At 36.6% G+C, this 72089-nt stretch overlaps 1 protein-coding gene and 1 non-coding gene across 7 annotated transcripts; one reads left to right on the top strand and one right to left on the bottom strand.

The window, feature by feature from the left end:
* Positions 1-28809: 28809 nt before the first annotated feature.
* On the top strand, positions 28810-43681 carry LOC127097731 (protein virilizer homolog). Of its 6 annotated transcripts, none has more exons than XM_051036228.1 (28): positions 28810-29018; positions 29249-29337; positions 30172-30295; positions 31192-31866; positions 32008-32376; positions 32466-32570; positions 32727-32909; positions 33239-33380; positions 33480-33661; positions 33817-33902; positions 33999-34047; positions 34460-34526; positions 34622-35100; positions 35176-35275; positions 36417-36550; positions 36982-37049; positions 37134-37350; positions 37533-37748; positions 37879-38031; positions 38105-38158; positions 38237-38445; positions 38534-38603; positions 38803-39122; positions 40004-40187; positions 40272-41627; positions 41773-42558; positions 42661-42732; positions 43243-43681. In XM_051036228.1, exons 1-28 carry the CDS (start codon positions 28944-28946, stop codon positions 43261-43263), a joined length of 6585 nt encoding a protein of 2194 aa, XP_050892185.1. In that variant the 5' UTR covers positions 28810-28943; the 3' UTR covers positions 43264-43681. The 6 variants fall into 6 exon arrangements, with proteins under 6 accessions (XP_050892185.1, XP_050892184.1, XP_050892183.1 ...); XM_051036227.1 differs by having other exon boundaries at positions 38531-38603; XM_051036226.1 differs by having other exon boundaries at positions 35167-35275.
* A 23834-nt stretch (positions 43682-67515) lies between these two features.
* Positions 67516-67622, bottom strand: LOC127099221 (small nucleolar RNA R71). Its single transcript, XR_007793751.1, has one exon. It is a non-coding gene; the product is annotated as a small nucleolar RNA R71 (small nucleolar RNA).
* Between the last annotated feature and the right edge of the window lie 4467 nt (positions 67623-72089).

The raw sequence follows: 72089 nt of genomic DNA, 5'->3' as shown, positions 1-72089 counted from the left end.
AAAGGATGGTGGGTTGTCCCGTCACTGGTTTTGCGGACATAGTAGTGGCTGGTGAGAGAATCGAAAGCTGGTTAAAAATGGGAAAGATACAGGGAAATGCTTCGTCGTCTGGATCGAAGAAGCCATTTGGGAACGGTCAGCGTAAGAAGGAGGGTGACACGAGTGTTGTGTATACCCATAGAGGACATGGTAGGGATCGTTACTACCAGCATACTGATGCAGTAACAATTTCTGCTGATAATCAACCCCCACAACAGCAACAGCAACAACAACGGCGACCATTTCAATAGAGAACATAACGGGCCAGGTATCAAGTGAGAGGAAGGATGACTGATCGTCAGTTTGATAGGCCACCCGTGACGTATGCATTTATGTTAAAGAAGTTGAAAGATCTTGGGTTGGTTCAGCTGAGGACGTTGGCTCCGTTGAGACCAGATCAGAGACCTGCCAACTATGATGAGAATGCCAAGTGTGAATTCCATTCTGGTGCTCCCGGGCATAACATTGAGGGTTGTAAAGCCTTTAAACATGTTATTCAGGACTTGGTAGACTCCAAAGCCATCAATTTTGCACCATCGCCGAATGTTAACGCTAATCCCATGCCGACGCATGGTCAGATGGGGGTGAATGCAATTTCGGAGGATAAGAGGAAAATTGGGGTGATGGACGTGAACCAGTTAAGAACTCCAATGTCTGTGGTCAAGAGACAGTTGTTAAAGAGTGGAGTTTTTCCGGGTTGTGATGATTGTTGTGCTGCTTGCACTGTCATTACAGAGGGGTGTGTAATATTGAGGGAGACGGTTCAGAGCATGATGGATGAGGGAAGTCTCCGATTTGAGAAAGTTGATTTGGAGAAGGAGGATGTTTCAACAATAACCATTTATTTTGACCTTGTCCACTTGTCAGCGCCGGCAGATGCGGCTCCAGTTACCATCACGGTACCGGGACCCATTCCATATGCAAATGATGATGCTATGTCGTGGGATTATGGTGGGTAGGTGTATTGTAATGGAAAGAAGCAGGAAGATCAGGCTGCAGGTGATACCACCATTTCAAAGGTGGATAATGCCGGACTTAGTGGTTCCACTCGCAGCGGGAGGTTGTTCGCGCCTGACACGTTAAGGAGTGGGGATGCAGAAAAAGAAAAGAGAGATAAGTTCGAGGCTTTAGCCAGGGCAAAAGGTAAACAGGTGGTGAATGAGGGTACTCCTAGAGCGGCACCGGCGCCTGTTGGATCGGAGAATGAGCTTGATGATGAAGCCGAGGAGTTTTTAAGGATTATCAAGAAGTCTGAGTACAAACTTGTTGATCATTTGCAGCAGACTCCGTCCAAGATTTCCATCTTATCTTTGCTGTTAAGCTCAGAAGGGCATAGAGATGCTTTGTTAAAAATCTTGAAGAGGGCCTATGTCCCGCAGGAGATTACGGTCAATCAGCTGGAGACAGTGGTGTCAAATGTCAATGCCAGCCATGGGTTGGGTTTCACTGATCTCGATCTTACTGTGGATGGACATAATCACAATAAGGCATTACACATTTTGATGGAGTGTAAAGGAGCAGTGCTTTCGCACGTTCTGGTTGATACCGGCTCGTCACTCAATGTGTTGCCTAATAAGGCCCTGGCTAAGTTGGATTGCGAAGGAGTAGTGTTAAGGCCTACTGATTTGGTGGTTAGAGCATTTGATGGCTCTAAGAGGGTTGTGTTTGGGGAAGTTGAGCTCCCTATAAAGATTGGGCCCGAGGTGTTCAAGTCTGTGTTCTATGTCATGGACATTTCAGCCGGCATACAGTTGCTTGTTGGGTCGGCCATGGATACACGCTGCTGGGGCAATAACTTCGACTTTGCACCAGAAGTTAAAGTATATCTGGGACGGGCAGGTCGTAACAGTTTGTGGGGAGGAGGATATTTTTGTCAGCCACTTGTCATCGTTCAAATATGTGGAAATGGACGGTGAAATATTTGAAACACCTTGCCAGGCGTTTGAAACCGTTAAGGTGGAGAATGCCATTTTTGTTGAGAAAGAGAAAAAGCCGTCCATTGCTTCTTACAAACAGGCCGCGGAGGTGGTGAAAAGTGGAGAGGCCCCAGGTTGGGGAAGAATGATAGACATTGCGGTGAAAGAGGACAGGTTTGAGATTGGCTATCAGTCGGGCCAAGGCTCGTCTGGACAGAATAGAGGACGTCGTCAACCGTTCATGTTCACCAGTGCTGGAATACTAGATCCAAATCGCGTCTGTACGGTGGGTGAAGAGATTGACAGTGACTGCGAGCTCGACTCGTGGATAAAACCGTGCGTACCAGGGATGGAGATCCAGAACTGGAAGGCCGAAAAGATCATCACTGTCACTCTGCGTGAAGAGTAATATTTCTGTTTTTCAATTCTGTTTGCATGAAAGCCATACGTTTTGCCCGAAACGTAATGGTTCATTGTAAGGGCCACCTCATGTGTTTCACTTTGCAATATTTGCATCAGTAATAAACGGAAGTTTTCACATCAAAAACGGTGTTCCCTGTTTTTCATTTATTTTTGCAGTTTAATAAAAATAAAATTAAAATGGCAATGTTTATTTTCATTTTTCTTCCTTTTAATTTGCTTCGTTCCGACTCTAAAGCGATGCATGAATCAACATTCATGGAGAGGCGATCATTCTCTGGATTTCATTGATAACAATCATGTTACACCTTTATATGACTTCGACAATCCGATCTATCATGCCGAAGAAGAAGGCGAAGAAGATTGTGAACTGCCGGAAGAATTAGCCAGGTTGTTGAAACAAGAGGAGAAGGTGATTCAACCGCACGAGGAGCAAGTCGAGATTGTTAATCTGGGTACCGAGGAGGTCAGGAAGGAAGTAAAGGTTGGGGCCGCTTTGGAGGTGAATGTCAAGAGCAGAATGGTAGCATTGTTGAAAGAGTATGTTGATATCTTCGCATGGTCTTATCAAGATATGCCAGGGTTGGATACCGATATCGTTGTACACAAGTTGCCATTGGGAGAAGATTGTCCTCCAGTAAAGCAGAAGTTGCACAGAACTCGACCCGAGATGGCCATGAAAATCAAAGAGGAAGTGCAAAAGCAGTTGGATGCTGGTTTCCTAGCTGTCACTAATTATCCGCCTTGGGTCGCGAACATTGTGCCGGTGGCGAAGAAGGATGGAAAGGTGAGGATGTGTGTGGACTACCGGGATCTGAACAGAGCTAGCCCGAAAGATGATTTCCCATTACCTCACATCGATGTGTTGGTAGATAATACAGCTCAATTCTCGGTGTTTTCCTTCATGGATGGCTTTTATGGCTATAATCAAATTAAAATGTCGCCAGATGATATGTAGAAAACAACGTTCATCACACCATGGGGCACTTTTTGCTATAAGGTAATGCCATTCGGTCTCAAGAATGCCGGTGCCACGTATCAAAGAGCTATGGTGACTTTGTTTCATGATATGATTCATCATGAGATTGAATGCTATGTTGATGACATGATAGCGAAGTCCCAAACAAAAAAGGGGCATTTGGTAGACTTGGCCAAGTTGTTTGACCGGTTGAGACAATTCAGATTGAGGTTGAATCCGAACAAGTGCACTTTCGGAGTGCGGTCCGGTAAGTTGCTGGGGTTTATTGTAAGTGAAAAGGGAATCGAGGTTGATCCTGCTAAAGTAAAAGCGATACAAGAAATGCCTGAACCGAGAACAGAAAAGAAGGTTCGTGGTTTCTTAGGTAGATTGAACTACATTTCACGGTTCATATCTCATCTAACAACCACGTGTGAACCCCTATTCAAGTTGTTGAGAAAAGATCAAACGGTCAGGTGGAATGAAGATTACCAAGCGGCATTTGAAAAGATAAAAGAATATTTGCAGGAACCTTCGATTCTGATGCCTCCTGTGGAGGGACGACCGTTAATCCTGTACTTAACAGTCCTTGAGGGGTCTATGGGGTGTGTACTGGGGCAGCATGACGAGTCTGGTTGAAAAGAGCATGCAATTTACTACCTTAGCAAAAAGTTTACCGACTGTGAAACAAGATATTCACTGCTCGAGAAAACTTGTTGCGCTTCGGCATTGGCTGCTCACCGACTGAGACAGTATATGCTGGTTCATAGCACTTTATTGATTTCCAAGATGGATCCGATCAAGTATATATTTGAGAAGCCAGCATTGACCGGACGGGTTGCGAAATGGCAAATGATTTTGACTGAATACGATATCCAGTACACTTCTCAAAAAGCAACAAAGGGGAGTGTATTATTTGATTACCTCGCCCAACAACCCATTGAGGATTATCAACCGATGAAATTTGAGTTCCCTGATGAGGACATCATGTTTCTCAAATCGAAAGATTGTGAGGAACTGATCCCGGAGGAGGGGCCTGACCCTGAATCCGAATGGATTCTGATGTTTGATGGGGCCGTTAATGTGAATGGTAGTGGAGTTGGTGCTGTTTTGGTTACGCCGAATGGATCCCACATTCCTTTTGCTGCCCGGCTAACGTTTGAATGCACCAACAACGTGGCTGAATACGAAGCTTATATCTTGGGTGTCGAAGAGGCGATTGATTTGCGGATCAAGAACCTTCTTATCTATGGAGATTCAGCTTTGGTTATGAACCAGGTTAACGGGAAATGGTATACGCATCAATCTCATTTAATTCCATACCGGGATTATACGAGGAGATTGTTGACGTTCTTCACCAAGGTGGAATTGCACCATGTGTCGAGAGAAGAAAATCCTTTGGCAGATGCTTTGGCTACTCTGGTCGCCTTGATTAAAGTCCAGTGGTGGAATCAATTCCCTAGTGTTGAGGTGGGACGATTGGATAGACCGACTTATGTGTTTGCTGTCGAAACAGTGCCTGATGATGAAAAGCCGTGGTATTATGACATCAAGCGTTATCTGGAAAACCAAGAGTATCCCGAGGGAGCGTCTAAAAAGGACCGAAAGACTCTGAGGAGGTTGGCCATGGCGTTCTATCTGAATAAAGATGGGGTTTTGTACAAGAGGAATTTTGATTGGGTTTTGCTTAGATGTGTTGATGACAAAGAAGCAAGCCAATTGATGAAAGAAGTGCACGAGGGGTCGTTTGGTACCCACGCCAGTGGAAATGCGATGGTGAAAAAGTTGCTAAGGGCTGGGTATTATTGGATGACAATGGAGGCTCAGTGTTTCAATTTCGTGCGGAAATGTCATAAATGCCAGATTTATGCTGACAAGGTGCATGTGCCTCCAAACCCGTTGAGTTTGATGTCGTCTCCGTGGCCGTTTGTTATGTGGGGCATTGATATGATCGGAAAGATCGAACTTACGGCTTCGAATGGGCACCAGTTCATATTAGTGGCTATTGATTACTTCACCAAGTGGGTGGAAGCGGCGTCTTATGCAAACGTGACGAAACAGGTCGTGGCCAGGTTCCTGAAAAGAGACATCATTTGCAGATATGGGGTTCCTGAGAGAATCATTACTGATAATGGTTCTAATCTCAACAACAAGATGATGGTGGAGCTGTGCCGGGAGTTCAAGATCGAGCATCACAATTCTTCTCCTTATCGTTCAAAGATGAATGGGGCGGTCGAGGCGGCTAATAAGAATATTAAGAAGATTGTGCAGAAAATGTCCGTGACCTATAAGGATTGGCACGAGATGCTGCCGTTTGCATTGCACGGGTATCGAACCTCGGTGTGTACGTCTACTGGGGCAACGCCTTTCTCACTTGTGTATGGGATGGAAGTTGTGCTACCGGTTGAGGTCCAGATTCCGTCATTAAGAGTCCTGATGGATGTGAAATTGGAAGAGACTGAGTGGATGAGGACTCGGTATGCAGAGTTAAGCCTGATTGAGGAAAAGAGGCTGGCAGCCATTTGTCATGGGCAGTTGTACCAGCAGTGAATGAAGTGTGCTTTTGACCGAAAGGTGCGACCTCGTGTGTACCATGTGGGAGATATGGTGTTGAAAAGGATCCTTCCTCCTCAGAACGATCATCGGGGCAAGTGGACACCCAATTATGAGGGTCCATTCGTGGTCAAGAAGGTTTTCTCTGGTGGAGCCTTGTTGTTGACGACCATGGATGGCGAGGACTTTCCATCCCCTGTGAATGCGGACGCAGTTAAAAAATACTTCAAGGCAAAAATGGGCATCCCGACGAACCAAAAAATGAAAAAGGTTCGGGCAAAAATTAGGGAAAAAAAGGAAAAATTGTACACCCGGCAAGTCGAAAACCCCACAAGGGCGGCTTGAGCAAAAAAGGGTATCCCGGTGGACTGAAAACCAGAAAGGACGGTCCAGGCAAAAGAGGGAGTGAAACGAAAAATTGCGTCTAGCATGATCGTTTGTACTTTGGTTAAGACAAGAGGATAATCCCCGGCGGAGATCGGTTGGAAGCGCCTTGTTTTGGAAGGCAGAAAGCTCAGAGAGTCTTGAGGATATATGGGTTGTAACCGGGTTGGAACTTGATGAGATCACGGTTTCACATTGCCATTAGGATAGATTTTCCTTTTGTGCGCAATTACCTCTTTTCAGGGATTGCTTCCTGTGTATTGCTCAGTTACGAGCCACCTTTTTCAATCAATAAAATGCATATTCAGTCAAATAATTTTTGTTTTTGTTTTCATTACCACTTGATTGCATTTTGAGACATAGGGGTCCCTTCCAATGCATGTTTATAGGATTGAAAACCTGAAATCTTATTCGGAAGGTTGAGTGACCTGGGTGTTGAAATTTTGGCACGCCTGGGGCACGTTTTATCTAACGATCTCTTTTGCAGGTGCTGTTGGTTTATTTTCACTCACTTGCAGGTTGTGATATGAAGCTTTTTGACAAAAGATTCCTTTGAAGTCCAATCAGGGACGAGGAATTGAAGAATGGTGTAAAGACGGTGAAAGAATTGCGACGGTCCTAGAGGGTTAATCAAGAAGACTCTTCAAAGTCTCAAAAGTGGAAAGTTGATACTATAGTTAGAGGGTGAATTCCAGGGTTCGACGAGTCGACAGGTGTTCCATGTCAAACATTATGTATCTTGTAACACCCCGATAATAATATGATAATTATTTAAATTAAATTAATAATATATTTATTAATTTAATTAGATAATTGGATTATTGTTATTATTATTATTATTTTGGAACTATTGAATTATTATTATTATTGGAATAATAATATAATTTGGAAAATATATAAGTTGGAATAAGGAAAAAGAGTTTCATTTTGGAAAATAAGGTTTTCACGTGAAACTCAGAGAAGCGGCTGAAAGAGGAAAAGGGCAAGAGGCAGAGCAAGAGGAAGAGGGTTGAAGAAGAGAAGAGCTTGGAGCTTAAAGATTCGCCGGATTAACTCAGGTAAAGGGGGTTTATCGTCGTTTAATGGGTATTACGGGTTAGTATGTAATGGGTAGTGATAAACCGTGATTTGACCCTAATTGGGATTTTGAAATGCTGAGAAATTTTGATGAATAAGTTGTGTTAGACTGTAATTGAATCTGTGTTTGGGTTAGTTGTAAATTTCCGAAAATGTAGCTTTTTACGGAATTGGAATCGGAGGTCCGGAAGTCCTCCAATGGCGGAAAATGCGGAGAATTCTGCATTCTGCCTTGAGTTAGCGCAGGAACAGCTTCTGTCTTGCGTTAACCGGTTAACCCAGGGTGTTAACCGGTTAACACTGTTTTGAATTGTGAAAATTTGCTGTTTTGTCTGCGTTAACCGGTTAACCCAGGGTGTTAACCGGTTAACACTGTTGTGATTGCTGAAATATTGCTGTTTGTGCTGCGTTAACCGGTTAACCTAGGGCGTTAACCGGTTAACACTGTTAAGTTTTGGGCAGTAAGCGTGTTTTGCCTGCGTTAACCGGTTAACGCTGTTACAGAGTGGAAAAAGTGTTAATTAAAATGTTGTGTGCCTAATTGGTAGTTGCCTATATCGGTGTGTGATATAATAGGGATTATTTCCCGCTGTTTTGAGCAGTATAGGTATTAGTAGAGTGTGCTAATACTGTGTTTAATTATTTGACATGATATGATGTGTTGATGATGTATGATGATATGCATAATGTTGTGAATGTATATATTATGCATGTATTTGTGAATGGACTGTTATATGGCTTAGAGTGTGAGCATATGTCTATTCTTGAATTGTTGTTGATGTTGCATTGCTAGGTGATTAGCGTGCATAGCATAGCCTTTGGGGCTGTAGCTAATTCCCATGGTGAGGAATTAGTGAGTGAATCATTGTGGATTTGTTGTTGATGTTTGCATGCTAGATGATTAGTGTGCATAGCATAGCCTTCGGGGCTGTAGCTAATTCCCATGGTGAGGAATTAGTGAGTGAGTCATTAGATCTCAAATGAGTGGGACTAGTGAGCTTAGTAGCCGTATCTGGATTGATCGGTGAGCTTGAACTATATGTTCAAGAATAGTCGGTACCGCATGTGTGGAGTCTCATTGCATAATGTATGTCTGGCGTATAATATGAATGGATGTATTCCAATATTATACGTGTGTTTGTGTTGTTATGGAGTATGATTTGAGATTATACTTGTGATTTATGTTGGTGTGAGTATGATGTTGAGCTGATGTGTTGTTACTGATTGTATGTTGTGATTAGGGTGATTAATGTGTCAAATTACTTAACATGACATGAGATTTTATAATGCTTATTATATCGATTGAGGAACTCACCCTTACAACTATTTTTCAGGTAACGAGAAATGAGTTGAGTAGAAGCGAATGCTTGGAGTCTAGTGTAGTCTCCTTAGTGGGTCATGCTCTGATAGATGTAACATCGGGAGGGAACCTTTTAATTATGTTGTTAATGATTGTTGAACCAGTTTACATGTAGTATGTTACATGTTTTGATTGATTTGATTTATATCCGCTGCAATTTATGCAAATGTTTAATTGATTAAATAAATGAGCATGACAAGCTACTTTGATGAATATTGTGAAATGTTGTGTGACACCTTGGATGCATAATTACTCTGATTTATATATGTTGTTATTTTAATTAAATATTTGGGATATTTTAGAAGGGTGTTACATTAGTGGTATCAGAGCATAGTCGGTCGAGTCGAGTCGTAATTATTCGGTTTCCCCTGTACGGTATAGGTGTTTTGTAACCCTATCAGTACTTATTGTTTTAGTTTGTTTGGGTTTTAGAATAGAGATGGCTGGAAGAGGTAGAGATGATGCTGCGATTGCTGAGGCTCTGGGTATGCTAGCTGGAGTACTTGGAGGAAATCCGAATGTTGTGGGAATGGGAGCTGCTCGTCAACTGAGTGAGTTCCAGAAGAACAATCCTCCAATGTTCAAGGGAGCATACGATCCAGATGGCGCTCAGAAGTGGTTGAAGGAGATCGAGAGGATCTTCCGAGTGACTGAGTGTGCCGATAACCAGAAGGTCAGGTTCGGTACGCATATGCTGTCAGAAGAAGCTGATGATTGGTGTGTTGCTACCCGCACTGAGTTGGAATCTGCTGGGAATGCTGAGATTTCTTGGGCGGTGTTCAGAGAGAGATTTCTGAGGAAGTATTTTCCAGAGGATGTCAGAGGAAAGAAAGAGATAGAGTTCTTGGAATTGAAGCAGGGTAACAAGTCTGTTACTGAGTATGCTGCTAAGTTCACAGAGCTGTCAAAGTATTATACTCCCTATAACGAGGCTGCTGGAGAATTTTCAAAATGTGTGAAGTTTGAGAACGGGTTGCGTCCCGAGATCAAACAGGCTATTGGATATCAGCGGATCAGAGTGTTTTCTGACTTGGTTGACTGTTGCAGGATTTTTGAACAGGATTCCAAAGCCAGAGCAGAGAGCTATCAACAGAGAGTTGATAGGAAAGGCAAGAATCAGAATGATCGTGGAAAACCGTATGCAGTTGGCAAAGGTTTCCAGAAGCAGAGTGGGATGAAGAGGCCTAGTGGGGGAGACTCTAGTGCCCCTGCTAAGTGTTATAGATGTGGTCGGGCTGGACATCGTGTCCATGAGTGTACCAGTGCTGAGATGAAGTGTTTCAAGTGTGGAAAAGGTGGTCATTTGGCTGCAGAGTGTCGGTTGAAGACTGTAACTTGTTTCAACTGTGGAGAGTTGGATCATATCAGTCCACAGTGTCCTAAGCCGAAGAAAGAGAATCAGTCAGGAGGCAAGGTCTTTGCTTTATCGGGTTCTGAGACTTCTGCAGATGATCGTTTGATCCGAGGTACGTGTTATATTAATGGCTTTCCTCTTGTAGCTATTATTGACACCGGTGCTACTCATTCCTTTATATCTTTGGACTGTGCTGTGAAACTTAAGTTAGAGATATCTGAGATGCATGGAAGTATGGTGATTGATACTCCTGCAAAGGGTTCAGTGACTACTACTTCAGTTTGTTTGAATTGTCCTTTGAGTATTTTTGGTAGAGACTTTGGGATGGACCTTGTGTGTCTTCCACTAGTGCAGATTGATGTTATCTTGGGAATGAACTGGTTGGTGTGTAACCAAGTTTCTATCAACTGTTTTGATAAGACTGTGATAATTCCTGAGGCTGAGGAAGGAAAGAGTTTGTTTCTATCAGCCAGGCAGGTGAATGAGGAAGTAGCAGATGGGGCGGAGTTGTTTATGTTGTTAGCGACTCTGGAGGCTAAAGATAAACTGGTGATTGGCGATCTAGCTGTGGTGTGTGATTTTCCTGACGTGTTTCCAGAAGAAGTGAATGAATTACCGCCAGAGCGTGCAGTTGAGTTCTCGATTGATTTGGTACCTGGTACTAGACCGATATCGATGGCTCCGTACCGTATGTCTGCTGTTGAGTTAGCTGAATTGAAGAGTCAGTTGGAAGATCTGTTGGATAAGAAATTTATTCGTCCGAGTGTGTCACCGTGGGGTGCACCAGTGTTGTTGGTTAAGAAGAAAGAAGGTACTATGAGGTTGTGTGTGGACTACAGGCAACTGAATAAAGTGACGATCAAGAATCGGTATCCTTTGCCGAGGATTGATGATTTGATGGATCAGTTGGTTGGTGCGAGTGTGTTCAGCAAAATAGATTTGAGATCTGGGTATCATCAGATCCGTGTGAAAACGGAGGATATTCAGAAGACTGCTTTCAGAACAAGGTATGGACATTATGAGTATTCTGTAATGCCTTTTGGTGTGACTAATGCGCCTGGAGTATTTATGGAGTATATGAATAGGATTTTCCATCCGTACCTAGACAAGTTTGTTGTGGTGTTTATTGATGACATTTTGGTGTATTCGAAATCTGAAGAAGAGCATGCTGAGCATTTGAGAGTGGTTTTAGAAGTTCTCCGAGAAAAGAAGTTATTTGCTAAACTGTCTAAGTGTGAATTTTGGTTAGAAGAGGTTAGTTTTCTTGGTCATGTGATTTCAAGAGGTGGTGTTGCTGTTGATCCTTCTAAGATAGAAGCGGTGTCTAAGTGGGAAGCTCCGAAGTCTGTTGCTGAGATTCGAAGTTTCCTTGGTTTGGCTGGTTATTATAGGAAGTTTATTGAGGGATTTTCTAAGTTGGCGTTACCGTTGACGATGTTGACTAGAAAGGGACAAGCGTTCGTTTGGGACTCGAAATGTGAAGAAGGTTTCCAAGAGTTAAAGAGAAGGTTGACTACTGCTCCTATTCTGATATTACCGAGTTCGTCGGAATCATTTGAGGTTTACTGTGATGCTTCATTGTTGGGCTTGGGTGGTGTGTTGATGCAGAATAAGCAGGTTATAGCTTATGCTTCGAGACAACTGAGAGTTCATGAGAAGAACTATCCGACACACGATTTAGAGTTAGCAGCTGTAGTGTTTGTTCTGAAGTTATGAAGGCATTACTTGTACGGGTCAAGATTTGAAGTTTTCAGTGACCATAAAAGTTTAAAGTATTTGTTTGATCAGAAAGAACTGAATATGAGACAGAGGAGATGGTTAGAATTTCTGAAGGATTATGACTTTGGTTTGAATTACCATCCGGGTAAAGCAAACGTAGTGGCTGATGCATTGAGTCGGAAATCATTGCATATGTCTATGTTAATGGTTAAGGAATTGGATTTAATTGAGCAGTTTAGAGACTTGAGTTTGGTGTGTGAGAGTACTCACAATAGTGTTAAATTGGGAATGTTGAAGTTAACGAGTGGTATTCTGGATGAGATTAGAGAGGGTCAGAAATCCGATGTGCTTTTGGTTGATAAGTTGACTCTAGTGAATCAAGGTCAAGGTGGTGAATTCAGAGTTGATGAGAATGGTATTTTGAAATTTGGTAATCGGGTGTGTATTCCGGATGTTACCGAACTTAAGAAGAGTATCCTGGAGGAAGGACATCGTAGTGGCTTAAGTATTCATCCTGGAGCTACGAAGATGTATCATGATTTGAAAAAGTTATTTTGGTGGCCGGGAATGAAGAAAGAAATTGCGAGTTTTGTTTATTCCTGTTTGACTTGTCAGAAGTCAAAGATTGAGCATCAGAAGCCGTCTGGGCTAATGCAACCGTTGGCTATTCCAGAGTGGAAGTGGGATAGTATCAGTATGGATTTTGTTTCTGGTTTGCCGAGGACAAATAAGAATTTTGAAGCCATTTGGGTGATTGTTGACAGGTTGACAAAATCGGCTCATTTCATTCCGATCAGAATGGATTACCCGTTAGAGAGATTAGTCGAGTTGTATATTGAGAAGATTGTAAGTTTGCATGGTATTCCGTCGAGTATTGTTTCAGACAGAGATCATAGATTTACATCGAAGTTCTGGGAGGGTTTGCAGAGGGCTTTGGGAACTAAGCTGAGATTGAGTTCTGCATATCATCTGCAGACTGATGGTCAGACTGAGAGGACGATTCAGTCATTAGAGGATCTTTTGAGAGCTTGTGTTTTGGAAAAGGGAGGTGCTTGGGATTGTTATTTACCTTTGATTGAGTTCACCTACAACAATAGTTTTCATTCGAGCATTGGTATGGCACCGTTTGAAGCTTTGTATGGTAGGAGATGTCGGACGCCGTTGTGTTGGTATGAGTCCGGTGAGAGTGTTGTGGTTGGACCGGAGATTGTTCAACAGACTACGGAAAAGATTAAGACGATTCAGGAGAAGATGAGAATTGCTCAGAGTCGTCAGAAGAGTTATCATGATAAGAGGAGGAAGTCACTTGAGTTCCAAGAGGGAGATCATGTGTTTCTTCGTGTTACTCCGATAACTGGTGTGGGTCGAGCTTTGAAGTCGAAGAAGTTGACACCTCGATTTATTGGTCCTTATCAGATTTTGGAGAGGATAGGGGAAGTAGCCTATCGTATCGCTTTACCGCCGTCGCTTGCGAATTTGCATGAAGTTTTTCATGTGTCTCAGTTGAGGAGGTACATTCATGATCCGTCGCATGTAGTCCAAATAGATGATGTACAGGTGCGAGATAACCTGACTGTTGAAACATCACCTATGAGGATTGGGGATCGAGAGTTGAAGCAATTGCGGGGTAAAGAGATTGCCTTGGTGAAGGTAGCTTGGGGAGGACCAGCAGGTGGCAATGTGACTTGGGAACTGGAGAGTAAGATGAAGGAGTCTTACCCAGAGTTGTTCGCTTGAGGTATGTTTTCGAGGACGAAAACTCTTTTAGTGGGGGAGAGTTGTAACACCCCGATAATAATATGATAATTATTTAAATTAAATTAATAATATATTTATTAATTTAATTAGATAATTGGATTATTATTATTATTATTATTATTTTGGAACTATTGAATTATTATTATTATTGGAATAATAATATAATTTGGAAAATATATAAGTTGGAATAAGGAAAAAGAGTTTCATTTTGGAAAATAAGGTTTTCACGTGAAACTCAGAGAAGCGGCTGAAAGAGGAAAAGGGCAAGAGGCAGAGCAAGAGGAAGAGGGTTGAAGAAGAGAAGAGCTTGGAGCTTAAAGATTCGCCGAATTAACTCAGGTAAAGGGGGTTTATCGTCGTTTAATGGGTATTATGGGTTAGTATGTAATGGGTAGTGATAAACCGTGATTTGACCCTAATTGGGATTTTGAAATGCTGAGAAATTTTGATGAATAAGTTGTGTTAGACTGTAATTGAATCTGTGTTTGGGTTAGTTGTAAATTTCCGAAAATGTAGCTTTTTACGGAATTGGAATCGGAGGTCCGGAAGTCCTCCAATGGCGGAAAATGCGGAGAATTCTGCATTCTGCCTTGAGTTAGCGCAGGAACAGCTTCTGTCTTGCGTTAACCGGTTAACCCAGGGTGTTAACCGGTTAACACTATTTTGAATTGTGAAAATTTGCTGTTTTGTCTGCGTTAACCGGTTAACCCAGGGTGTTAACCGGTTAACACTGTTGTGATTGCTGAAATATTGCTGTTTGTGCTGCGTTAACCGGTTAACCTAGGGCGTTAACCGGTTAACACTGTTAAGTTTTGGGCAGTAAGCGTGTTTTGCCTGCGTTAACCGGTTAACCCAGGGCGTTAACCGGTTAACGCTGTTACAGAGTGGAAAAAGTGTTAATTAAAATGTTGTGTGCCTAATTGGTAGTTGCCTATATCGGTGTGTGATATAGTAGGGATTATTTCCCGCTGTTTTGAGCAGTATAGGTATTAGTAGAGTGTGCTAATACTGTGTTTAATTATTTGACATGATATGATGTGTTGATGATGTATGATGATATGCATAATGTTGTGAATGTATATATTATGCATGTATTTGTGAATGGATTGTTATATGGCTTAGAGTGTGAGCATATGTCTATTCTTGAATTGTTGTTGATGTTGCATTGCTAGGTGATTAGCGTGCATAGCATAGCCTTTGGGGCTGTAGCTAATTCCCATGGTGAGGAATTAGTGAGTGAATCATTGTGGATTTGTTGTTGATGTTTGCATGCTAGATGATTAGTGTGCATAGCATAGCCTTCGGGGCTGTAGCTAATTCCCATGGTGAGGAATTAGTGAGTGAGTCATTAGATCTCAAATGAGTGGGACTAGTGAGCTTAGTAGCCGTATCTGGATTGATCGGTGAGCTTGAACTATATGTTCAAGAATAGTCGGTACCGCATGTGCGGAGTCTCATTGCATAATGTATGTCTGGCGTATAATATGAATGGATGTATTCCAATATTATACGTGTGTTTGTGTTGTTATGGAGTATGATTTGAGATTATACTTGTGATTTATGTTGGTGTGAGTATGATGTTGAGCTGATGTGCTGTTACTGATTGTATGTTGTGATTAGGGTGATTAATGTGTCAAATTACTTAACATGACATGAGATTTTATAATGCTTATTATATCGATTGAGGAACTCACCCTTACAACTATTTTTCAGGTAACGAGAAATGAGTTGAGTAGAAGCGAATGCTTGGAGTCTAGTGTAGTCTCCTTAGTGGGTCATGCTCTGATAGATGTAACATCGGGAGGGAACCTTTTAATTATGTTGTTAATGATTGTTGAACCAGTTTACATGTAGTATGTTACATGTTTTGATTGATTTGATTTATATCCGCTGCGATTTATGCAAATGTTTAATTGATTAAATAAATGAGCATGACAAGCTACTTTGATGAATATTGTGAAATGTTGTGTGACACCTTGGATGCATAATTACTCTGATTTGTATATGTTGTTATTTTAATTAAATATTTGGGGTATTTTAGAAGGGTGTTACATATCTCCCCAGCGGGTTCGAGGTCGGTGTTTCCTTGGCAGCCAGGCCTGAAGTTTGTTGTTTCCCCTAACAGGGTTGAGATTGTTATTTCCCCAGCAAGTCTGAAGGTTGTTGTTCCCCCGGCAAGGGTGTGCGTTGGTAGTTTTTCCCCAGTGAAGTCCCCAAGCGGATCGAGTTCAGTGGAGATCATCCCTAGTAAGGATTGTCCTGTCCCCAGAAGCAGTGTTATCCTAGGCAGGGTTGGAGATTGGAGAGATATCGAGTTCCTCAACAGAGTTGCTCGTGCTGTCCCTTGAGGGGGATACTTTTTATGCATTCATCATTTAGAGAATCATATTGCATTGCATCCTCCCAAATTGCGTAGCATTTCCATGGTTATGGAGCATTACGCCATTGAAAAATTCAAACATTCGCATATAAAGCATAAACTAGTCTTGAGTCGTGGTTACCGTTTGAGAATTGGTTTAGTTGGTTGGTGAAGATGTTACTCTGAGGAGTTTGGCATCGTGATTTTAAATCCACAGTATTCCCCAGTAGCGCGATATTGGGGGAAAAATTTCCGTCGTTCAGAAAGGGAAGTCAAGATTGAAGAGCGTTACGCGATCAGCGCGGAGATCGGGGTCCATCAGGAGAAAAGGAGACGTAGAGTGTCTTCTGGAGAATGGGGTTCAAATGGAGAACGGGGTTCATTATTTGTCAGTAAAATCAAAGAAGTTTTGGGGGTTCAAGAAAAGCAAAAATAATAATAATAATAATAAAGAGAAAATCCCCAGCAGAAGTGGCATTCAGGCCAGCTTTCCGGTATTCAAACCGAAGTGGCACTCAGGCCAGATTTCCGGTATTCAGACCGAAGTGGCATTCAGGCCAATTTTCCGATGTTCAGATCGAAGAGGTTTCTGACATTCAGGTCGAAGCAACTTGTGCCATTCAGGCCAGTTTTCCGGTATTCAGACCGAAGTGGCAGTCAGGCCAGTTTTTTCGATGTTCAGATCGAAGAAGTTTCCGACATTCAGGTCGACGCAACTTGTGGCATTCAGGCCAGTCTCCCGGTGTTCAGGCCGATATTAATAATCTCATATCTTCTGATGCTCAGATCGCAGTCATTTCCAGTATTCAGACTGATGAGCGACATTCAGGCCATGGTTATTTCTGCGTTACCATTTATTTTGGTATCCAGGTTGACATTCTTTTTCGGTATTCAGACCGACTCTCTCCGTATCAGACGGATTCTTCTTTCAGGACCACCTCTTTGCCGATTCTGACAGGCATTCTTACTTATTTCCCAGCGGAGCGCAAATTGTTCGCCTGTTCTTTGTATTCAACCACTCTTCACCCTGATCATCTGAAAGCCGAGGTTGTTCATATCGACAGGTTCACAGTGGATTGAATAGGGGCAGCTGTAACACCTCAAAATTGGCCCTCCTCTCCTTGAGACTAGTTTGACACATTGCATGTCATATTTTAGAGCATTAGGCATTGCATTTTGCATATCATTTGGAAATAAGAAGGTCATCCTCCAAGGTCTTTTCAAAAGATGGAGGAGTTACATGATTCAAGCCTGAGGGGCTCGATGAATTGATTATCAACCATCTGAGGGCATGGGCTCCAGTCAAGGTTTCTTGATTCTTCAAAGGTCTTGAGCATTATCTTGTTTGCAAGGATATATTACCATCATCATGGTTCTATCATCATCAAGAGTTTCAGAGTTTATCCTCAAGTTCCTCTGAATTAGGGTTGTGACCTCTGGTCAACCCTAATCAATGTCTTTCTTCCAACTAGGGTTTCTCAAAGAGATGAGGTATTTTCTTGGGATGGAGATCACATGGTTATCATAAGGGGCTTACATGTGCTAGGGTTTCATTTTTGAGCAATTTTCCCAAGTGGTAGAGGCTCAAGTGGATCAAGACATTTCAAGGTCATCTAAGGACCAAATAGTCAATTGTGCAGTCAACTTTGGGCTTTGAGGTTGGGGAGATGAATTTAAACACCTCAATCATGTTCAAACAAAGTCCATTTGTATTCTAAACATCTATCTTGAAGATTTTGAAGTCATGGAAAAAGTTTCCAAAAATGGAAAATGACCTATAATTTCAAGTTTCCAAAAATGGCAAGTTTTTAGTCCACATTCAACTTGACTTTTCAATATCAAAGATGTTTCAAATGGATTTTTAGTGAACATGAAAGTTGTATATCTTTTTCTCCCCTTTCCAAAAAGTCCTAATTCATGTCCATATGATGAGTGGTTGAGGAGTTATGGTCATTTGATCACAAGGTGGGCATGGAAATTCAAAGTGGCATAACTTTTGATACAAAACTCCAAATTGGTCCATTCTTTTTGCAAAATGCTTCTAATGACCAATACTTCTCAAAACAAGCCTTGCCATGCATGGAAAAAGTGTGTATGATCATCATTCCTAAAGTGATCATTTTGGAGGGAATTTCCATAATTCAAATTTGGCTTATGATACACGCAAATTAACAATCCCATCATGACCATTGGATGATTTTGAGTGAATTCAAGCCTTGCATGAGAGTTCTCACGTGTAGCATGACCATAATGAGCTTAATGTGCATTTTTGAAAATGGATGAATATCTCCTTAATCATGATTAGTGGAGGTCTAATTTGGTTTTCAGCATCATTAACATGGAGTATATAAGCCAAACCCTAAGCCATAACTACCATAACAGAATTTCAGATCAAAAATCAAAAACTCCCTCCATTTTTTCTCTCACTTCGAATCTTGAATTTCTTCACACAAACACCAAATATTTTTGTAGATTCTTAATCCTCATGCAATTCTGAGTAAGGATCAACCATTGTTTGTTGGAATTGAGCAAGAATTGGAGCAGTTCGTGTACAATCTCATGTTAATGGAAGTTTGAAATTGAGGTGAATGCAAGTGTTTTCAACCATTGTTTCTTGCACAAAGCTTCAACAGAAGTATAGTGGAGTAGATCTGGAGCATATGAGAGCTTGAGGATACGATTTCAGAAGCTTCCATTTCAAGTAAGTGAAAAATTCATCATCTCCTTTTGCTATTTTCTTGTTATAATTGTGTAGATCTCACTTAGCTGAGCATGTAGATGTGTTTAGATTTTGATTTGGCTTAGAAATGATCATGTATGATGAACTTTCAGTTTTGATCTCAATAATGTTTGTGTTCGATCTGCAAAACCTAACATGATTTAGGAAGAATGAACATGATATTTGGAATGTATGTTGCAAGAGCTTTCGATTGGTATATGATTTGTAGAATTCTGGAAAATTTCTTTTGAGCTCCACCGGAATGCCACCGGAGAAGACGACCGGAGCTACAGCTCCGGCGTCTGGTTCACTTGCTAAGGTTTTGTCCACCTGTTATCCACGTATGCGCTTGTGTGTATGTTTGTTTGGCTATGAATGTTTTGACCGATCCATGCGAGCCTTGACTCACTAATGTGTGTTGGTGACTCATAAATGAAACACATCGTTTCATTTATGCTGTGTTGGCTGCCACGCTTTCGCTTGCATGTCCATTTGTTTGGTCCTGACTGCTTTGACTATGCCATGTGTATGTTGGACTACTGATGTGTGTGGTGACTGTGTTAAGTGAAGCTGTGCGTCTTGAGGTTTAAATGTGAGCCATTGATCTCAATTGCGCGCCTCATCTGATGGTCCAGGATTTTTCAGATTTAATTCAAATTAATTTTTTCCCTCCACATGTCATTTGTTTATCCAATTATTTTAGCTGTTTTGTAAAAATCATTAAAAATAGAAAAATGATCCAATTTGACTCCAATTTTTTCCCTAGTTTTGTATGAACATCAAGTTTGTTATGGTGTTATTTTCATGAATTGTTATTTGCTGGTTTTTTAATTGTGAATTTTTGAATTGATGTGGTGTTAAATTGATATGTTGTGTTCAATGCTTTGTGAAATTTTCATCTTTGATCCAATTGATCTGATTTTTTGTATGCTTGATCTTCACTCATGATATGAATTTTTGAGCACTGGTTTGAATTTTTTCTCATATGCTATCATTGTTTTTGACACATGAAGATGAATGTGACAATTTGTGTCACATTTTTTGCATTCAATTTGTGCATTTTTGTTCATCTATCATTTGAACTCTTCTGGATTTGATATTTTGCACATTGTTTGTTCATGACATGAGTAGCTTGCATAAAAAATCTCAAGGCCTTTGCATGCATTTCTGTTTTGATTTGCATTTTCTAAATTGGAAGTTCACTTTGTGCACATTTTGTTGCCTTTGCTTTACATTGATCATTAGGGACACTTGCCTTGTGAATTGATGTTGGTCCTTTTGAGGTCATTTTACTGAATGTTCGAATGTGCATTATGTAAAATATTGGGTTCTGTTTTGATCATTTAGTTGGGTTTTGAACTTGGTCTTTGTACTAGTGTTTTGTACATGAACTAACCTTGACCTGTGTTTCAGGTTTGGACATTTAGCATTAATGGTTGAGTTGCTCACCTTTTGAGATGCAAATTGGATTGTGCTCTGACTTTTTTGTGTTTTGTAGGGATTTAAGTTGATGTGTTGAGCTCATTGCTTCATTTGATTGCTTGAACATTGCTCATTGAATTGTGTAACAGTTGGATGGTTTCACTGTTTGTTTTCTGATTGGTTGACTGAGATATTAACTGTTTAGCTTTTGTACAGGTACATTAGTTGCTTGCTTTTAGCTCTTGCTTGAGCTTTGGATTGTGGTTGATACACCACTTAGGTAGCTATCTTCTTACTCCATGTAGTCTGGAAGTCCTGTCACCTTTTTTGCAGGCATTTTGCTGGCAAGTCCTCCTTCAGAGGCTCTGTTTGTGTTTGTTTACATTTGTGCCAAAGACCTCCAGGATGAGGCATGTGATACTTGATAAGACCTCCAAGAGTTGAGGCAATTGACGGATAGAAGGGATTAGTAGACAATCCCCCGTTATTCAGTGAGTCATTCTTTATGCTTGCACTACGTGCTGATGCTTTTGAACATGTACCCAAGATCTTTGTCTAGTGTCTGTCAAGTGGAATAGGATCCCACTTTCTGGATCCCCAAGCTTTCTTTGTTTTGAGCTCACCCCGGCCAGGGTCAAGAGCATGAGGTCTCATCCTCATTTCCATTTTAATCAGCTTCACCCTAACTCTTAATGTTAGTGGTTAAGAGCTACAGCTTACCCTTACAGTTTGGCTTGTTTGTCGAGGTTGATATGATCCCTCTTGACTAAAGCCTACCCATTGTTTGGGGCCTCTTATATGGATATAGTGTGTGATGCTTGTTCATTTGTGTTGGTGTGTTTATCTGCTTTCCTCTTCTCATCTCCATTTCTGTAGGAGTTGTATGTTTGATTTCTAAGGAAGCTGAATGCATGTTAGAGACCTCGACTTAGGGATTATTGATTGCATGACAACTATTAGGCTCGAGTCTTAGTCTCCCTATTAGTTTGTTGTTTCCCTGGTCTCTGGTTAGGAGAGTGTTGTACCCCTATTAAGGGGAACTACGTCGCCCTGATTCTCATACCAGATGAGATACGTAGGCAGGAGGTTGTAAGCAATCTCTCTCGGCAACCTTTTCTTTTTTTGTTGTTTCGTGTGTGTGTACCCTTTGTTTGTCTTCTTTGGTGTGAGTACTCATTGGTTCAACGTGTGCATGTGTTGTATGTTCATTACCTTGAGGATTTCTTCTATCATCACTTGGGGTTCAAATTGGGGTTCACCTATATTGATTTGGGGTTCACATTTGGGGGTTTAACTATATCACTTGGGGTTCATTTATGACGATGGTCATTCATATTGGGGTTCATTTATGGTGACTGGCTGAATAGTTAGTTACTTTGTTGGGGTTCATTCTGATAACCTTTTTCTTTGGTGTTCGCTGATTAGCGTTTGTTATTGTTGGGAGTCGGATATAAGTCCATGTATTGGCATTCTGTTTCCTTTTGTTTGTTGTTGTTAGGAGTCAGATATAAGTCCATGTATTGGCATTCTGTTTCCTTTTGTGGGTCGTTGTTAGGAGTCGGATATAAGTCCATGTATTGGCATTCTGTTTCCTTTTGAGTGTTTCTTTTAACGTCTCAGCGTCTCTTTTTGGTGTTTTGTTTCGGCGTGCGTTAGCCGAGCTACGAGTGCTCTGATTCTTCTCTGGATAGAGAAGATACGTAGGCATAGGACGCGATGTCCTAGCGAGCATGTCTCCTTTTCCCCGAACTACGTTGACTCTGATGTTTGTTTCCGACAAACTACGTAGGCCCAGGATACGACATCCTGCCGAGTCCCTTTCCTCCATTTTCTTTCACCTGTTTTCTTATTTCTGTTTGTGCAATTTCTTTGAGCAGTTTTATTAGCAACCTTTTCCTATTCTTTGAGCTATCTTTTGAGCGTGGATCCTGTCGAGTACGGCGGACGTGAGGGGTGCTAATATCTTCCCCTTGTGTAACCGACTCCCGTACCTTGTAATCTCTGGTCGTAAGACCATTCCTTTCCCTTTCTTAGGTTAGTCCTGCGCTCCCTTTCCGCCATAGGATGAATAGCGTCGGTGGCGGCTCTGTAAACTGTATTTTTTCCGCCGGTTGTTTTTCGCGTTGCGACAATCCCCCACAACTGCAATTGGGTAAATAAGGGGCTACCAATTTTTGTACCAGAACCCCGTGTAAAAAGGATCAAAGTCACTAACCGGTTGCCTTACTATGAGTGTGTGGAGATAGCAAGCTTAATGTGATTGCGCAAGAATGAAAAAGAGTAAAAAGGAGACTGAGTAAGTTAGGCTTTGGCATAATAACATGATTCGAAATGGATTGTGTGTTCAGGAGGCTTATGACTGCATAATTGTGGATTAGTGTTCCTCGATATCCTTAGTGTGCATGATTAGTACCTATCGATGTTATCTTAACCAAGAAAGAGTTTATAGCATGGAATGAGTAACTGATGTTGTGCGTTTCTTGAGTTTTGATTTTGCTCGGAGTGTAAAAGTTCAAGTGTGGGGGAATTTGATCAGTGAATTTTAATGCACATTCTGCTATGTTTGTTCTTAAGCATTTCTTTGATTTCCTTTGCTTATTTTTATGTTTTATAATGTTTTTATATTTTAGTTTATTTTTATTGTTATTTGATTTTCGTATTTAATTTTCAGCTTTAATAGTCTGCACTAAAACGATCATAATTGGAGCTCCGGGAATCCGATTGACGCGTTCTAATAATCGCCGGAAAGCTAAGAGAAAGACATACAACTTTAGTGTTAGAGTCGAAGTCATAATCGGAGCACTTATTTTCCAGAATTTCGTTTGAAGTTGTGGCATTAGTTTTATTTTAGTTTTGGGTCGTTAGTTTTGGGTCTGGGTTATGTATTTGACACAGTTGGGTTGTAAACGGATTGCCTTGGTTTTCCCCTAATACCTAGCAGCCGAAAACATTATTCACGTTTTTTTTTACTATTCACGAATTATTTTTCTTACGCTTGAAAGAACCGTAATGGAGAACTAATCTTTCCGGACGGATTTGCTGTATTCAGGTTCACTACTTTGAGATTGTTATAATTGCAATTAGAATTCTATTCCTTTCAATAATATTATATGATTGTTGTTTGCTTAATCCGATTTCCATGTAATATTGTTGGTTAAATTTGAATGATATATGTTCTTGACTTTTGATCGCAATTCAACTCTGCTTAACCGTTAAATTTGCGATATCTATAACCGTGTGCTTAATCCGACAATAAGAATATATACCTTACAGTGTCGATCACGCTCGTTGAATGATATTGTGTTCAAATAGGATATAAGTCGTAGTTGTAGCAAACGATGATAAGTTGAACCTGACACAGTGAATCCGTTTGTTATATAATCACCTATTTCATAACAACTTATTTCAATAATCACTTATTTAATAATCATTTTTTCCTTAATCGATCCTGAATCCAACCCACCTAAATCGATTTACCTTTGGTTAGTAATAATCAAGAATCCTTGAGAGACGATTCGAGTCATTGTCGCTATACTACGTTTTCAAAATAACTCGGTTTTGGTCCGCACGCGACAGCTGATCAACTTCCTTTAGAAATTTCCCTGAGACACAAGATAACGATACTTCTAGCCTCCATATGACTTTTCTATTTATGTTATGTGTATGTCACACCTTTCAATTATTCAATACATCTTGAGTTAATATTTCTCGCGTCTTCCATTTCCCAACCCAAAATCGTTGTGTGCGAAAAACTTATCAATCAAGCATTTAGAACACATGGTGCTCACTTATAAATATAATCCCTTTGCCTTACAAGGGACACCACTTTTTATCAAAACTCTAAAAATTTAATGAGTTTGTTAATAGCTACAAACACACTAAGAAATTTGATGTATATGACAAAGAACAATGACAATCAAAATCTATGTCCTCAAGTAACACATTAGCATGTTAAAAAGTGAAAGCAAGAACACAACAAACCAGAAAAATATAAAAGACAGGAACACATATAAACTTGTTTACCTAGATCAATCAAACATATCTACTCTCTGAAAGAGAGAAGCTTTATGATTCATTATACTTCCAAAAATTGTTACAAGAGATTACAAAAGAGTTACAAGAAAATAGTCACCCAAGTTCCTAGTAACAAACCTTATTTTCTACCAAAGTATTTCTCAATCTCTTCAACTCTCTCTATATGAATTACATAAGTCTAAAATATTTATAAGTGTTTCATAATCTCCTTAGATACCTCAAAGCATTTCCTAAATTCCAAGAACTCCAAGGAATTTCTACCCTTACCTCTCTAAGTTTCCAAATAAGATTCCTAATCATTCGCTATGTCTTTAGCTATGAAGTTTTGAAGATTGTTAAGATAAAATTGATAAAAGTTACATATTTATAAATATTTCTAGCAGATCCTTAACTGGTCCAAGACATAACCCATTAACGAACAAATCCTCAAACTAAAGCGATAAGCCCAATACACGTGAACCGAATGAACCATACCCGATGTCCGACAAACACAAATTGCTCTGCAAAACCCGACCCAACACTTATGCTCGATCCTCTATCAAACTCTTGCTGCTAGACCTTTGTCAAACCATCAAACTCATTGGCCCTAAGACCACCATCGTAACTATGGCGTCTTCCTTAAACATTCTTATTGCTTTTTAGCTTTTTAATTTATGGTAATCTCAAAATATGTTTTCTTTCTCTTCATTGCTCAAGGTTTTAAGACATACTTCTACATCGCCAAATTAGTGGTTACCCGTTCTTCATAGTCTGTGAGATTTTTTAATTGATGATTTGAATGACTTTTATTCTTTTTGATCTTCATTTCAACTAAGTATTTTCTCGGCGTCACCAAACTTATAATACTGATTAATTTATCTCCAGTGAGCTTACAAAATAATAAACATGTTTTATATTAACTTAACGACCACTTGTTCTTAATATATATTTTGTGAGGATTAAAACAAGACTAAAACTTCACCGTATGATAGTGATAGGTTTGTAGTGATGAATTTGAGAGACAAAAAGGCTTGTCGATGCTTTGATATTTTTTATGCTTCTTTATTCTTATGTTTAAAAACCACATTTTGGTGTGAGATTGAGAAATATATTTATAGATGTTTATGGTTTTCTTATTACTAATGCAATATAGAGAAAACACATTAAGCCATGACAAATAATTTAATTACAAAAAAACCATTAATGTGTGATAATTTGATGTAAAAAAAGATCGAAATACTCAACCGTCGGGGATATAAACTGCATTTTATGAAGAAGATGTTCATCATCTATCTTAGTTTAGTTTTGATAAAGACAAAATCTTATCAAAGAAGATAAAGGTCGAAGTCAGTCTCAATCAAATTTCAAGACTGCAAAAGCCATTATATGTTAAATTAAAAGAAATTGATCATGAAGCATAAATATGCAATCACAATTCACATTATGTACATATCCTTAACTACTCAGAAAATCATTCACATCTTCATCTCTAAAATTTTCTTAACATTCATACATCATAAACGTTCAAGCCACAACTTCTCAAAGTCCTAAAACCAAATTTAACATTATTGTAATCGATTACACTATATATGTAACCGCTTACATACCCATTATGCTAGATAATTTTGACCGTTATCAAAGGTGGTAACCGATTACACCATGTATTTAACCAGTTACACCATGCAAAATTTTGAAAAGTCTTAACCAATATTATTCCAAATCAATGCAAATCATCATGAAACCTCTACAATGTCTTGCATCATTTCATAGAGGTGTCTTATGATATATTTAAGGCAAAATACATGAGTTTTCAAATGACTTTTTTCATTTAAATTTAAATATGATTGAAATATGTTTTAAGTGATTCATTAATCCAAAACCTTGAAACTTCTATATATAAATTGTCATATCTATGCAACAAGGTTTATGAGCAATTAAAACTATTATATTTTAATTGTACATCGAAAGAGAATACAAATTTTATGTATTGGAATTGATTCAAGAATATTTCATATATTCAAATCTATTCAAGTTATTGTAATTGATCACCAAGTGTACGGTGACAAGTAATTTTAAAAGAAAGTAGTGTGTTTTCTTAAAGTGATTGTTAACAGAAAGTAGTGTACTTTATGGTTTTGTGGAAATCATCATAATGTTTGATGATTGTGGAAAATGTCATTTGATTCGAGAAGATTCAAAGTCCACTATATGTTTGATGTTTATGTTAGAAGATTGTATGAGAGATCTTGACGCGAGACTTATATAAATATCTAAAATAGTGGAAAATCCTTAAAGGTATGAAATGACTAGATGCACCCCTAGTTAACAAGAATAACTATGATAATTATTTTCATTTAAATTTATTTTCCAGCACTTTAATTTTCCGCACTTCATATTGCTAAGAACATATCATTTTCATATCCGAAGAAAATTAAGAGCATAACACTAGATCGAAAAAAATTACAACTTTAGTTCACTCCCTCTTAGATTGTACTCTCATACATCTTTTTGGAGCTATGTTATAAGCGTCTTTTTACTTTTACTTTATAAAGTGCAATATGTATAATTACATCACTATTTTTATAATATTTTAGTATTTACTTAATGCTCAAGTAATATTTGTATCCCCGTATATAATATCATTGCCTTTTTTGTGTCCTTGGATAAATCTCGATTCTTCTATTCATTACGAAGACTTTTTGTTCTTTTAAGGATCAAATTATTTTGAAGTAATCTCTTGAATAAACCTCTACTGACTCAAACTTAAAAACACCATAATGATAAATTAATCTTAAATCAATTGAGTTTCTTATCTTCAAATTATTTTAGAGTATGTTTCAACATATTTAATTGTCAACTACCATTTAATCCCCATTACCCACATAAATTATCATTCTAACTACCACTTCAAACACCACTACTCACCACCACCGATCAATACTTTGACGAATACCCCAATCACCATAAACTACCAATCTGATCACCATTATCGACTATCAATCACCACCACAGACTACTATTGTCGCAATTACAAATCACCAGGGCCGACTTTGAGCAAGGGCCGACTTTGAGCAAGGGCAAGATGGTCCTTAGTCCAGGACCTCAAAATTAAGGGGCCTTATTAATTTGGTAAAACTTCTACCATAACTAGCTTATATTCTAAATTTGCTAATTTTCACTTGTGAAAAAGTTTATATCAAGGTTGATCCTAATAGTATTTATACTATTTATTTAGATTTGTGAAAAAGTTTTTGCTGTACTCAAGTTAGAGGAGAAAGTAATTATAACAAATGTTGACGCCGAGGAATACAAGGATTTTGTAAAGAAAAGAATGTATTAACATCTTTTTATTTGACGAATACAAAGTTGTTTTTTTTTAAATGTATTTTTTATTAAGGATCAATTTTTATTATTTGCCCCCGACTTTTAAAAAGTCAGAACTGACCTTACAAACCACCACTGATCACCATATGACAAATGTTTATCGACATCCATCACTTTTAATTACTATTATTAAAATTATTACTAATAAATATATTGTATATTTTTCATATTTTAATTATTTTAAAAATCTAAGTGGATGCATTGTTTGAATTGAAAATATTTATGATATAAAATATCTTTAGGTTTGAAACTATTTTTTAAATAAAATTTTATAATTCAAAATTAAAATTGATTTTATTTTTTGAAAAATTAAAAGTTCATAACAAAAATTGATTTTAATTTTTAAAAAATTCAAAATCTAAAATAGGAGACTAAAAACAGAACCTTATAAGATATTTTTTATTGTTTATTATAAATAAATATTTGTTTGTAATATTTTTATCATATTTATTTTTTATTTAAAGAGATTTATATCACATTATAAATACGTATTTATTTCCTATCATCATTTCTTTATATTTGTTTACATACAAAACTACTAAATCATATTATTTTATTTATATTATTTTTTCATCTTTTCACTTTTTCTTCTTCTTTTATACCTTTTTTCATAAACCAAATAAAGTATTCATTTATTTGTATTAGAAATTAAAGTTTGCTTTTATTGCTTTCAAAAAATAAAATTAGAGCTCGTGAAATTATTTTTTGAGACTAAAATAAAATTTTATTCTTAATTTATAATTTTAGTTTATGTTTTTATCATTTAAAAATTGTTTATTTTTATATATAAGTATAACTTTAATTTATTTTTAGTATATATGTTTTTACAAAAATAATTACAGAAATAATTATAATAATTTGATATTTATAATGAATTGAGAATATAAAAACTATCTACACCAATATATATATAAATTAAATCGTAATCTCTATAAAACATTATTAACATTAACATGTGTTTTGCTTTTATTATTGATAAAAATAATAAATGTACTAAAAAATCTTATCAAATTATTTAAATAGTTAAGTTATTTACTTAAGAAGAAGTGGTAAAAAGGTAAATTCCTTTTAAGTGAAGGATATAAATATTTATTATTATTTTTATTTATTTTTGTCAAGAAAGGATAAAATTATTTACCAATTCTTTTAAAATAAATTAAAAAATAAAAATTATTTAATCAAATAATAATTAAATTATAAACAAAATACTCTTTTTTAAAAGCCAAAGAAAAAATAAATTCGTATTTCCTTGTCATAATACTATAGAAGATTAAATTCTGAGTATATATATTATATTATATTATTATGAAATATTATAATTTTTATTCAAATTATTATTATGAATTTAACTTTAAAACATGAAAAGTAATAAAATTCCCTTCCCCTCTCTCTCTCTCTCTCCCCTCTCTCTCTCTTTCTCTCTCTCTAAGTTGGCGACGAGCCACAAAACCCTAGAATTTCAAAATTCGCATGTTCCTCCTCTCTCAACTCCAATTCCCAATCTTCAATGGGTCGACCAGAACAATGTGTCCTCTTCGCTCATACCTTCGTTCATTCACATCTCGATGAGTACGTCGACGAGGTATTCCCTATCATTCGATTTTCAATCTTTGATATTCCTTTTTTATCATCCCTTTCTCTGCTGAACTTGCATTCTCTCCTTTCCAATTCTCGTTATAAAATTGAACGGATTACTCTGGCAACTACTCAAAGCTTGTTTCTTGCCAATTTCTAGTTGTTACTCTCCATCACCTATGGATTAGTTGCGTGAATGTTTGAACTGTGTTTCACTGAGTATATTGTTTTTTACAGGTAATTTTTTCAGAACCAGTTGTAGTCAACGCGTGTGAGGTTTTGGAACAGAGTGCATCATCAGTTGCCCAAGCAGTACCACTTGTTGGGTATGTTTTTTCTTTTCTTTTTGTCGTGATTAGTTGCTTTCTTGGTGTTAACAGTTTGATTATTGTATTGTTTGGAAATGTAGGTCAGTTTGGATTTAACTTGTAATAGTAATTTAACTTCCTAGAGCTTCTTTACTAGAATTAATTCACAATTTCAAGGCTTTAAGGGCCTGTATGTATTAGCTTATTCAATGTTATTGGTTGACATATATACTTGTGAGATTGACTATGTATGAGAGCTTATGAAAATAACTCATGGCGTTTCCTTAAACTGTTTTCAGTTTATTTCAATAGGCTATTTAGAAAAGCTTATTTAAAAACAGCCTGTAGCATATATATGAAAACAATTAGAATTTATTTTATTTTGTATGTTGTTATAGAAATAGTTTATACATAAGCACTTATAGGATAAATGCTTATACTATATACACTTAATTAAGTTGCTTATCCAAACACGGTCTTAATATTTATGCAAAAGTCTTTATAAGCATACATGTGTTTATTAAAAAATTATTGAGAGAATTTGTGCTAAATTTGAAATGTAGAAGCTAGTTTCAACTTTTACAATAAGCAGTTATTTGAAAATCTCATCCATATCAGAAGAATTTTTTTCATGTCTTTTTGTAGAGTAAATTATCTAAATTCGTTTGTAGTGTAATTTGCGGATATAGCTCGTGCTAGTTTTGGATGACCACATTATATTATGTAAAGTAGAAGACCACTTTGGTGTTGCTCACGCATCAAACTGTCCAAGGGATTTTTGTGTTTATGATTTGGTTGGGTGTCTGTTGAAGATTTTGAACTCAATTAGTTTATTGCTTGAAACCTTTTCAGGGCAACTTCACCTCCATCATTTGCCATAGAGGTGTTTGTTCATTGTGAGGGAGAGACAAGGTTTAGAAGACTTTGTCAGCCTTTTCTCTATTCACAGTCTTCATCAAATGTATTGGAAGTGGAGGTATATTTGACATTTTAGATGGTGTTATAATCATGTGCATGCTATTAACAATGTTTGGTTCCTTGTTCCTCTAACTGTCTGAGTATTTGATCTTGCTTTTATTTTTGTTGGACTTGGTCTCTGCTATATGTGTCATGCCGTTCTTCAGTTTTGATTTTTCAGATGTGACAAATATACTACTCCATCGCTATATATAGGACCCCCTTGATCAAATTCTGGGAATTAAAAAAGTTGTTAGCTGTATTAAACTTATTGAGAATTGATATTGTTTTAGAAGGTTACCCACCCTTCAAAATAGAAAAGTAATTTGTTTTTATCATAGTATTTATTGTAAGCCGCAGAAAAATATGTAACATAATTAGCCGCATGTTGGTAAAGAAATAATTGATGCAGTTGAAAATATGAAATGGTTCTTATAAGAAGTGACAGAAATCACGAGAGGGTCTTATATTTAGGGATAGAGGTAGTAGTATATCACAAAATGTAAAATTTTCGTGTTAGACAAATTTTGAAGTCTTACATTTTGTCATTTAATGACTGCCCAGTTTTCTTTGTTAGTGTCCTTGATTATTATGTCCTCATCAGTTCAGCTACGTAAATGTTGGCGCTTTGAAGATTTTTTTGACCTGAATTGCCCAAATATAATAAGTTGGTGATTAAAATTAATGAAAAAATGATTAAAATTTTGTATACTTGAGGATGTCTTCTTTTGCGTATGATATATGTATGTACTTATTAATATAAGTTATAATTGATTTGATGAACATTCACAGTCAATGACTTGTGGTGTGACTTGTTAGTAATTTGCCCTAGCTTTCAAATTTATACTCTTATAATTTTTCTATTAAAAATATTTAACTGTATCCAATTTTTGATTACCTGCATACATTTTTTAGGCTGTTGTCACTAGTCATCTAGTTGTGAGGGGCAGTTATCGCAGTTTGAGCTTGCTTATATATGGAAACACGGCTGAGGACTTGGGTCAGTTCAACATTGAGTTTGATGACAATGCGTTGACTGATCTTGTTGATTCTACTGAGGGGAAGCTTGAAGACCTGCCACTTGCATTGCATTCTACTAACTTTGCTATTGAAGATTTACGTTCTTCTTTGAGTGTCTTGTCTATTCCAGTTCCTGTAGCAGATATTTCTCTTGAAGTCAAACTTTTTTTACAGTTGATGTTAAAGATTTTAGAATTATCAGAGATTGGTAATAATGGACATATTGGAGATGATGGACATAAAGTTGTAAGTACTGTAGTATCGGCAATCTCTTCCTACATTTCTGGTGATATATGTGAATCAATCAGTGGGAGATATCAGATAGGGAAGAGAGCTGAGAAGTTTGAAGAGTTGCACAATGTTGTTAACAAGGCAAGAAAAGAGCTCACTGATGTCTATAGGGGTTTTAAGCAAAAGAATGAGATTGAATTCTCTGAATGTTCACCGGAGGGACATTATTTTGAATTGGAGACTGAAATATTGGATTCCAAAACACTGGTGGATATGTTTAATCAGATTAATCATTTCAGAAGGCACTCTTCATCTATAGGAGATCACTTTCTTTCTCGGGTAATCTATTGCTTTCTTCGTACTTGTTGCACCAGTATATTTGACTATTAGTTAAGAAAATTAGAGAAATTAATTCACTCCCTCTTATTTTTTTACGCTTGTCTTTTTTGCCTGCTTATGCCTCCATATGCTTTACTGCAGAATGAACACGCTCTTCTAGGATTGAGCATGGCTTATTTACTATGTTCCGGTAGAGAGAGCTGTTTTCAATTTGTTAATAGTGGGGGAATGCAGCAGATTGAAATGTTTTTTTCCAAGGACGGCCAGAATTCTACTACTATTACGCTTCTGCTTCTTGGTGTTGTAGAGCGGGCTACTAGATATTCTGTTGGATGTGAAGGCTTTTTAGGTTGGTGGCCCCGGGAAGATGAAAGCATCCCCTCTGGTTTTAGTGAAGGTTATAGCCATTTGTTGGAGTTGATACTGTCAAAACCTCGACATGATGTTGCCTCCCTTGCAACCTATTTGCTTCATCGCTTAAGATTTTATGAAGTTGCTTCAAGATATGAGGTATTGCTTTCAATGAAGGCTCTTGCTTTGAATGTTCATTTTCTTTTAAGAACTTCATCTTTATCTTGTGGTAATTAAATTTTTGCCAGTCTGCAGTTCTGTCTGTGCTGGGAAACACCAGTACTTTTGGCAGGGTAACAGACGTTACTTTGAATATGCTTAGTTCTGCTGAAGTTCTGCTCAGAAAGCTCCTGGTCAGTTTTATGTCAATAGATTGTAACTTTTTGTAGTACTTAAAATGAGTTGCAAGCAAAATTTTATTTTATTTTTCCCATACAACTTAGGTTGATCTGTGAATATAGCTTTGAAATAAGTTTTTCGTTAATGTTTGTTGACAAGTACTAATGCAGAAATTGATGAATTCACGTGGTCCAATTGAAGATCCTTCTCCCGTGGCTTGTGCAAGTAGATCCCTGATTACTGGTCAAACAGATGGATTGTTGTCATATAAAACAACTTCCAACTTGATCAGTTCTTCGAGTTGTTGCTTTTCAGATTGGGATATCGATACACATTTACTTGGATTGTTAAAGGTATACCATTAACCATTTTAATGTTACATGTTATTATTGCTAAATTTTTTTATCTGCTCAAAGTTGGGATACAACTTGTTAAGCATCACATGTGTGTATCTCTTAAGTGCAGTCTTTTGTGCCTTCTTGCCTATATATATATATACATATATATGTATGTATGTATGTATATATATATATATATATATATATATATATATATATATATATATATATATATCTGTAGTAGATAAATAGTATTTTAATGTGAGGGCTGTGGGATTAGTTTCTACGATTATAAGTGTTTATTGGGCTTATATCCACTCATGATCACGTGATTTTGGATGCAGGAGAGGGGATTTCTTTCATTATCAACTGCGCTGTTGTCATCATCTATACTGCGGGTGGAAAGGGGTCATGTCATGGAGATATTCATGGATGTCACATCATCTATTGAGGCTGTGATTCTATCATTTCTTTTTTGTCGTTCAGGTTGGCCACAATTAATATATGTACACACATTGTTTGACCTTTATCAGAAACTAGAAAAAGAAATACCACTATTTGAACCACTTTTCTCCAACATTGTAGGCTTGATATTCCTATTACAGGATCCCGAACTTTCTAGTACTTTAATCCGTGCCTTTAGGGGTGGTCATCACGGCAACAAGGAAGATAGTATTCCGCTTCGCTATGCTTCCGTTTTGATATCAAAGGGTTTCTTTTGTAGTCCACTGGAGATAGGAACAATAATTGGGATGCATCTAAAAATGGTTAGTACTTAGTGACACCCCCAAATAGTGTCTGAAAAACACTTGTTTTCTCTTTCCCTCCTCTTGATGCTGCTGTATCATTTTTTTTTTAAATATAATTTTTTAATCTAATGTTTGTTTATACCTAATTGCGACAATTTTTGCACTTGCTATAGGTTAATGTGATTGATCGTTTGCTTTCATCAAATCCACAATCGGAAGAGTTCTTATGGGTTGTGTGGGAACTGTCTGCTCTCTCAAGGTGGAACATTGCCTTATTTTTATTTCTTTCCAGGATTGAAGCTTAATCATTTGAACATTGTTTGAGCTGTGAATTAAACCTGGTGATGATTTATAGGTCTGATTGTGGGCGTCAAGCACTGTTTTCTTTTGGAAACTTTCCAGAGGTATGCACAAAATTATACTTTGACACACCACAATAATGCGGTGGCATAGCCTTTTAGGTCACTTAATTTAAAGTATTTTGCAAAATTAATATATTCATGGCGTGCGTGATGTATTTACCAGAACAAAATAGGTGAATATTTTTTAATACAAAAAATTCTGAATTTTGTATTTTACCTGGAACTTCGATCTCTTATTATTTACCTGAACAAAATAGGTGAAAATTTCATTTATGTTATGCTTAGCAGGGTTATTTTGTTCTTGTTTGTGGGGTATGTATGTGTAAGCGCACATGGATGTTTCTTTTATAGATCTAGTTAACTAAAAGGAGTTTTTGTATATTTGCTTAGGCAGTTTGGTATATGATATATTGAGTTTAATACTTAAGTACTACTACCCTTTCATTTTCTGTAGGCTGTTTCCATCTTGATTGAAGCATTAAGTTCTACCAAGGAATCTGAATCCGATGGGAAAAACAGCGGTAGTCAAGTCACTCTGTTATCTTTTTTATGCATAGTAGTGGCATGATTTCTTGTTTGGTGATTAACCTGCTGGTTCTTATTCTGCTGATTTCAGGATCTTTACCTGTAAATCTTACAATATTTCATTCAGTTGCTGAGATTATTGAAGCTATTGTTACTGATTCCACATCATCATCTTTGGGCTCTTGGATTGGACATGCTACAGAACTTCATAGGGCTCTGCATTTCTCTTCTCCTGGTTCTAACAGAAAAGATGCTCCCTCACGTCTGTTGGAATGGATAGATGCTGGTGTAGTATATAACAAACATGGGGGTATTGGTCTCCTACGTTATGCTGCTCTATTGGCTTCTGGAGGAGATGCCCAGTTAACTTCAACTAGTGTCCTAGTTTCAGATTTGACTGATGTTGAAAATGTTGTTGGAGAGTCTTCTGGTGGCTCTGATATTAATGTCATGGAGAATCTTGGGAAGTTCACATCTGAGAAGTCTTTTGATGGCGTTACTCTTCGTGATTCTTCTCTGTCACAGTTAACAACAGCATTGAGGATTTTGTCTTTTATTTCTGAGAACCCTGTATGTTATAGTAAATTTTGAATTAGTTTATTGATAATTATAAATCCTCTCTTATGACAGTTTTAGTCTATGCAGACTGTTGCCGCGTCTCTCTATGATGAAGGTGCTGTTACAGTTATTTATGCCATTTTGGTCAACTGCCGATTTATGCTTGAGAGGTCCTCAAACAATTATGGTAAATTAGTTATTATTACTTGTTATATACATCAAATATATTGCTAGGTTATGACATCAATTATGAAAGACTTTCCCTTTTCATCAACAATATTTGGAATGCGTTTCTTTCCCTTTCAACAGGGTAGTTTTTGTAACTCTTTTCAGTATTTATGAACTTGAATGTTAATTGTGTACTGGGTATTTGTTTATTATAAAGGTTTACTAAGGGTATGAATGTCAGTAGGGCTTACGTTAACAGCTAGGTCATTCTCAATCAGTTACAGCCTTTAAAAATACAATCTTTTGGGGTTCCTGATACGAAACAGACACGTGCTAATAAACCTTATTTGGTTTATACACACAAACTCAAAACTAAGGAGCCCAATCAGCCCAACACTGAAGTCTCTGACAGCTGGCGGAAAATTGGAATAGGGGGATGGGAGTTAGTTACAAGAGAGAGGAAAGGGACGGGAATTTAGTTACAAGAGAGAGAGGAAAGAGATCTGGGAGTATATAGTATCAGGGAAAGAGTGTGAGGCATCCTTGGGAATATTCAGTGTTAGTTTGGGTCTAGAGAGAGTATTTCTTTGACTAGGGGGGGGGGGGGGGGGTTGTTACCCTTATACTCTTTGTGTAAGATCACATTCATACATCAATAGAATTTTACTCCCATTCCATTCATTCCTTTAATTTGTTCATTTCTTAATTTCGCTGGTCGCAAACTGCGACACAATGGGCTTTCAAATAGTGGCCGGCCTCCGCGCTGCGCTGCTCACCTGGGATAGGGCCGCTACTCCCCGGGATTGATTACTAGTGGCCTGTGAAAAAAGATATCAAGTCTGTCAATAATTGATTACCCATTAACCACATAATGAACTTCATTAACCACATATTTGAACGTCATTAACCCCCCAACTTAGTTTAAAGAGTAACATACTGTGTTGGAATACAGTGGCACTCTCGAGTGTTAAAAAACATTTTTATTTACTTGTTTGTGTACAGTTTGTTCTTATGTTTTTGGACCATCACTCCCATTACTTGTACTCACCTTTTGCTTGTTTTGATACAACTATTTTTTTTTGTCTTGTTAGTAGAAATTTCATATTGCTATTTGTTCTTACTATAGCTTGGCTAATGAACTTTTCGGTTTTTTTGAACAGATTACCTTGTAGACGAGGGTACCGAGTGCAATGCTACATCAGACTTACTATTGGAACGCAATCGTGAGCTGAGCATAGTTGATCTCTTGGTTCCTTCACTTATGCTACTGATTACACTTCTGCAGAAATTACAGGTATTTCCTCTAGAGCTTCGTAGTTTTCTTGTGTGTAGCCACTTGTTTCAAACTTTGAAAAATTTATATTTAGATTGTGATGTGCATCATACTTATCAAAAGTTCATTGTACAAAATGTGATCAATTTGCAAGCTTGAGGATTGATTATCACATGTTGATAGGTGGTTATGTCTCCAACCCAAAAGCAGTGTAAACTAGTAGCTTCTGAGATTTTCTGTATCAATGTGTATTGGGTTAAATGAGGGAATGAGATATTGTATTATTTGATAATGGTCCTTCTCTTGATATGTCGTGTAAATATTTTTGTTTTTATAAGCAAATAGACGAGGCGAAAATGGTGTTTTTTACAGTATTATACCACTGACTGACTGTAAATGAAAACTCTTGTGTAATGCATTCTTGATATAGATTGTTTGATTGCAATTTATAGGAAGCAAAGGAACAACACCGAAATACAAAATTAATGAATGCTCTTTTAAGAGTACACAGGGAAATAAGGTATCTCTTAGATTCCTTTCTCTTTGCATCTGATTTGAGAATCACACTATCTTCTTTTAGTTGATTAAATCCTGGTCATTGCAGCCCCAAGCTAGCTGCATGTGCTGCAGAGTTATCATCTCCGTATCCTGATTACGCGATAGGTTATGGAGCTGTCTGTCATTTGATTGCATCTTCCCTTGCCTTTTGGCCAGTATATGGCTGGAGTCCAGGTCTTTATCACACTCTTCTTGCCAGCGTTCAGGGTACTTCATTGTTGACTCTAGGTCCAAAAGAAACATGCAGTTTGCTCTATCTTTTGGTATGCTTATCCATTTGAGCTTCTACTCTGTAAACTGTGGTTGCTTTTATTTCTTTAAATATTTCATATCACTCTGTTTACATTCAATTCATCAAAACCATGTTATTTTTTAGGACATGTATAATAAGGTTATTTAGCTGTTTGTATGAGTGATATTTTCCATACCTGTTTTCTATTGCAAGATTGATTTGTTTCCCGAGGAAGATATATGGCTCTGGATTGGTGGAATGCCTTTGTTAACTACACGAAGGATGTTGGCTGTTGGAACCCTATTAGGGCCTCAGAAGGAGAAGCATGTCAACTGGTATTTGGAATCTGGATCCCTTGGGAAGCTGATTAGCCAATTGTCACCACACCTTGACAAAATTGCTGAGATTGTACAGCACCATGCTATTTCTGTATGTTGTTTGTGTCTGTGGTGATCTTACATTTTCTAATATGAAGTTTCTAATATGAAGTAGGCATTGTTGGTGAAATACTGAAATTTATGTGAATGCTTGTCAATGTGTTATTCTGGTTTTCTGGCAGGCATTAGTAGTCATTCAAGATCTGCTGCGTGTTTTTGTAACTCGCATTGCTTTCCAAAATGTTACTTATGCATCTATGCTTTTACAACCAATATTGTCATCGATCAGTAGTCATGTTTCAGAATCATCCCCATCAGATACTGATGCATACAAGGTAAAGATTCTGTGGTCCTTATAATTTAGAACTTGTAGTTTATCTAGCTTGACAATTTGTCCTTTATTTTCAGGTTTTGAGGCTTCTTGATTTTCTTGTCAGCCTATTAGAGCACCCACTTGGAAAGGTCATTGAACTTCTATATATTTTTTCTGCTGTCCTCTTTGTTCCTGTTTCTTATAATTGACTGGATTCTCTCTATCAGGGCCTATTGCTGAGACTGGGCACTCTTGAGACACTAACAAAAGTACTGGATAGATCTCTTGTCATTGTTGATGGAAAGCCAACTCCTGATGGTAGAAGTTCTGTAAAGTACAACTTTAATTTTTTTAGTTGGTGTCTCCCGGTGTTCAAGTTTATCATGCTTCTTTTTAATTCTGAAACTTCCCAATATTACTCCCGAAGACATGACTCGTGAGTAACATATGTTATTTTTAGTATTATTAGTTATGTTCCGTTCAAGTTTGAACACTAACTGATGAATTTTCTGGCTGTTCAGCAGTAACTTTTTTGAAAAGATGAAAGATGAAGATTATGCCCTCATTTTACCTTATCTTTTGAAGAGTTGCCAGGTGACTCTCTGATCTTGTCAATACAAATTCTTAGATCTGTTTAGATATTGTGTTGTTACTGAAATGCACTTCTTCATTTGGATACCATTCAGGAAAAAGGGATTGCCCAAATTCCTGGTTAAAGACTCATTGTATAGTTTAAATTGTTGTGCTATTTTTCATTGCTCTCAATATTAACGAATAATTTTAATTTTTCAAGGTCCTACCTGTTGGAAAAGAGTTACTTGCTTGTCTTATAGCTTTCAAAGAATTAGCTTCATGTAGTAAAGGTCAAATGACATTTGAAGCAGTTCTTTCCGGCATCCATTATAATGCTCGTGAGCATGATCAGAAAGATGATATGGATGTAAACTATAATATTCCTAGTATGGCAGAATGGAAAAAATGCCCTCCTTTACTTAGCTGTTGGATGAAGTTGTTGAGATCAATTGACACAATGGAGGGTTTGTCGCCTTATGCAATTGAAGCTGTCTATGCTTTATCTGTGGGGTCTCTACAGTTTTGCATGAATGGGGACAGGTGAGATTTTAATTTCCTGATTGGTGTTTCTGATTAACTTCTATGGACGTGCTTATGCAAACTTTTGAAAAAACGTTCTTTCAATTTGCATGTTCACTAGAACTCACATACTCTTTTAGAATGGAACAACTGAAGTTATTTAAACATTGTTCTCCCTCTTTTTTTTTATGCTTCCTTGACAGCATCGAAGTGATAGGTCTGTTATTGTTAATTAAGCTGTTAGTTAATTTAGCTATAAACTGAAAGCTGATCAAAACAACAACTAAGCCTTATCCCATTAGTTGGGGTCGGCTACATGGATCAACTTTCGACATAATGTTCTATCAAGGACCATGCCTCTATCCAAATTATTAATCTCGAGATCTTTCTTAATAACTTATCTTATAGTCTTTCTAGGTCTTCCTCCTCGAATTGTTGCCTTCTCTCCATCTGGTCTACTCTCCTCACTACAGAATATACATGTCTTCTCTCTACATGTCTAAACCACCAAAGTCTATTTTCCACCATCTCCTCTACTATAGGTGCTACCTGACACTCATCTAAATGAAAACTGATCATTTAACTAAAATGTAAATATTTCCATAAGTAGCTGATGAAACACCAAATATGTTGAATGTTATAGGCATCCCCTCTATCTCTCTCCAGGGTGTCTGCATTTACATATTTATGTATTTGTGGTGTTTGCCTGTATTTACATATTTATGCTATAAATGAAGGCCTTATCAAATACATATCTACATTTTTAATTTTTTTCTCTTGACATCAAAAGTTTCTTTGTTGAAAAGACGGCTGTGATTTATTTGAAAATTTCTCTTTACTCTCTCCTTATATTATTGTTTGGGGGGCAATCTATCAGGATAAATTTAAAGTTTCTTTGTTAGTTTGTTTTCCGACAGAGTTCTCGCATTGAAGTACCTCTTTGGACTTTCTGACGATGTGACAAGATCACTCGATTTTCCTGAAGAAAATATAAACTGCATACTAGATTTGAGTACTATGTTAAGTTCAAAGGCTACTGTGGATGATTGTTTGGTCACCTCTCACTTGCAAATCCCGTTATACCAGGTAAAACTCCATTTCTATACAGCTTCCTGTTTATTGCTTTTTCCCTGAATCATTTTTTAACCTCCCGACTGTTTCTGATGCAAGGTTTCTGAGACAGTGAAATCATTGTACTTAGTATTGCAAAGGCCTGTTGATTCCATGGAGTTGGGTGATGTTGTTTTACCTCAAAATGACGTTTTAGATTTTCCAAAGGCACTTCACATGCTTGAAAACAGTGTTGAAAAGATCGACAATTATCTCGACGTTGGAGGACTTGGTGACAAATTTCTTTGGGAGTGTCCAGAAACGTTACCTGATAGATTAACACAAACAAATCTGGCTGCCAAAAAGAAATTGTCAGCAATGGATGGACCAGTGAGGCGAGGCAGAGGAGAAAGTTTTCAAGCTGATGTTTCTGCTTTTTCGCGTGGCTTAGCACCGTCTACTGTTTCCTCGGGTCCTACGCGTAGAGATTCCTTCCGGCAGCGCAAGCCGAATACCAGCAGACCACCATCTATGCACGTGGATGACTATGTGGCTAGGGAGAGAAATGTTGATGGGATTACCAATGTAATAGCAGTGCCACGAACAGGATCTACTGGTGGGAGACCCCCATCAATCCATGTGGATGAATTTATGGCCAGACAAAGGGAACGTCAGAACCCTTCAGCAACAGTAGTGGGAGAAGCCGTGGGACATCTAAAAAATGCTTCTCCTGTGAAAGCTTCAGATGTAGAGAAGTCAAACAAATCTAAGCAATTAAAAACAGATCTTGATGATGATCTTCAAGGAATTGATATAGTTTTTGATGGAGAGGAGTCTGACTCTGATGACAAATTGTCTTTCCTTCAACTGGATGATAATTTACAGCAGCCTGCCCCAGTTATTGTTGAGCAAAGCTCTCCCCACTCAATTGTTGAAGAGACAGAAAGTGATGCTGTTGATAGTAGCCAATTTTCTCGCATGGGTACCCCATTAGGATCTAACATCGATGAAAATGTCCAGAGTGAATTTTCTTCAAAGATGTCTGGTTCACGACCTGATATGTCATTGACTCGTGAATCAAGTGTCTCTTCAGACAGGAAATATGGCGAGCAGGCTGACGACACAAAGAATGCTCTTCAAGCAAAGATATCTGGTGGATATGATTCTGCAACAACAAATAGTTCGTTCCCAGTGCCTCTTTACAACAATCCACCAACATCTATGCAATTACCAGTTGATTCAAGGATTGCTTCTCAGAATTTCTTTTTAAAGAACAGTCCCCAACATGGTGGAATTGCTACAGGTTCTCAAGGACAGTATGACCCGAGATTTTTTCCGAACCAACCTCCTTTACCGCCCATGCCACCACCACCAACAATCTCACCTGTAATGTCAAATGGTATCGATTCATTGCATAGTCAATCATCCTCATTCGCTAATTCTCCAGCAGGTGCACGCCGTTCAGTTACATTTCAAGTGAGTAATTTTGCTTTGCCTTATTGCTCTTTAGTTATTTATTTCCTTCTTTCTAGTTACTCTTCAGTCTTTTAAATCAAATTTTTTATCCTGTTTTTGTCTTTCTAAATTCGGCACTGACTACTCATGTAATTTTTCTTGGCAGGGACCATCAGATTATTTATCTCCATTCAACAACGGTTCAACTGCATCACCATTTGCATCTTCTGTTCCCATGCCAGATTCCAAATATTCTAGGAATTCTATATCTTCCCCTAGTGGACCTAGTAGACTTGCTCCTCCCCTGCCTCCTACACCACCTCCTTATGCATCTAGTCCATATAATTTACCATCTATCAAAACTCCTGTCTCACAACCTGCTCCATATAATCAAGCAAGTATTGGGAATACTGAACATTCTCAGGCCTCTATTGCTCCTTCAGGAGCCAGATTGTCATCCTACCCTTTAAATTCTTCGATGATGTCCTTGGGGTACAATAGGCCAGCTTCTATGCCAATGACTGTCTTCGGTAACGCCTCAAATCAGCAACAGAATGAGAGCCAGTCAAGCTTCTTGCAGAGTATCTCTGTCCCCCAAGCTTCCTTTCAGTCAATGCATTCAGTTCCACAGTTGCAGCCACTGCAGCCCCCCCAGCTTCCACGCCCTCCACAACCACCTCAGCTTCCTAGGCCTCCTGTTCAAGCTTTACAGCAGTTGGAACAAGGGATGGCCGTACCGAGCAATGTTCAAGTGCATGAGTTACAGATGCTGCAACGGTCTCAAGTTTCTTCAATGCAGACATATTATCAAACCCAGCAGCAACAATTTTCACATGAGCAGCAACAGCAGCAAGTTCAACATACTCAACAAACGGGGGATGCTCAATCACAGGAGCTTTCAAATGCTGGAATGTCATTACACGAGTATTTTAAGTCTCCAGAGGCCATTCAGGTATTTGCCACCTGCCATGCACTTTTTAAGGTAGGATTTGTCAGAGACAAATTTGATTAGACCTGTTTTTAATCTTATCATTGCACCTCTCTAACATTGCAGTCTTTGTTGAGTGACCGCGACAAACTTTGCCAGCTGTTGGAGCAGCAACCAAAATTAATGCAGATGCTACAGGTTGTTCTTTTTAATATTTATTTTGTGCATCTTATGTTTGCTTGTTAGCCAAGGAGTCAAAGAAATAGATCAAATTATTGTCCAATTTCTCTTATTTTGATGATGTCTTACATTAATGTGGTTGTTCGTGTTATGACTCTTTAAGAACTCTTAACTACCCTTTAAATCTTTGCCTAATGTTTTTATTTTCTATTTTTCACTTTTAATCACAAGTATTATTTTCATTTTATTTCCTGTCTACAGGGAACATGTAATATTCTAAAATAGATCATAAGGTCGTTGTGACAACAGAAAATAAAAACAATGTTTTCCCAAACAAAAATGCTTTTCATTTCCATTTTCCTAGTTTTCTAATTCTTGCTCTGTGGTACTTACTTTACCTAATGAATAAAATGATTTAGGATCTCTTTAATTTAATATAAATTCTTGTTACAAAATATAAGATGGTTTATATTTTTTGATTCTACTGATCTGATACATGGACTGAAGTTATTTCTTGCTATTATGCAGGAAAGGTTAGGCCAGATGTAGCAGCATATTGACCAAGTAGAACCTCAGAAGCATGGCTTTTTGCATAGTCAATACCTGTAAATGTCCGTTCATTGTCTGCCCATGAGTGGTGGTGGTGTTTGTGCATCAGCCACCAAATATCAACCACCAAAATTTTGTGTTAATATATGTACTTTTTGACTTTGTTCAATTTGTTCCAACACTGATTCTCATTTTGGACGAAGATGATTATGGCTGGAGAGTGATTTCTGGTGGAGTTAAGAAGGGAGATGGATGTTTAGATCCAAGTAACTGGTCTAAATGTGACATTCCTTCAGTAACTGGTACCATCATTATGCTGCTTGTTGTATTTAGTATTGTACATAACTATTGCTCCTTGAAATTTCAAATTGTATCATTCCTTTACATAGTTTTACCTGGCATTGTAGTTGTACAGTAATTTCATTTCTCTAGTTTTTAAAATATAAAATAATCGAAGGGACTTGCCAACTTTCCAATATACTATGGGGAAGGCGTTTTTTTCCTCACATTTTTAATTGAGAAATAGATTAAAAATCTCTCATCCGAAATAACTAGAGGAAAAAAAAACATTTTGTATAAGTTTCTATCTATATCTTAATTCTCTATTGCTTCATTATCTTTTAGTATGTTGGATAAAACAAAATTATCAGTTATTTTTGTAACTTATAGGAAGGTAGTTTCTAGTTGAGAAGTTAGTTAATTGAAGTTAAAATACTTGATAAAATTAACTCTTAAAAGGTTTAAGATTCAAAATAATAGAAATATTAGGTGTTTGAGAAAATGATTAAAAGTTTAATTTAATAAGCAAGTAGTATAAAATACAATAAAAGTTTAATAATTTACGTAGATGATTTTATATCTTGAGACAAACATGTCATATTACTTAAATTATAAAGACTGGTTAATTGTAAAATAATAAATTTAATTGTATTAAATAGTTTAAAAATATAGTAAGAAGAAGAAAGGAAAAAAAATAAAAATTTGACATTTGAGAATAAAAGTTTGTTAATTAAATATTAAATAAAAGGGTTGTGTTAATAGTGCTGTATTAAATGAGTTTGATTAACACCGGGTTCTTTTTTTAATTATGTGATTATAAAGGGTTCTTTTTCTGATTATGTGATTATAGAGTGGTCTAACCACATTATATTTTATATAGTCCCTATTCATTATGGGTCGAGGGTTAATGCCCACACTTTTACCCACACCAATCAGATTTTAGATACTCAGACTTTAATTGATAGGGTCACTTAACCAATAAAGAAGCCTACTTATGCACCCCATCAGAATCATGATTAATTCATTTTCAAAAACTAAAATAACAATTGATTGCAATCCACAAAATATCACAGAAGCATGAGCCCCCCACCCCACCCCACACACACACCCCACGTCCCTCTTTCCCACCCGCAACCTTCAACTGAAACTTCAGTTTTCTCCCTTCAGCTAGAGTCATTATTTGAAAAATGTCTTTAATCACACGATGAATCTTGCCATCCATTCCTCTCTGGACAACCAGTTTAACCAATTGTAACTAGTAGAGTAAATAAATGAAAAAACATCGATAATATTCACACACATGTCGCATATTAGGGAACAAACAATATTATAAAAATCTGGCCGGATGGACCAACTAGACTCTGATACCAAATATGTAACACCCTATTTTCCGCGCGCATAAATATACTAAAATTAGAGTATTCATACATTCAAATAAGATGTCATACATTCTCTTTTCAAAACATAAATGCATTGTAATACTTTAACAAAAATATCACAAATCAACACCTTCACTTAGGGTGTCATCGCATGCTCACCTTCACTTAAGGTATCATCGCAACATAATCTCTCACAATATAACATGCAATAGTTAAATCATTTAAACTCCAAATGCACTTTATAACATAATCAAACTCATAAATGAATCTCCTCAAAATAACGAAATATCAAACATGATAGTGTACATTAACTCTCTAATGAAAAGACAAGAAGAAAATTTGCAAACGTTCCCCAATATTACATCTCATAGTATGTAAACCAAAACGTAGAAAGGAAAAGGAAGAAACAGTCTCATGCCTTCCTCAAACTCTAAGCAGTTACTCAGTTACTGACTCATTTGTACTCCGAAGAGTAGTACATACCACATCAACAATAAACGAGTGAGAAATCACAAATAATAATAACACACATATACTACAAAGTAGGATATCAAACACAACATGTTCTACACAATCTCATTCACAGTATATCACACTACATTCTCACACCCATACTCATAAACCAATCACAACTCAACAAATATGCATATAACTCATTATGTAATGCAACTCGACTAATGAAACTCTATGCATATGCATGTGATACCAACTCTATATTTGGTTCTCTCTGGAACTGGGTCCCCTTTCTGAACCCATGAGCCACCTCTCTGAGCTCTAATCCCCATCTACGAGCTTGGGATAAGCCACTAGTCCCCTCTCTGAACTAGCATACATGCCTCTTAACACAACTCAATGATTCATGCTCATACACATCAAATCAATGCATTAAGACCCCTCATTGATCTTAACATAATGCATTGACAACTCAAGTAATCCCCTCTCTAGATTACTATACTACAATAATTCACATATGCACAACATCATATAATTCAGTACACCTCAGGTATACAACCAATCTCCTCAGTTAGATTATTACTCATATCTGCAAGAACACAATAGTCATAAATATCACCTCAAAACATAATGACATCATCACACTCTTATCTCACACGAAAACATCATTATAATAACATCATCATCATCCTCAATATAACTCACTAATAAATAACACTACACTAGTTCATGAGGTAACTCTGCGCGTTAGCTTTCTAACGCTTCGAACGACGTCTCATTTGGACTTACAGAACGAAAGTTACGACCAAAATCGTCGGACAGTGCAACAAAAGACAAGACAAACATTCTGGAAGTTTGGGGTCGACTCCTAGCCTCAATGGGTCAACTCCAGTCAGTTATGGGTCGACTCCAAGCACGTAGGGGTCGACTCCAACTGCTGTTTTTGCTTAAAAACCAGTTTTTAATGGACATGGAAATTCTTTTAATATTATAAAACCATCCAAACACTTCTTAACACAAAAAAAACTTATTTTAAACATCTATTTTATCAAATTAAAACGCCACTATTGTAAAGCCCTAACTCTACCAATTAACATATCATTCAATCACAAATTCATCAACTCATCATCAATTCACATATCTAAAACCTTCGTCATTACAACATGGTGGAAAACACACATATATACACAATATAGAGTTTCGAACATCAATTCACACGAAATTCACATCAATATAATTAGGAGAATATCACTCCTCAAGAACACACATAGGAATTATCACAATCATCATCCCTATTGAAGGTTAAGGACTCCTCTACCCTACCCCTCGTGCATAATCCCTTATTGAAGGTCATTCTCCCTCTTACCTTAAATATCTCCAACAAAATTCTTCAAAGCTCTTTCAATGAATGCTCTTCCTATGCCTTATCCCTTGCCTCTTCCTCTTTCCACCAAATTCTGTTTTCACGTAGAAAACTCTCACAACTCCTTACTAACCTTTTTATTAGTAACCTAATCCCTCAATTAAAGACATCCAACATTACCCTCACTTATCCCCATATTCACCAAAATTCCCTTATCATCTCTAATTTTATTTTAATAAAAATACTACTAATACTCCTTATTTTTCTATTATTCTATTTTCTCATTTTAATTAAATAATTTGATTAAAATACTATTACTTAATTAAATAAAATAGTCTCTGTAAAGACAAAGAATCAGACAACATACGATCGCAAGTTTCGATGATGACAAAAGACCATCATGCACGTCTACAAACAAATGCAACACATTACCCATCATATCCTTTTCTACGCTTGTCTAAACCTATTATAATGTTTAAGAACATATGTGGACAAAGTGTGATTATGACGAAATGCATGAAAATCACAAAACACATATTTATGCAGATTTGAAGGCCTTGAGTCGACCATAAGGGTCAGCTCAAAGCTCACAGGTCAGCGCAAAACTCAGCCAAACTGGAGATTGGTCAGCACATGCGTCTTTGCGTCGACCATAAGGGTCGGCGCATAACTCACGGGTTAGCACATAAATCCCTTGAGTCGACCAGAGGTCAGCGCATGGCATAATGATGCTATCCTGGGTCAGCGCATGGAACCATGGGTCGACCATAGGGGTCGGCGCATCTCTCACGGCTCAGCGCACGCCGACCTATGGTCGACCGCTCGTGCGTAAACTCAGTTTTCTGAGTACTTTCCACTGTTTGAAAAGCTGTTATTTTTGGTTGGTTTGTCAGTTACTATATATAGAAGTCAAAACACTTTTATCAACTAACATTTGTCAATTTGTATTCAAGTGTTCAAGGAAACAAGAAAGAGTGAAAAAGGTGTCCAAGACTCATCATCTTCATCTTCAACATTTCACAATACATCAACTGCACACAATTACTTTTGATGTGGTTTGTGATCGATTAAAGGTGATAAGGTTCGAAGCTGCGATTGGAGAATCCGGTTCGAGTTGAAGCTTGTGACAGGTTCTTTCTTGAATAAAATCGTTAGGGTTTTGTCCTCCAATACCCGTTTGAGTTTGGGGGTTTTTGGACGAATTGCTTCATCAATATTCAGCCGAGCGAAGGTGATTGAGAAGAGGAAGTCTTCATCAGTCTAGTAGCGGATTCAGTGATATTGAAGTGAAGGATTCGGGTTCGATTCGTTGTGTTTGAGATCAGCCGGGCCGAGGGTTTGAAGAACTGAAGATTCTTCAACAAAGGGGCTGGAATCGGAGGTCTAGCAACAACGATCGAAAGTCTTGATTCATCTTGAATCAAGGAGCAAGGATAGGAAGCATCATTCAACACATTGGAAGTTCTGTTGTTTACATGCTTTGCAATCCTTGTATAAACGATTAAATTTCACAGGTGATATCTAATTAATCATCTCAATTCTAATTTTAGAATTGAGGGCAGACGTACCCCGAAGCGAGGACGGCGGGGGAACTGCCTCATCAAATCTCTGTCTTCTTTAATTTTCTGCATAAGTGCTTTTCAACTTAAAAATTAAGTGATTTTAGTTTAAGCAATTTTACCAAACATTGATATAAGTTGAGTAAGAGATTAAAACTGCTGTTTGAATACACAGTACAATAGTATATTGTACTAGATAAATTTGAATAACTTACTCAACTCAAATATCTCTTGGAGTGTATGCACACCAAGTGTTTGTTAATTTGCATAAGCTAAAGTTGTCTTAAGTTTGCTTCCTGTTTAAATTTGGTATTTTGGATCATTGGAACTAGGCTTGCTAGTTAGTGAAATATATCAATTGAGTGTGCAAATAGTGTAGTGATTTGGATTTCTTTTTATCTCTAATCCATTAGCTTAAACGCATATCCGGTTTTCCAATAACGGTTCGTTTTAGACTAAAATTTTTCTCGGCCGCTTCCGCACTTAAAACAAATTTTCAAAACCAATTTTCTTTCAAATTGGTAGCGCCGACTCAAGTTTTTAATTGGGATCTATTCAACCCCCCCTTCTAGATCCGTGCCATAGTCTAACAGTCTCTAATAACTCTAGCCCACCTCTACCAATCTCTAATCACTCTCCACACCCCCACCTCAAGGTCACACACCCCTGACACCCATATTAAATCAATTATCACACATAATAATTAAATTAAATCATAATAATTCAAATAATTTGATAAATCAAGAATTGAGGTGTTATATATAAATCAATTCCCAACACAAATGATGTTTCACCAAGATTTTTTATATTAAAGAACTTGGTTAGCATAAGTTTCATCTCATGAAGTAGACCAAGATCACTATTGACAAGCAAAATATCATCAACATACATCACAAGAAAGATGAATTTGCTCTCATTGATCTTAAGATAGATGCACTGATCAACTCTATTTCCTTCAAAACCCAATGAAATCACCACCGCATCAAATTTCAAATACCATTGTCTGGAAGCCTGTTTCAAACCATAAATAGATTTTCTCAATTTACAAACCAAATGCTCATATCCATTTGTCACAAAACCCTCAGGCTGCTGCATGTACACCTCCTCATTAAGATCATCATTCAAAAAAGCAATCTTAACATCCATCTGATGCAATTCCAAGTCAAAATGTGCTACAAGGGCCATAATGATTCTAAAAGAGTATTTAGTGGAAATATGAGAAAATGTTTCATTAAAATCAATCCCCTCTTTTTGTGTGAAGCCCTTAGCCACGAATCTTGCCTTAAACCTCTCAATTTTACCTTTTGAGTCCTTCTTTGTTTTGAATATCCTCTTGCAGCCAATCGCCTTATAGTTTCTTGGTAAATCCAATAGTTCCCAAACATCATTACTTAGCATGCATTTCATTTCATCATGCATTACATCTCTCCACATGCTAGATTGAGAAAGCATAATAACTTCTAGATCATTTTTAGAACCAATAACAATAACAACATCATAAGCATCCTCATTAAGATAAACTACAAAATCATCAGGAATAATAAGTCACTTTTGTCTTACTGACCTTCTAACATGAATTTTCTAAATTGACTCAGTAGGTTGTGTAACCTCAGCCACAATAGGAGGATCAACTACATTTTCATTTGGAGAAAAACCTCCACGAGTAGTGAATGAGCTAGAGTTATCAAAATTAGGCAGAGGCAACGTAACAACGTAATGAATAACCAATATAATACTATCAGATGCAATGACAAGCTCAACAACATCAAGCTCAAGGAATTTTTCTTGCATGAACTCCACAATTTTATTACCTCTACCAGGACAAAAGAATATGTATCCTTTAGCTCAATCTGGATATTCAATGAAAAATAATGACTAGTTTTAGGGTCAAGCTTTGTCTCAAAGGGATTATATATTTTAACCTCTGCAGGGCAACCCCAGATACAGAGATGGTTCAAACTGAGATTTCTACCTGTCTAAAGCTCAGAAGGTGTTGTTGGATCTGATTTACTAGAAACTCTGTTTACTATATAGATGGCTGTTTTCAAAGTATCACCCCATAAAAGTTCCGGTAAGTTACACCTATTCATCATGCTTCTCATCATATCCTTAAGAGTGCGGTTTCACCTTTCGGATACACCGTTTTGTTTAGGAGTGCCAAACATGGGGTATTATGGAACAATTCCCCAATCCTGCAAGTATTTTGCAAAAGGCCCTATATGTTGTCATGTAGAATCATATCTACCATAATACTCTCCACCACGGTCATAACTCACCACCTTTATCACCTTTCCTAGTTGCTTTTCAACTTCAATGTTAAAGATTTTAAACTTTTCAAATGCTTCTGATTTTTCCTTAATCAAATAAAGATATCCAAACCGGGAAAAATCATCAATAAAAGGGATACAAGATTTATTACCATAAATGGTAAGGGAAATGAGGCCGCTAATATCTGTATGAATAATTTCCAAAAGGTCTGAACTTCTAGTTGAACCTTTCTTATTGGTCTTAGTAAAATTTCCTCTAATACAATCCACACAAGTCCCCAAATCATTAAAATCCAAGGAAGGTAAAATATCACCTCTAATGATAATAACCTAAGCGCTTGTGCCACAACAAGGATAATTTTTCTCTAATTTTAGACCTTTTAGCAATGAAGCTCTCAATATTTAAGGATGTGGAAATATTATCACAATCCAAAGACAACTTATATAAACCATCCAACAAGATACCATTACCAACAACTTGAGAATTCAACATCAAATTTATTTTTCTATCATAAAAGGTAAACTCAAATCCAACTCTATCCAAACAAGATACTGAAATTAAATTCCTTCTAAAATAAGGTACACAAAATGTATCTTTAAAAATAAGTTCAAAACCAATTCCTAGAACTAAGTTGACATCTCCCACTAGCTCCATAATCACTTGAAGATCATTTTCTACTCGGAGCATGCTTTCCCTCAGGTTAAGTCTCTGTTGGTTTCTGAACCCCTATAAGGACACAACAATATAGGTTGTAGGACCACCATCAAGCCATAAAGAATTAATGGGAACATCAACAAAGTTAGACTGAAAAATAAACAAAAGCTAAATGATTACCTTCATATTTGTTCTTGTTGTCTAACCAAGTTTTAAAAGCATGGAAATCAATTTTCTTATGCCCATTTTCCTTACACCAAAAGCACCAAAAAGATTTCTTAAAAGAAACCAGCTCAGGACCTCATATGTTACGGTGTTGACCATTACCTGGTTTCCTTAACTCAGGATGTCTATGAGAAACACTATGAGTGTGTGTCTTATTTTTCCAAGTATTCTTACCAAAATGGGGTTTAAATTGAACAGTTAGAAGAGCTAAATCATTTCTTTCCTTATTGAGTTTCTCTTCTTCAGCTACACACTTGGTAATAAGGTTATTGAAGACCCACTTATGACCAAAGGTATTATAGACAATTTTGATTTGAGTGAACTCAGCAGGTAGACAATTTAAGGCATGAACACAATGAAATTCTCATTCAGGTCAATGTTGTGGATTTTCCGTTTGGTTTGGACATAGACCATTCTAAGAATGAACTCCCAAACACCCCCATTGTTATCATATTTCATGTATGTGAGTTGTTTCATTAAACATCCATTTTAAACATTGTCAGATACCTGAAACCTCTCTCCAATAGCAGTAAGATATTCTTTAGCATTCTCTTTCTCAAGAAATCCACTTATCAAATATTCAGAGATGATCCCCTTAATAGCACACAAGCTAAGTTGGTCACTCTTCTCCCACTTAGCTAATTTTTCTTTCTCTTCAGGTGTACTCTGATCATTGATCAGAAGTTTGGTTTTACGCAGTGCCATGTCAAGATCAACAATCGCTAATGAAAACTCTAAGTCTTTCTTCCATTTCTTAAAATTAGACCCAACCAGGATCTCAATAGAAGCAAAATAGTTGTTGATAGAGAAAGTCATTGTTGAAAGAAAAACAGGAATGTATTAGAACAAATAATAAATGCAAGATATAATTTTAATAAACATAAACTATCACGAAGAGGCTAACTTTATCATGGAATCCCCTTTTGGTGAAATGCGCAAATCTAAGTCACAACCAAGGTCAATACCTCAGATGAGTTACTCAATGAGCATAAATTGGGTTCAAAAATTTATCTCCTTTAGATAGATAAATTCTCTAAACCAAAACACCTTCAACAACTTCATCCACAAATTTCAAGAATAAACTACTCAGTGAACATAAATTGGATTTAGAAATTTATCTCATTTGGGAAGATAAATCCCTTAGACCAAAGCATCTCAAATATCTATATCCTTAATTAACTACAATCTCTACATACAATTATCCTCCTTTGGAAAATCAGTCGTAGTAATGACTGAAAGCGATTCCTCAAACTACAAAGAGATTGTTATAAATAAAAAAGAACAATCTCACTTTTATGGTAATCAGACATAATAATTTATAAAAGTTCTTGCATGAGAATCAAATTTTTCTTCGTCCAAAATTAAACAATACAACACTCCCAATGAATATTTTTCCTCAACAGTCACAATCTCAATTATATATATTAGGATATGAATCCAAGCCCATCAGAGTACTAGAATTAAGAATCTAGTTAATAAAGCAAAACAAAATGCCTTAACTACTCACCAGTATATACCCTTAGAGTTTAGTGAGGTGCCTTCCGTAACCTAGTTATATATAGTGTAACACTTAAAAATAAGGTTAAGATTAACATAGAAGTATGACCACACAATCATCAATATACTAGAAACAACTTTTTTCCAATGTTTGTTTCAATGAACTTAACCAAAATGCAAGTCAAGCAATTAATTTGTTTTGATTAATCATAGAACAACAGTGAGAAAATATAGTCAAATGCGGAATAGATCTCGTGGTGTATAGATCTGTCTATTTTCTTGTTAAGGTATACCAATCTATATTAGGCCATAGTATGAATTGGAATAATAGTTTAGTAAAATTCAAATATTAATACTAATGTTTGTTCCATATTTGAAACATGACTATTCACATACAGCAAGTATAAACAGGATGAAAACCAACTTTACATATTCGCTGACGATTGTGTTCTGAGATGACTTTTGGCATCATACCACATATAACGTGAAGACAAGAAACATACGGTGACGTTGTTTTCAATTTCAATTTTAATTACGTGAAGACAAGAAACATACGGTGACGTTGTTTTCAATTTCAATTTTAATTGATTTCAAAAAATAAAAGCAAACAAAAAATTTATAATACCAATCGATTAACTTCTTACAGCCGCGCAGAAACAGACTGTAACTTATAATCATATATTAATATTAATGATGAATAATTGAATCATAATTTATATAATTAATCTCTGATGGGTAATACTAACTTGTGTCCAAGGGCACAAGTTAAAAGATAAATAAAGTAAATTTTTTTTTGGAATTTGCACGATGAACTTAATACAAAGTCATAATTAATGATTCTATTATTTTTTTCAATAATTTTTTTTCTATTTGTGGGTTTCTTAACTTGTACCCTTGGGGCATAAGTTAACATTACCCATCTCTGATATCAAATATAAATATAAGCGGAAAAATATATTAATCAATTATATAAAATTGAAACATCAATACATATTTGTTGATGACATGATTTAAGAATAAAGATTGTCGTTGTTGACATCTTGATTCAGAATCCTGAAAAAATGAGTGACTGTATTTTTTTTTTTTATCTTACATCCACATTTACAACTATTAATGAGATAAAATGTGGAATCATTATTTCTTTTCTTTGAGACATAATAATATGTTGTATTTAAAATTACGTGTTGGTAATAAGCATATAAATTATAAAACTAACATAAAACATATTGAATTAAGGGTTGTTTGATGACAAAATTAAGAGTTATTGTTAAAAAGTTAATTAGAAATGTAAATCACATATTTTCTCTCATCCTATTTTTGTGGCTATAGATCAAAGATGACATATTTCATAGATAATTGCATACTTCAAAGCATGTAAAATAAAGTCACATTACAATTACAATCACTATAAACATGACAAAATATGTTGCTTTATGTACTTGCAGACTTCACTTATAGAAAAATAAAGGGGGAAAATGTTTTCTTAAAATATGGGAGTAAATGCAAAAAGTAAAATAAATCTTAGTGAAGACTAAATGCAATGCTATAAGAGTAAAATATTTGCATTTTTTTTAATTATTTATTTACTAAAATAGAAAACAATCAAGAAAAAGTTAAAACAAATACTACAATGATAATAGAGTCACTATTCTTATGACAATAAAATTGACATTTATACTTTCTTATGGTGAATTAGATATAATTCTCTGATACTTGGATCATATCAGAATGTAATTTATTGTATTTTATTGTAATTAACAAGTCATTATTAACCTATCATTAATAGTTTCTATGTTGAGATATAGCCATATTATTAGTTTGGTTCTTGGATCTTTTTTACCAAGCTATCATTGTATATATGTGCACATGTCTATCAAATTATACAATACAATCAATATACAATTACACTGTATTCTATCTTGACATCAGAGCTCTTAAGTGTTGAAGGCTCTAGATTCAATACAAACCATGTCATTCGCTGCAAATTCAAACCACAGAAATGATCTCCCATCCACTATTTCTGTCAAATTGGACAGAGACAACTACCCACTATGGAAATCAATGGTGTTTCCTATGATTAGAGGTGCAAGGATCGATGGTTACATGTTAAGGAAGAAGGAGTGCCCTGAAGAATTCATCACTGCTTCAGATTTAAGCAAAAAACATCCAATACTGAGTTTGAAGATTGACAAGTATATGATCAACAACTCTTTGGATGGTTGAGAAATTCAATGACTGCTAGCATAACAACACATTTATTACACTGTGAAACCTCAATGCAACTTTGGGAGGAAACTCAAAGTCTAGCTGTTTCTCACATAAGGTCACAAGTTACTTATCTCAAATCTGAGTTCCATAGCACCAGAAAAGGAGAAACGAAAATGGAAGATTACTTGATCAAGATGAAGAACATGACTGATAAGCTCAAACTTGCAGGCAATCCAGTTTCAACTTCAGATCTAATCATTCAAACTCCGAATGGTTTGGATTCTAAATATAATCTTGTAGTTGTCAAACATTCTGATCAAACTACACCTAGACGGTTTGATCTACAAGCTCAATTGTTGACCTTTGAAAGTAGAATTGAACAACTGAATAACCTCACCAACCTAACCCTCATTGCAACAACAAATATTACCGACAAATCTAACCATAAAGGTAACAAGTTCAATTCAAACAACAATTGGAGAAGTTCCAACTTCAGAGGTTGGAGAGGACGCAGAGGAAGAGGTAGATCATCCAAGACACAATGCCAAGTTTTTAGAAAGAGGAATCACATAGCAATTGACTGCTTTTACAGGCTTGACAAAAACTACTCAAGATCTAACTATTCAACAGGAAATGACAAGCAAGAATCTAACAATTCTTTCCTAGCTTCTCAAAACTCTATCCAAGACTATGATTGGTACTTTGATAGCAGTGAAAATAATCACGTGACACATCAAACTGACAAGTGTCAAGACTTGACTGAGCACCATGGTAAGAATTCACTAGTTGTTGGAAATTGTGAGAAATTGAAAATCGTGGCCACAAGTTCTTCAAAACTTAAGTTAATTAATTTATATGATATTCTATATGAGCCTAATGTTACTAAAAACCTATTAAGTCTGTCTAAACTTGCTGCTGACAATAACATTCTTATTGAGTTTGATGAAAATCGTTACTTTGTTAAGGACAAGTCGACAAGGAAGGCAATACTAAGAGGGACACTTAAATATGGCTTTTACCAACTCTCAGGGATTGAAAAGATTCAAGTTCTTATGTTTTTGTCAAGGAGAGTTGGCATAGGAAACATGGTCCCCCAAACAATAAAGTTTTAGACACAGTCTTAAAAACTTGTAATGTGAAATTGTCACCTAGTGATCCTTTCAGCTTTTGTGAGGCATGTCAATATGGCAAAATGCATTTTTTACCTTTTAAAACCTCTTACTCTCATGCTTAGGAAATCCTTGAATTAATTCACACTAATGTATGGGGTCATGCACCAATAATATTATCTTCTGGTTTAATATATTATGTTCATTTTATTGAAGATTTTAGTAGATTTACATGGATTTATCCCTTGAAACAAAAATCTGAAATGGTGCAAGCTTTCATTCATATAAAAAACACGGTAGAAAATCATTTTAATAAGAAAATTAAGACAATCCAATGTGATGGTGGTGGTGAGTATAAACCTGTACAAAAATTGGCAATAAATATAGGTATATAATTTAGAATGTCTTGTTCATATACATCTCAACATAATGGCATAGCTGAGAGAAAGCACATGCACATTGCTGAGTTTGGATTGACCTTGCTTGCCGAGGCTCAAATGCATTTGAACTATTGGTTGGAAGCCCTATCAACTGCAATGTACCTTATAAACATGCTACCCTCACTAGTCACTCAAAATAAGAGTCCTTACTCTCTAATATATCACAAAGAACTTGACTACAAGTATTTGAAACCATTTGAATGTGCTTGCTATCCTTGTTTCAAACTAGACAATCAACACAAGTCACAATTTCATACAACAAGATGTGTTTTTATGGGCTATAGTAATTCACACAAAGCGTACAAATGCATCAGCTCTCATGGAAGAATCTTCAACTTAAGACATCTTGTCTTCAATGAAGACCACTTTCCATTTCATTATGGATTTCTCAATATAAGAGGCCCATTGAAAACATTTATTGAGAATTCTTATGTTTCTTTACCTATGTGCACTGCAGGTAATTTCAACAATAATAATACTACACCAGCCACTGAAGAAGCACTTCCAGATGACACTAACCTATAAGAAACAGAAGAGATTGTTGTCCAAGCCTAGGATCCTCAAGTTACAAACATTGACATAGATATCTCACCAGGAAATGACACCATACAAGAGGCCATGGATCATATAGATACACTAGACATGGATCAAATAAATGTTGATGAGTCAGACATAAATCGCACAATCAATGACATGGGGACAAGTATCAACAACCACGAGATGCGTACCAGGAGCAAAGAAGGTGTTCACAAGTCAACGCTACCTTATATTGGGATAATTGAGACCTGCATAGATACCATGAAACCTGTCACTTCCAAATAAGCTCTTACACAATCTTTGTGGAAAGAAGCTATGCACAATGAATTTCAAGTGTCCAACCACATTTGGATGCTAGTGCCCTACCAAGGCCAAGAAAACATTATTGATTCTAAGTGGGTCTTTAAGACGAAGTACAAAGCCAGTGGTTCAATAGAAAGGAGGAAATCACTACTAGTTGCAAAAGGCTTTCAACAAATAGTTGGACTCGAATATGAAGAGACATGTAGTCCTGTAATTAAAGCAAGCATAATCAGGATCATTCTTTCAATCGCAGTGCACCTCAATTGGAAGTTAAGAAACTAGACATCAACAATGCTTTTCTCAATGGCTACCTCAAAGAAACGATATTCATGTATCAACCAGAGGGATTCGTAGACTCAACTTCAAAGAAAAGGATTGTTTCTTTGAGGAGAAAAGGATTTGTAGACTCAATGCATGCATCAACAATGCTTTTCTTTGAGGATTACAATACTTGACACACACAAGGCCTGACATAGCATTTTCTATAAATAAACCCATACAATAATACATGTGTTCACCTACAATTAACCATTGGAAAGGGATAAAAAGGATCCTAAGGTACCTCTAAGGTACTATTAATCATTGCTTGCACATTAAGCCTTCCACTGACTTGGATATAACATATTTCTTAGATGCATATTTGACCACTAATGTTAATGAAAGAAAATCTATGGCTGGTCATTGTTTCTTTCTTGGTGAAACACTAGTTTCTTGGTCCTCAAGAAAACAAAAAGTGGTTTCAAGATCAAGTATAAAATTAGAGTACAAGGCCTTGGATGATTTAACTGCTGAAATAACACAAACTCAATTACTACTTGTTGAACTCAAGCTTCCATTATAAAGGAAACCTATCCTATGGTGCGACAACTTAAGTGCCAAGGCATTAGCCTCTAATCTAGTTATGCACACATGTTGAAAACACATTGAAATCGATGTCCATTACATTAGAGACTAAGTGCTACAAAATAAAATTGTTGTAGCACATGTTCCTACATCAGATCAAATCACTGATTGCCTCACCAAACCATTGAGCCATACACGATTCAATTAACTCAAAGACAAGATTCCTTCACCATCAATTTGAAGGGGGAGTTAGACATAATTCTTTTATACTTGGATCCTATCATAATGAAATTGATTGTATTTTATTATAATTAACAAGTCATTATTAGCCTAACATTAATAGTTTCTATGTTGGGATATAACCATTGTTATTAGCTTGATTCTTGGATCTTGTTGACCAAGCCATCATTGTATATATGTGCACATGTCCATCATATTATACAATAAAATCAATATGCAATTACAAAGTTTTCTATCTTAGTGGAGAGTTATGTCATTTTTTTGCCGACAGATCTAGAAGTAAATAAAAATAATTAGAAGAAATTAGTGTCACAACCATAATGAGAAAATAATAAAAAGTAGATAGAAATAAAAATTGAATACCGTAAAAACACAAAGATAGAAGAAAAAGAACCTTAGATGATTCTTAATCTCATTCAGTAAAAATGATGGGTCAATATTCCTAAAATAACAAATTTATGCAAAATAAATCAGAAATAAATAAAAAAATGTTTAAAAACATCCATTAATAAAGGAAGGAAACAATAGTATTTTCAAGGAAAGCTAATGTTGATGAGAATCCATGTCAAAATTTTATCAAACACATGACGTGCATATAGAAAACTGAAATATAGACATGTATGTATCAACATGAAATTAAAAGAAAAGGGCTAAGAAAAACTTCACTTGATCGGATCCGGATTGCATAATCTTGTCCAAAACCTTCAAACCCTAAACGATCTTGAAGGAAAACCCCAACTCGGTTTTCTGATTTGAAACACTCAAAGATCTCAACCTAATTTACAGTACAATTAACCTAAATTGGACATTATCAACCCTAATTTTAGATGGAACCCAATCAAAAAATGATTATGTGTAGTTTGATTGTGTGTATCCATAGAATAAGGTTGAAGATGATGAGAATGCTTTGAAATATTGGTTTCATATAAGTTTTACTCTATAGAAACCTTACTAGAAAATGATGCATGTATCAAGTATATATATGTAAAGTATGAAGCAAAAGGAATGAAAAAGGAATAGAAAATAATGCAAATTTTCAAGATTTTTAATGTATGTGCCGACCTGTAGAAGCAATGTGTCGACCTTGACAGGTTATATGTTGACCTGTAAAGGCGACACATCTAATAGAGCGTACATTCTTTAAAATTGTAGCACATGAGTTGACCTATAAAGCGTATGTGTCGACCTGTAGACAAAATTTTCTTCTATAGGTCGACCTATAATTTGTATGTGTCGACCTGTAATTTTTTTTCCACATAAACATGAGTTTTTGATGCATAAAAACTTTTCTTGATGCATGGATCTTTTCTAAAACTTTTTTAAACATGTTGTCATGCTTCCTATTGCTAAAATGCACAACTAGACTCAAATGATATCGTCCAATGTACATAAACACTAAAGTATCCTAGTTTTGACATCATACAAAATACATCTAACGAAAAGTTGCACTCACAGAAATCAAAACACACACATTTGAGGACTTTTTAGGTTGTAACTTAGCTTATGTTCGGGTAGGATATTTTTGGGAAAATAGGTTTAAACTTTTGGAGTTAGGTGCCTAGTTCTCTTTCTATCATCATACCCCTTTGTTCCTTTTTGATGGTACTAGCGATTTTTCGATTGTGGTCCTTATTATGCTTAACATTATTTTTTTTAACCTTTTTTTTAAGAAGTGTCTTTTTCCACTTCATGTTTTCTCATAATTTTTGGAATTTTGGCCAATTTTCTCTAGTACCCCAATCCCAAACTTAAAACTTTGCTCACTTTCAAGAGCAACCCCAAACTTAATATTTTTCATACCACTTAAGAACTAAATTTTTTAACCTAACTCCAACGAGGGGATGGAAAGATAAGATTTTTCAAGTCATGCGGCTAAAAAATAAGGCTAAGTCACTGAAAGAAAGAATAAACTCAAAGTGGTTAGCAAAGAATATACCTATTACTACATGGTGGTTTAAAAAAGGCTCAAAGTTATAAAAAAACTGCCTCAGTATGTGTTAATCAATCAGGACAAATTTAATCGAAAATAGTTCAAACTAGATAAAATAATAATGCATGAATGCACTCAATAAGAAAGAATAGTGAACAATGAAATTTATTTGGCTAAAACCTTACTAGTTGTGGTATCTGAAGGTTGAGTACACGCCATTTGATTCTTTTCTCATCCTTTGCATTCAAATTCTAAGTTGCTTTCCCGATGATCAAGTTCCTTTTGGATCATTTGTTCAATGCTAAAGTGATAAACTTGCAAATCTAAAAAAACACAGTTAGAACTCGTTCATTAAAGACATTTGAATGAATAATACAAAAGGGGGAAGAGCACTTATAATGGATATTACTCTTCTCTAGGTTACCTTTGAAAATAAAAATAAAACCTCCTAAAAATTAAAAATAAACTACATGTCTTTTCATATGTCATTATTCCGGAAAAGATCAGGCATATCATTGATTGTGTTGTTGAAGTCATTATTCTGCCTCGTCCATTTTGTGCACATATGGTCTCTCCTCCTTGCTTGCTCTTGCTCTTGGTAGGTTAAGTACTTCTCCATCTCTTTAGCTGTTACTAACCGGGCTCTTAAGCTCTGATCCGACATCTGATCTTCTTGCTGGTTATAGAAGTCTCAAAACACAGGATCAAATCTCGGAGGTTCAACATACAAAGTGGGTGAAACTTCTGTTATCCACCTTGTAACCCCCACTGCGTTAGCTTCCATTCTTATTTGAAACTCTAAAGCTTGTTGACCTTGCATTTATTGTGGTTGTTGTTGTACTTGTGGTTGGTATAATCCTTTAGCATTTCCAGCTTGATTATCTTCTTGATCATTTTGAGTAACTTCTAATTGATGCATGTTTTACAGCCTCCTTATAGTCAAAACGTTGAGAGGTGCTTTCAGGATGATCATCTCATCGTCGCGGTAAACTAGCACACTTGCATAATTCATTTATAACACAAAAACTTCCCACAAGCATTTTGTGCAACGTTGGCCATATATTTGATATTTTCAGCAATTAAATGCCCCAAGTTAATAGATTCCCCCCTTAAAAGAGCTAAAAGACCTAAACACCTTTTCACAATGACTTGTGATTAGTTAGACGCAAATTCTAAAGATTGAACAAAAAATGAGGCCCAAGCCCTCATAATTTGGCGGAATTAAGAGGTTTTGAGACGTAGAGTTAAGCCATGCTCTACCACCTATTCTTCCCCTGGCATACAAAAGGTATCTAACATTACCTGGGCTATTTCCTCGTTTTTAGCTTTGTGCTCATGTCTATAGTTCATAAGAGCACACATAGAAGGAGGTTGCAAATTAGAAAAGAGAATTTATAGCAGAAGGAGAATAGTCCATATACTTACCTCACACATAAGAGGTGTAAATGCTTACCTCGCCAAATGGTGCGTTTGCATAAAATTCCATGCCAATGTTCTTATTTGTTTCATGAATCAGATTGTTGAAACTTGCCAAACGCCTTTGTTGCACATCTTCCCCCACTTCTCCAAAACCTTGCAAATCATCCAAAGCGAATACTCTCTCCTTCACAATGTGGTAATCCACTAATTTGAGATATTTTTCAGCATGAGACTTAGAGATAAATTTGAGATCGGGGAAGGTAGGAGCGTTAGGATTGGGAGCAGCCCTTGAGGATGAACCTCTTGTCAATCGTCCTCTCTTGGAAGCCAATCTTACCTATAACAATAACACAAAACAACACTGCACAGAGAAAAAGAAAAAAATTACATAGAGATTGCTCAGATGAATATGTGAAAAGCAGAAGGAGTGGAGAAGATTTATGGAAAAGTGATTTAGAAATCACTATTTATAGGCAAACTAGCCATTGCCCATTGCGCGCATGATACATCCATCGTGCGTGATGGCATTGATCACCTTCAACGTCTCTCTCTAACGTTCATATTACGCGCGTCATGCCCTCATTATGCACACAATGTTAACAATACTCAGATTCTCCCGAACGTCTCTATCACGCGCGTTATGCACATATCGCATGCACGATGGAGTCCTATCACGTGGTGATAGCCTACGTGATTATTCTAGGGGCTCAAGCTTTTTCTTTTCTCCTTTTTCTCCTTTTCTTCTCCTTTTCTTTTTCTTTCTTCTCTTCTTTTTCTTGTTTTCTCTTTTAGAAAAATAATAAACAAATTGACATGTTTAAAGATTGAAATTCAACGTAAAATAAATTAAAGTCTGATCGGTGGGTTGCCTCCCATCAAGCGCTTCTTTTCCGTCATTAGCTTGATGGTTCATGCCTAAGGCACGTTAGGCGCAAGGGATACCCTAACGCCGGTCAATTTTCTTGTTTACTTTCCTTTGTCTACCTTACTACCTTTTCCGTCCAGGTGGTAGCAAGTATCCAAGTCCCCCACATACGGTGTCCAGTCACACGCCTTGAAAACTACTTTTTATTTATTGAACTTCAAGACAAGTTCACCCATTTCTACATCTATCTTTTCTTTCCTGGTTTCCAAGAATGGGCGTCCGAGAATAATAGACCCTCCTGAATCTCCTTTTGTATCAAGTACCACAAAATCCGCAGGAAACACTAAACTGTCGACATGTACTAACATGTATGATAAGATACCAAGCGATTGAGTAACATATGAATCAGCTAAAGTTTGAGTCATGTTACTCGGCGTGATCTTACCCACTTTTAATTCTTTAAACTTTTTCAGTGGCATGATATTTATACTAGATCCTAAGTTACATAAAGCATGTGGGATCTTTACTCCACCAATATTACAAGAAATAGTAAACTTACCTGGGTCTTTTAGCTTTGGTGGCAACGTCTGAGGCATTTCCATATCCTTATTTTTAGTCATGTTTACATGTTCCTTGACCACTTTCTCTTTCGTCCCCTTTAATAATACCTTCATAGATTTATCAAACTTAGGCATTAGTTCTAAAATCTCCTGAAACAAAATACCTACCTGAAGTGTAGTCAACATCTCCTTGAACTTTGTAAACATCCCTGCTTCATTATCCTGAACCATTTTCTTCTTAATTATGGGATATAATGGTTTTATGTAATCCGGTAGTTCTGGATTTGGATAATTCAGGATCTGCTTCTTTGTTCTTCTCCAAGGGGAGTTTTTATCTATTATTTGCTCGATGGTGACTTCTATTTCCTCTTGGTCACCCTGATTGTTACTCTCCTATTTTTCCATCCTCATTTCTCCTTTCTCAATCACATCCTCTTCAACTATTTCATCTTCAACCTTTTTGGTGATAACCTTAAAACCTGTTTCTACAACCTTGCAAGATTGTTCTTAGGATTATCTACAATATTACCTGTATATTCTCCACTTAAGCTAGGTAAAACAATTATTTCATCTTCCACGTGTCGTAGTTCTACTAAGATTCTTTGAGCTATAGTTGCTTCTCTAACTGCTATCCTGATAACACGTGCAATTCATTCGGTTTCTAGATCAAACAACATCAATGTCGATTCTGAGATACACATACACAAATAGAAAATACCTCAGTAGCACTATGATTAACTAGGAAATAAAATAAAATAATCAAAAACTAAAATTAAATGTTGCACAACTGTTGCCTTGTTGAAATATCAGCAGTCCCCGACATCGACGCTAAAAACTTGATGACTTCTCGACAAGTGTACCGATAGTATCACAATAATAAAACATCGAATCCACAGGGACAACTTTTTAACAAGACAAAAAATGTTCAATGCATAGAAAATATCATTACTTATTGTTGATGTATAGAATCCACTATTTATATATTGTTGATGTTTGGTTCCAAATTTCAAAGCGAAAATAATAAATATTATAAACATAATTATAAAAGCGGTCAGGTTGTGTATAGAATCCACTATTTATATATTGTTGATGTTTGGTTCCTTACATAAATAATATCATTACTATAATCCCATGGCGAATTAAAAAAACCACTATAACCAATCCTTTGTGATTTAGCTCCCTAATCACTACTCGGAGCTTCCTATCCCTAGTCCACTAGTGTAAGCAGGATCAGACGATGCAACATAATCAAGCTCCTAAGTCACGTTTCCACCAACTGGTCCTTCCCAAACTACCTTCACCAAGGTAATCTCCTTACCTCACAACTGCTTCACTTCCCGATCCTCTATCTGCATGGGTGATGTCTCAACAGTCAGGTTATCTCTCACCTACACATTATCCACGTGGATGATATGAGACAGATCCGGAATGTATCTCCTAAACTGAGACACATGAAATGCATCATGAAGATATGCAAGCGACGATGGCAAATTAATTTGATAGGCCACTTCTCCTTTCTTATGCAAAATATCGTACGAATCAATGAAACACGGCGTGAGCTTTCGAGACTTCAAAGCTTTACCAACACCAGTTACCAGAGTAACTCTAACAAAAACATGATCTCCCTCTTGTAACTCAAGTGCTTTACTCCTCTTTATATGGTAACTCTTCTAGAGACTCTAAGAAGCTCTCATATTCTTCTGAATCACTTTGATCTTCTTAGCCGTCTGTTGGATAATCTCAAGTTCAATCATAACACTCTCTCCCGACTCATACCAACACAAAGGTGTTCTAAATCTTCTACCATATAACACTTCAAACGGTGCCATTCGGATACTCGAATGGGAACTATTATTGTATGTAAACTATATCAACGATAGAAATCCATCCCAAGCACTGATAACATAGAAACACACCGCATATTTGGCTCTATTTGCACGTGTTTTATTGTCGTTTTGTTTTGATTTCTAGTATTATGTTGGTATTTTTTCTGGATTTAAGGTACTTAACCATGTGAGAGCCATACGTTAAGAAACGAGGAAAATTAGATGAAAAATAGAGAAAAATGCATGTTTTGCACTCACGGCGACCGGTATGGTGTTCACCATGGAGATAGCCATGATATGGCTGACGTGTCCCATGATCCAACGATCATAAAGACCAAGTCTCCGACGTTTTGATAAGGTGGCATTTTCCACAGGAGGTATGGCGGTCGCCATCCCCTTTAAAAGCGAAGTTGTCAAACCAGTTGAAGCATTCTTCCCCACTTCCCCCTTTTCTCTCTCACACAAATCCAACAACTATGAATTGGTTTCCAGGGATTTGTAACACTATAAATAATGGTTGAAACTCACTTTTGATATCATCCAAGCTTAGTACAACTGAAGCCATATATTTATATTTATGAGAGCTTTAATTCTTCACATCGGAGGATTATTGCATTGCAGTTGTTATTAGGTTTGAAGGACTTTATTTTGGAGCACTTTTATTTTAATCTTGCCAGCATTTACTTTTCCGTTCAAGTTTTCCTTTAATTTATTCCTGTATCAGATTCAAAACTCCGTTTGGAGCAAGTTCTTCTTCTTATTATCATTATTATTTATTTCTTTTGTTTATTTACTTATTATTATCAATATTATTTATTTCTTTTGTTTATTTACTTTGTATGCTTGTTATTTTCTTGCCTTACTTTAATTTTGAATTTTAATTTGTTCCATTGCATGTTTGTAGTTTTAATTGAATCGCCTGTATGTTTAATTCTATTTTTCAATCCCTTGATTTATTGTTTACTATGACCATGTCCAACTAATCTACTAGTGTTGGAATGTGAGGACCGTAGATTTGACGGTACTCAGTCTGTTATTTCTTTAGGCTTACTATCAGGGTTGTTTTGGTTTTTATCTCAATTTTTCGGAAATTAAATTGGTCAGGTTACTACGAGAGTAGATTCGTAGATACGCTGCATAAGATTAAAAGCAGTTAGGTACCTAAGGTAAAATTATTAAGTTTTTGATTAATAAACACCGTGAGAGAACTAGAATTTGATATTTCTAGAAAGTGATTTTAAAACTATTTTCAGACTCCTTTATAAGTTTAGAATCCGGTTATCCGAGAGAAAGCCGAGAGCCCTTTAAAGTTAAATTTTCCAACCATAACCACTTTTTAACTAAGTAACATAATCTAATTTCTAAAATAGGTGGTCACTACTTTAATACAACACACACCGGGCACGTGAGAGAGGACGATATAATTTAGAGAGTAAAACCTGGTTCCGAATATGCTAGAGCGACAATTCCTTTTCAATTAATTCTTTTTCAAGGAAGAAAACATTTCCCCATAAGTAGTTATACTTAGGAATCATAAGAGTACTATTGATCGATGAAAGCCACATTCTGGTATTATATTTCTGAATTCATTCAAGTTTATTATTTTCACTTTGTTGTTCTTATTCTAACTCTTTGATAGATTGACCATTAGGTTTCTGTGGGTTCGACAACCTTTTATATTACTCTGATACACTCCGTATACTTGCGGAAAACACACATCAATTTTTTGGCGCCATTTTCGGGGACCAATTACGTCAAATATCAAAACCCTGTTGTTACACCATCTAGATTAAGGCACCCTTTTCCCGGTCAATGCGAAGGACTCGTAATACCGGAACTTTAGAAGACCCAATAGCTGAACCAGAAAGATATGTACGTGCATAACTTTTTCTCCAACGAATCAAAAGAGAAATGGCATAAGATCAAAACCGTAGGCCACTCAAGGATTTTGCCTTACCATCTAATGAAGAACCTAATTCAAGTATTGTTAACCCTGCAATCACAACTAATAACTTTGAATTGAAACCCGCGTTATTACAAATCGTACAACAAAACCAGTTTGTTGGTGTCCCAACAGAGAACCCAAACCAGCACCTAAAAGTGTTCATTCAACTAGCTGACACACTAAAAACGAAAAACGCTGCTTCTGAGGCGATACATTTACGTTTATTCCCTTTTTCCCTCAGAGACAGAGTGCGACCATGGTTAGATTCCCTCCCATTCAATTCAATAACTACTTGGAATGATCTGAAGAAAGTATTACTCTCTAGATACTTTCCACCAAGCAAGACCACTGTTTTGTGAAACCAAATTACTAGATTCACACAACAAGATGGTGAATCTCTTTTCGACGCTTGGGAGAGATACAAAGAACTATTAAGAGCTTGTCCACACCACGTATTAGAATAATGGTTGATCATTCATACGTTCCACAACAAACTTCTCTACAACACAAGGATGACTATCGACGTTGCCGCTGGCGATGCATTAATGAACAAACCATATCCTGAGGCATGCACAATCATAGAAGACATGGCTCAAAACCATTACCAATGGGGTTCTGAAAGAGCACAAGTAGAGAAGCAAGAAACAAAATGAGGTATATACGAAGTTAGCAGCCTATACCATATGAATGCCAAGATGGACGTCCTAAACCAAAAGTTTGAAAACTTAGTCATAAACCCTACAGCTACCGTAGCTGCAATGCAACCCGGATGTGAAATCCGTGGAACCCCGAGACATATCATTGTCGAGTGCAGTCTTCTAGCTGAACCAAGCCCATATCAGGTCAACTATGCCCAAGGAAACCCTTATTCAAACACTTACAACCTTGGATGGAGGAATAATACAAACTTCTCTTACAAGAACAATAACTATACTTTTCCTCAAAATAATGCACTTCGGAGATCACCAGGTTTCCAAGCCTAAAGACCAACTCAGCCTATACAAGCTACTCCTAAGAAATCAAACCTTGAAAAGATCATGGAAAATTTCATTTCAGATTAGAATCAACATAATGAGGAATTTATGAATCAAAACATTCATATTAGTGGGCTGATTACACAATTAGGTAACAAAGTCGATTATGTGGTAACCCACAATAAGATGTTGGAAACCTAAATCTCTCAAGTAGCACAACAACAAGCTGCTTAGGCTACACCAGGAGGATCATTTTCTGGACAACCTCAACCTAACCATAAGGTCCATGCTAATGCTATTTCACTGCGAAGTAGAACTACATATAATGAGCCTGTAGATCCTAGGTTGAACAAAAAGCCAGAGCCACCGAGAGGAAACATTATGACTACACCAGAAAAACAAGCAGTAGAAAAACCTGTAGAACTAGTGAAACAAAGAGAAGAATAAGTTAAAGATAAAGAAGCATTGATGATAGCCAAGTCTATGTACCACCTCCTTCTTATAAACCCCAAATTCCATATCCGCGAAGACTTAAACAAACCAAACAAGACACCCAATATAAAAAGTTTGTGAAGGTAATTGAAAACGTTCACGTCTAAATACCTTTCACTGAGGTTATTACCCAAATGCCATCATATGCTAAATTCCTAAGAGACACTTTAACAAAAAAGCGCAAGCTTGACGATCCCAAACCTTTAGAATGCAACGCAGCTATTGAGAACAAATTAGCCAAGAAGGAGAAAGATCCCAAAAGTTTTTCTATACCATGTGTTCTAGGAAGACATGTTATTGATAAAACACTACTGGATTTAGGTGCAATTGTAAGTTTGATGCCTTTAGCTATCTGCAATAGATTAAACCTAGGAGATATGCAGCCAACTAGGATGTCCCTTCAGCTGGTTGATTGATCTGTTAAGTACCCAATCAGTATATTAGAAGATATTCCAATTAGGATTGGTCAACTTTATATTCCGACCAAATTTGTCTTAATGGACATCAAAGAAGACAAAGATATCCCTATTCTTCTAGGTGACCTTTCTTATCAACTACTGGAGCGATAATAGATGTTAAAAGAGGAAAAATGACTTTCAAAGTAGGTGACGAGAAAGTCGAGTTTATCCTATCCAAATTTCTACAAGTGCATGCCATTGATGACTCATGTTGTGCCATCGACATTATTGATGAGTGTAACACCTCAAAATTTGCCCTCCTCTTCTTGGGACTAGTTTAGCACTTTGCATTTCATTTTTAGGGCATTAGGCATGGAATAGTGCATATCATGTGAAAATAAGAAAGTCATCCTCCAAAGTCTTTTCAGAAGATAAGAGGTTACATGATTCAAGCCTGAAGGTCTCTATAAATTGATGATCAACCATCTGAGGGTTTGCACTTCAATTAGGGTTTTCTGATCCTTCAAAGGTTTTGAGCATTATCTTGTTTACAAGGATATTTTACCATCATCATGGTTATGTCATCATCCAGGATTTCATTGTTCATGCTCAGGTTCCTCTGGATTAGGGTTTTGACCTCTGGTCGACCCTAATCAATGCCATTCTTTCAAACAGGGTTTCTCCAGGAGATGAGGTAGTTGCTGATGATGAAGATCACATGGTTATCATAATGAGTTTATATGAGATAGGGTTTCATTTCTGAGCCATTTCCCCAAGTGGTAGAGGCTCAAGCTGATCAGGGCATTGCAAGGTCATCTGAGGACCAAGAAGTCAATTGTGCAGTCAACTGAGGGCTTTGAGGTGGGGAAATGAGTTTCAACACCTCAATCATGTTCAAAAGAGGTTCATTTGTCATTTCAAACACCTATCTTGAAGATTTTGAAGTCAGACAAAAGTTTCCAAAAATGGAAAGTGACCTGTAATTTCAAGTTTCCAAAAATGGCAAGTTTTTTGGTTCACATTCTACTTGATTTTTCAACATCAAAGAAGCTTAAAATGGATTTTTGGTAAACATGAAAGTTGAAGATCTTTCTCTCCTTTTTTCAAAAAGTCCAATTTCATGATCATCTGATGAATGGTTGAGAAGTTATGGCCAAGTGATCACAAAGTGTACATGGAAGTTCAACATGACATAACTTTTGATCCAAAACTTCAAATTGGTCCACTCTTTTTGCAAAATGCTTGTATTGACCAATACTTTCCAAATCAAGCCTTGCCTTGCATGAAAGAAGATTACATGACCACTTGTTCATTCATGTTCATTTTGGAGGGAAATTTAGCAATTCAAATTTGGTTCAAGATGCAAGCAATTTAACCATTCCATGTTGATTATTGGATGTTTTTAAGTGAAATTGGACCCTTGCATGGCACTGTTCACGTGCACATGACCACATGATGTCACACTTTGCATTTTTTGCAAATACTCCATATTTCACTAATCCTAATTAACCATTGCCTAATTGTGATTACAGCATCATTAGTGGATGGTATATAAGCCTAATCGTAACAGAATTTGCTCATAACAACAATTCTAGATCTGAAAATTTCCATTCCCTCCATTTTTTTCTCTCACTTCAAATTTCAAATTTCTTCACACAAACCTTGATTCTCTTTGCATATTCTTACTCCTTGTGGAATTCTGAGCAAGGATCAACCATTATTCGTGGCAATTGAGCTGGTTTTGAAGCTATTCAAGTGCATGGACATGGTGATGGAAATTAAAAATTGAGCAAGATCCAAGTGCTTTCAACCATTAATTCTTATTCAAAGCTTCAAATCAAGGTTGGGAGGTTGATCTGGAGCTGGAGGAGGCTTGAGGACACGATTTCCATCACTGCCATTTCAAGTAGGTGCAATTTTCGTCCTCACCATTTGCTATTTGATGTACATGATTATATAGATCGTGTTGTGCTGGTGATGCTGATAGCTTTAGAATTTGATTTGGTTAAGTATTGCTCAAGATATGTTGAATTAAAGTTTTGCACATGAAACTTCTTTGCTTCGATCTGGAAATGTTAGGGAGTTTTAAGCCAAATGAACATGATATTCGTGATCTACACTGAAAGACCTTTCCAATGATGTATGATATGATGAATTCTGGAAATTTCGCATGAGGCTCCACCGGAATTCAACCGGAGAAGACGGTGGAAACCACCATCCGCCGCCTCTGTAATTTGTACCTAGGGTTTAGTCCAAACGCTGCGTTTTGAAGGCGCTCATTGACATAGCTTACCTGCGTTCGATCCTGGCATGCGTACTGCTTTGGATTTATTTTTTCTTGAGCGCGTCTGTGAACTGTCCAAACCTGAGTTCGAGCCTTGGCATTTACATGTTTCAGCATTTATTTTTTGAGCGCTCTTTTGGACCATTGGCGCGTGTGTTCGAATCCTGTTGATGTGCATTTTGCTGATTTCCATTTAAATTATCATGTTCCCTCCATTATTCCATGTATATTTCACATTATTTTCATTCAACTTTCAAAAATCATAACAAATAGAAAAATGCTTCAATTGATCCAAACTTTTTGTCACATTTTTGTTTTGATGTCTAGTATTTTTTAACATTAATTTCATGAATTGTGTGATTCTGGATTTTTATTTGTGGTTTTTTGATTGCACATGATGCCATGTTGATATGTTGCATTCATTTGATTGTAAAATGCTCATGGTTTATCCAATTGACTTGAAATTTGACATGCTTGACCCTAACATGTGGCTTGATTTTTGAGAATTGGTTTGGCATTTTTATCATGTTCTACCACTGTTTTGGACACATGAACATGTAGTGTGACAATTTGTGTCACAATTTTTATGTTGCATTTGTGCATTTTCATTCATGTACCATCTGAGCTTTTCTGAATATAATTTTTGGTATGATGCTTGTTCATTACATGAAGTGCTTGGATAAAAAAATTTCATGAGCATTGGATACATTTCTGTTTTAATTTGGATTTTATGATTCGATTGTCCATTTGGTGCTCATTTGTTGGTCTTTGTTTTA

The sequence above is a fragment of the Lathyrus oleraceus genome, chromosome 6, assembly GCF_024323335.1.
Source record: "Lathyrus oleraceus cultivar Zhongwan6 chromosome 6, CAAS_Psat_ZW6_1.0, whole genome shotgun sequence".
Classification (NCBI taxonomy): Eukaryota; Viridiplantae; Streptophyta; class Magnoliopsida; order Fabales; family Fabaceae; genus Lathyrus; species Lathyrus oleraceus.
This window is presented reverse-complemented; position numbering and strand designations above follow the sequence as displayed.

Coding starts and splice junctions, on each gene's coding strand:
- LOC127097731 (XM_051036224.1), top strand. CDS start 28,944: ATGGGTCGACCAGAACAATGTGTCCTCTTCGCTCATACCTTCGTTCAT. Junction 34,048..34,459: donor CTTTTGGAAACTTTCCAGAG/GTATGCACAAAA, acceptor CATTTTCTGTAG/GCTGTTTCCATCTTGATTGA. Junction 42,733..43,242: donor AATTAATGCAGATGCTACAG/GTTGTTCTTTTT, acceptor GCTATTATGCAG/GAAAGGTTAGGCCAGATGTA.